The 72,089-nt window shown below is 38.3% G+C and overlaps 3 protein-coding genes across 5 annotated transcripts; 1 reads left to right on the forward strand and 2 right to left on the reverse strand.

Annotated features, from left to right (window-relative positions):
• Positions 1 to 4,624: 4,624 nt before the first annotated feature.
• LOC108436776 lies at positions 4,625 to 14,586 on the reverse strand. 2 transcript variants are annotated; one of them, XM_017713464.2, is made up of 5 exons: positions 14,345 to 14,586; positions 10,011 to 10,325; positions 8,090 to 8,137; positions 5,792 to 5,914; positions 4,625 to 5,612 (listed from the first exon to the last, which is right to left on the reverse strand). In XM_017713464.2, exons 1-5 carry the CDS (start codon positions 14,397 to 14,399, stop codon positions 5,527 to 5,529), a joined length of 627 nt encoding a protein of 208 aa, XP_017568953.2. In that variant the 5' UTR covers positions 14,400 to 14,586; the 3' UTR covers positions 4,625 to 5,526. The 2 variants fall into 2 exon arrangements, with proteins under 2 accessions (XP_017568953.2, XP_017568954.2); XM_017713465.2 differs by lacking the exon at positions 8,090 to 8,137.
• Positions 14,587 to 22,866: 8,280 nt separating this feature from the next.
• On the forward strand, positions 22,867 to 36,589 carry si:ch211-214p13.7. The gene is made up of 4 exons (XM_037539155.1): positions 22,867 to 23,004; positions 23,246 to 23,268; positions 24,424 to 24,428; positions 36,107 to 36,589. The coding sequence occupies exons 1-4, from the start codon at positions 22,976 to 22,978 to the stop codon at positions 36,284 to 36,286; spliced, it is 237 nt and encodes a 78-aa protein (XP_037395052.1). The 5' UTR covers positions 22,867 to 22,975; the 3' UTR covers positions 36,287 to 36,589.
• Positions 36,590 to 48,251: 11,662 nt separating this feature from the next.
• Positions 48,252 to 59,074, reverse strand: LOC108436781 (cell surface glycoprotein CD200 receptor 1-A-like). Of its 2 annotated transcripts, XM_017713473.2 has the most exons (7): positions 58,641 to 59,072; positions 56,413 to 56,487; positions 54,462 to 54,770; positions 53,282 to 53,557; positions 51,851 to 51,959; positions 49,305 to 49,371; positions 48,252 to 49,184 (listed from the first exon to the last, which is right to left on the reverse strand). In XM_017713473.2, exons 1-7 carry the CDS (start codon positions 58,708 to 58,710, stop codon positions 49,092 to 49,094), a joined length of 999 nt encoding a protein of 332 aa, XP_017568962.2. In that variant the 5' UTR covers positions 58,711 to 59,072; the 3' UTR covers positions 48,252 to 49,091. The 2 variants fall into 2 exon arrangements, with proteins under 2 accessions (XP_017568962.2, XP_017568963.2); XM_017713474.2 differs by lacking the exon at positions 56,413 to 56,487 and having other exon boundaries at positions 58,641 to 59,074.
• Positions 59,075 to 72,089: the final 13,015 nt, after the last annotated feature.

Below are 72,089 nucleotides of genomic sequence, written 5' to 3' on the forward strand. Positions count from 1 at the left end.
TTGCCATTTTATTTGTCCTGAGGCTGTGTGTTGCTTTTAGTCACATACATAAACACTGAAAAAATTCCTATCAATTTTTACGTCATGCATTAAAGTAACATTTATTAAATGTATCACTTAGAGCATTTAAAAAAACTTGTTAAAAGATCTAAAGAAAATTATTGAAATTATACAATGTCCCTCAGTTTCACTATACTAGTGTTAGCATTTTTTAAAAAGGCCTATTTTAGCATGTTTTAAATTCCATATAAAGTTCTTTCTAGGGTATAATTCAGAGGTACGTGTGTTTATTACAAGGAGCATATGCTCCACTCATGCTTTTTTGCACTGAATTTAGCTGTTAGATGCATCATTCATGTTATTCATTTCAACACATGTATGAGGTATGGTCTTGTGACGTAGAGCGAGGAGGCGGACGCACATGCTGAGATAAGCAAGATTTATTAAGGGCAAATCCAAAATCAGGGTCATAACAGACCGATAGATTGGGGGGCAGACATGACAGACACCAGAATTCAACAGAACAAGCAGAACATCCAGCACAGCAGATAACAAACAACAGAGACCAATACAATCAAACAAAGACCAGCGAAGACAAGAGGAAAACACAGGGCTTAAACACATATGGAAAACGAGGGACAGGTGGAAAACAGGTGGAGACAATCAGGGGCGGAGTCATGAAACAAGGGGGCTAAACCAAAACATGAACACATGGACAGGACTGGGAGGGGCCAATCGTGACAGGTCTGAGAGGCTGTGGAATCCCTCTTGGAAAAACCAAGTTCAATATCAAAATGTCACTGGTGTAACAAATTTAGATCTTAACACCAATAACATGGAACAGCTGTTGTTGTTTTTTTTTTTGAGATCTAATTTTAAAAATTTCTAAATTTAAAATGTTAAGAATGAGCTGTTGATTGGCACAACATTATCAGAAGTTCTTTTACATTTTAATTTTAAAACGTTGAGGCAGTTTCCATGAATGACCAACTGAACATGCTCTAATCAAACCCACATTCTGATCAGTGATGCGTTATGAATTGCTATGAACGTTGCCATAGGCTGGCATAACGCCATAATGAACAGAAAGGTCAAATGTACTGTGAAAATTGGATTTTTTGCCAGCTTTCACAATGATTACATTTTTGTTCCTTTTCTAGTTGTTCATTGCCAAAAGGTGTAGGTGGTTTTCAGTAGTCAAATAACCTGTTATTGATAACCTGTAGGTTTGATTCATGTGTTGTTGACATGTGTTGATGTTGGGCCATATTTATTATCATAGACTTGTTTGTTACCAGTCATTGTGACGGTGTCATAACCGTTTAACAGGATAAATAATATTAGTTCATTCCTAATGTTGAAAGCGGTATAATGTCTTGATGTAGTGTATCAGGTTTATTCACTGTTACTTGGCATTATGACTGCTTTGATATAAAATGTGGTTGAAATAATCATGTGATGTCGCTGGTTTTACATGCTGGCTTCTGTCATTTTTTAGTTCTATGAATGTTGAAATGTATAAGTCAGAGGTGTTTTTTCAATATCATTAATTATATAGTTCATAATACATCATATGGACATCATTCATCCATTATAATATTATTAACCAGTTTTAAACTGTGTTTTCTGTACAGCTTAAATGGATAAACTGCATTCTTCATGGGCTGAATTATCATGTACAGTGGCTGTAACACCAATGACAGAAAATGATATTCATGCATGATTTAATTAAATACTTTAAAATGATGAACAAGAAATAATCTGTTATTTATATGGATTACTATTGTTAAGATATTAATAGTGTAGCGTTCAGCTTAAAGTAAGACACAGGGGAGACTATGATTCCACCACAAGAAGGGCTCTTTATTAAACACCATGGCAGAAGAAATATACAAAGCACTGAACTCATGAGGGACACCACCAGTCACAGACTTCATCCTGATGATAGACCAAGCCCAAAGCCAACCAAACTCATACCCCAACACAAAGTTTCACAAAAAATACATATAAACACTTCAGATCAATAAACAACTATATTAACAACCACATTAACAATAAGTCCTCTAAGAGCGTATGAGCCTTGAGCCTCCATGCATGGCTACTGAGGTCCTGAGGGCCTCAGAACAAGTCCCAGCCAGTGGCAGGTCACTACAATAGTCATTACAAATAGTTTTGTATGCAAATTTGACAGCTAAAAAGAAGTGCACATTCTTAGTGCATTTTCTAAACCAGAAAGCCACCCTAAGCAGTGAATGACCAGGTTTAAGTAGCATGAATCTTTTTTTTTGCCCCCAATGTGGCACAGATCAGTGCTGCGTGAATGTGAAAAACTGGTCTTATCAAATCAAGTCAGAGCCACTTTGGCTACATTCATATTACAGGCCTTATTGCTTAATTCGGATTTGTTGCACAGATCCAATCGTTCCATCTTGATTGTTCACATAATAAATGCCCAAAGGCATCACTTGAATGATCCACATGCGTCATGAACAATTAATGAACAAACTAGCAGCAGAAGCCTTTATTGAAATGAGTACGAAAGGCTACGCTCATGTTATCAGGCTGAAGTGGCACAAATCCAGTTTTATGACGCAGATCTGATTTTCTCAGAGCTGCGTGGACACACAAATCTTTTCACATCAAATCTGAAACACTTATATGTGGTATACTATATGTGGTCCCAGATCATATACATATCTGATTCATGGCCATGCGGCCATTTTTTGTGTCTGTTTTTTTCTGCTGCATATGCACCATTTTAAAATGTTAATGTGGCAGCACCGCCAGTCTAAAGCAGGTGCCAGTACACTGTTCAATGAAGGCTTGTCCTGCTGATTAGTTTGCTTGTTGTTCATGATGAGGCCAAAGTGGTTCAGATTTGATTTGAAAAGGTCAGATTTGTTCACACAGGTTTGAAAACATCAGATCTTAATTTGTGCCATTTCAACTTGGTAATGTGAATGTAGTATATACGGTCCTACATGTGAAACACCTCAGATTTGCAGCCACCAGAATTAATGTGTTTTTTTCCCTGTGTTCACAGCTTGGCAGCAACAGCTAAATTTAAGTTTCTGATAGCTAGTCTACAGCAGCATCAACACATCTGGCACTTTTTCACCTATATAATTAACAACTGAGAGCTGTTTAGAGTTAAATGCCTTTGCAATGGAATTCAACCTGGAATTGGAATATTAAACTTTGGGTACAGAGGGTTGAAAAAGTGTTTCAGTATTCAGATCTTCATGGCAACTTCTGAGAAATACTTTTACCTGTTCAGAGGAAACTGACTCAGTCGTATTCTTATGCATGATCAAGGCCTTGTTCAAACCCCCCTGACCTAGAAACATACAGATGCCAACTTAAGGTAGTGGCAGATTAACTGGCAGCGTGTACTGGAAATGAATATGTCTCAATTTATTTCCGTCACTACAGAACATCCGACCCTTTTCTGGTCGATCCTATCTGTACAACACCTCAGGGAAGATTATAAACAAACACATACTAATGATAAAATTTATTTTAACAACATTAAGCAATGAATGGAACTGCATTCTGTATTTAAATACATACTCATAGAGCAAACTGATACACTACATTTCCAAAAGTATTCACTCACCCATCCAAATAATTGAATTCAGGTGTTCCAATCACTTCCATGGCCACAGGTGTATAAAACCAAGCACCTAGGCCTGCAGACTGCTTCTACAGACATTAGTGAAAAAATAGGTCACTCTCAGGAGCTCAGTGAATTCCAGTGTGGTACTGTGATCGGAGCGGGGTCAGCGGATGCTGAGGCGCATAGTGCGCAGAGGTCACCAACTTTCTGCAGAGCCAATCGCTACAGACCCCAAAACTTCATATGGCCTTCAGATCAGCTCAAGAACAGCGTAGAGAGCTTCATGGAATGCATTTCCATGGCCAAACAGCTCCATTCAAGCCTTACATCACCAAGCATAATGCAAAGCGTGGAATGCAGTGGTGTAAAGCGCCGCCACTGGACTCTAGAGCAGGGGAGACGTGTTCTCTGGAGCGACGAGTCACACTTCTCCATCTGAAATCTGATGGATGACTCTGGGTTTGGCGGTTGCCAGGAGAACGGTACTTGTCTGACTGCATTGTGCCAAGTGTGAAGGTTGGTGGAGGGGAGATTATGGTGTGGGGTTGTTTTTCCTTATTTCCAGTGAAAGGAACTCTTAATGCCTCAGCACCAAGAGATTTTGGACAATTTCATGCTCCCAAATTTGTGGGAACGGTTTGGGGACTGCCCCTTCCTTTTCCAACATGACTGCGCACCAGTGCACAAAGCAGGTCCATAAAGACATGGATGAGCGAGTTTGGTGTGGATGAACTTGACTGGCCTGCAGAGTCCTGATCTCAACCCGATAGAACACCTTTGGGATGAATTAGAGTGGAGACTACGAGCCAGGCCTTCTCGTCCAACATCAGCGTCTGACCTCATGCACTTCTGGAAGAACGGTCAAAAATTCCCATAAACACACTCCTAACCCTTGTGGAAAGCCTTCCCAGAAGAGATGAAGCAATTATAGCTGCAAAGGGTGGGAAGACATCATATTAAACCCTATAGAATAAGAATGGGATGTCACTCAATTTCATATGCATGCGAAGGCAGACGAGCAAATACTTTTGGAAATATGGTGTATGTGTATATGCAAAAAGGAACAAAGTAACAGAAAGAAAAGGTAACACTTGGTTTTGATATCACTCAACAGAACATTTATGCTTAATCAACTTGTTAAAATGTAAACAAAGTCAATGTGGTCTGATGTGAAAAGCTCTATTCTAGAGAAACATACAAATTCAGAATTTTTCACAGTGGTGGTGATAAGAACCCGACATCCAAAGTTTTTAATGCTTCTAAAAGATCCCTCACAAAAAAATTGTTACATAAATTATTTATGAATGCAGTGTTCTATGATCATATTGGCCTAAAATATGTTTTTAAAATACATGCAGAGTATTGTAAGGCAAAATTTTCCCGTCAGAAAATGTATTTCTTATTGTTATTAGTAGTAGTATTATTACACTTAACATGTGTAGGTTCACTGGTGGTTTTGAATAGTGAATAAATTGGTTATATTTGTGTTGTACATATCACAACCCCTGCCTCCTATAACCAGCACTGTAAAGAAAATATTTTTTTCTACAATGAACCAAAAAAATACTACAAAAATAAAAGAAAATCAATGTAAATTCTCTTTAAGGTTATGTTTAAGTTTAGGGTTAGTAAGTGAACAACAAGGTTATAAGTTAACAACAAGGTGCGCATGTACAAAACATCTACTGCAACAAACAGCTTCGCATAGCACTATCGGAAGCACTGAAGCAGTAAAGCCCACCATACGTGTCTTTAAAACAGTTTCCTGAAAACTGCACAACAAAGAGCAGATGCTGAAAACAGTGCAGTAGAAAAACCACACACTGGTGTTTTGGGTTCTGACTGTGGTGCTGCATAGTGTAGTAGATGCAGATGAGATGTAGTAGTTATATGAGGCAGGGACAGCTGGCCTATTTCACGTCCTTCATTTCTGGCCTCTTTGACCTCTTTCGTTGTTGTTGCATAATATACTGCATGTTACCATAAATAGATTCACCTGGAAAAAGAAATAATTGTCAAAATCGGGTGGACACTTTTACACATATATATGTAAGCAAGCTATTGCATCTGTTCTATGTGTGTACATTGTGAACTGTAGTAGTGTGAGATATATATTGCATGGTCATCAAAACAGTGAATAAAAGCCCAATATGCAAGAACTGTTATCAGACTAACCTGAAGTTCTGCGTTCCTTTCTGCACTTGAAAATGATTAGTATTACACCACCAAGCAGAACCAAACCTAAGACCCCACAACTCACTGGTATAGCAATCTTCAGTATACTAGCAGGTTGATTACCTTGTGGAAACAGAAAGGGAAAGATGTGTCAAATAACCTGTAGGAGGTGTTTAAAATAAGCATTAGAGACACATTTCATTTCCAATCAAGATGCTCAATCAAGAAAAATTACAAATCCACTCATTGGCCACTTTATTAGAATCTCCTTCTGGATCTGGATGGAACTGGATGTTAGTTTGACGTCAAAAAGACACTGGGCTCTACCATCAGACAAATTGATTGATTTTTAGTTGAAAACGAAAATCGAGTTGATGTACAGACATTGGATTTCAGTTGGAAAAAATAAATATGTCAATCAATCTCCAACATCAGATATGAGGAGTGGTGGTGTCCCGGGAGGCCTGGTGCCTTGCTGAAGAGCACTTCAATCATGCACATGAGGAGTCGGGGATTGAGCTGCTAACCCTACAATGGGTGGACAACCCGCTGTGCCACCTGTATTTGTTGTGAATAAGCCATGAAAGAACAACCACAAAAACATTCACAACAACAAACTTAATCAGACACTTAAAACGCCATCACCCTGCTGGACATGCCCAATTTGTAGAAGCTAGAAAAAGTGAAGCGGCTAAAACTAAAAGAAGTGAAAGCACATTTTTATTATTAAAAACATTCTGGAGATATTTCAGACTTCCATTTCCAGTGTTTTTGTGTTGAGAAAAATATTCATGTCTGTTTACATTCTGAATGTTTTCATGGCTGTTCCTCCATAGCTTTTTTAAGACTGACTCCATGACCAGTGGGTTTGGTTGAGGCAGCCATGACTTAGGTTGTAGAGTAGGTTGCCTGTTAATCATAGGGTTGGCAGTTCAATTCCTGACCCCTTCTAAAGTGCCATTGAGCTAGACACCCAAATGCTCCCCAGGCACCACAGCCATGGTTGCCAACTGTCCCTGTCAACCCTTTTGAGTTTTGATGCCAACCTGATTTTCATTTTCAGCTAAAATTGTATGTGTGTCAAACTTTAGAGTCCAACGTTCTTATGATGTCAAATTGGCATCCAGTGCCTGCTGGGCAGTATTCAGAAACTGAAATCACTATTTTGGCATTTGTTACTCATGGGAAGATGGAGAAGACATACAGAGTGGAACCCTCTGAGACTTCTTAGCATTTAGTAAAGGCCTAATGATTTCTGGGGACTAAAAAGGCATGTTATTCATTTTAAGTTCATGTTTATTAAATAGAATATGCTTGTAACTGTGAATTATTGTGGTGCTGCTCTTGTTTTATTGTTATGTTTTGAATGGAAACTAGTGGGTAAAATTATTTTCCTCCATGGTATCTGGGGTAGTGTAGTGGTTAACACCTCTGCCTTCTACACTGTAGACTGGGGTTCAATCCCCCGCCAGGGCAAGCACCCTACACTATACCAATAAGAGTCCTTGGGCAAGACTCCTAACACTGTCTTGGCCTACCTGTGTAAAATGACCAAGTTGTAAGTTTGCTACCATGATTGGCAAACATTACTAAAGATGTAACAGAGACAGCACAGATAGCGTGGACTGCTCTAGATGATGGTCTGTAGATCTTTAAACTGTGGAAGATCTTGTGTAGGAGATAAATCCTATTCAGCATCCAGCCATTGATCCGGTTAGCTATTAGTGTTAGTGTTGGCTTATTCTCAGTCCAACATGAAACATTTTTTAATTTAAATGGACTATTTTTGAATAATAAAATGTTTTTAAATGCATTCAGCGGTATGCTGCTAAATTTATGCTCCTGAATTTTTAGCCTCGTATCACTGGTGCTATTATCTAAAACAATTGGCCTACCTTCTTACTTTTAACCAAACTTCCATTCATTAATATACATCCCTTCTTTATCCTCTTTATCAATGGTCGGCTTTCCTTGGTTGAATATTTTTAATGACAGATCACTCTCAAGTTAGCAATGTAACTAACATGAGTTAAAATCATATGTGAGTACCACCGCTGTGCTGGGAATAATCCACCACCCAAATAATATATGGTCAATCGCCATAGAAAGAAACTGACCAGTGATGTATGGAAAGGAAGAGGGCTGATAATTTGTGCATCAACAGATGAGCTACAATGTATATTATCACACCTTACACAGTTGTCCGAAAGTAAAGGGATCTCATACAGTGGTCAATTTGTGGAAATACAATGTATTTCTTATAACTGTATTTGCCGTATTGACTTAAAAAAGAGTTACCTAATGGTGCAAGTGTGGAGTTATAAATAGGACTCTTTCCTGATGTGTCTGTAGGGAAAAAAAACAGCTAAATGGACACAATGCATAACCTTTGTATACATTTCATGTTTGATAGATATACACTATAAGTGTTTCTGTGAGAATGTGCGCCTATGCAGTCAAAGCACCATTTGTGAGGTCAGGCGCTGATGTTGGACGAGAAGCCTGGCTGCAATTGTTGCTTCTAGAGTCAGATTGGAATTCTGTAGTGAATAATGCAACTGAGGACAGGTGATTTTAATGCGCTGTATGCTTCAGCACTCCACAGCCCTGCTCTATGGTTTTATGTGGTTCACCACTTTGTGGCTGAGCTGTTATTCCTCCTCGATGCCTCTACTTTACAATAGTAGCACCTAAATTTGCCCAGGGCAGATCTAGCAGGGCAGAAGTTTCACAAACTTAAAGTGACATGTCAAAGGTCTCTGAGCTCTTCAGTACAATCCATTCTCATTTCAATGTTTGTCTGTGGAGACTGCATGGCTAATTATTTGATTTTATACATCTGTTAACAGTGAGTGTCACCATAATTAGGAGCGTTGTCCACATACTTTTGACCATATAATGCATATTTGTTCAATTTGAATTTATATGTATTTTAATGTGTTTCATTAATATGTTTTTTATAGGAGTTTTCTCCTATAACAAAAGGAATTGGAGACTAATCAGTACAGAATCTCTCAACATTCTCCAGGGTCCTAGGGCTCCTCTTTTGGACTCTTCAACTCACCCCACTGGTTTTAATGGGCTTTAGGTAATGGCCATGCCAAAAGCTTCAATCTGTGCCAATTTAAATATGCTTGTGTGGATTTGGATATCTGTTTTGAATCAGTGTCATACTGGAAGACCTAACCATGACCCAGCTTTAGCTTTTTGGTAGAGTCAGCTAGTTTGTCAGCAAAAATCTCTTTGGAAAACAGGCCCAAAACATCAGACCCTCCACCACACTTAAAACATACTTGTCAAACTCTACTTGAGTGCTTTTTTGCCATAAAGCTTTATTTTCATCTTATTTGCTCGGACCATCAGTCAAAGTTCCAGAAGTGTCTAGGGGGCCATTATGTTTGCCATTAAATGAAAGGAAATGTCTTCTTCCAACATGTCTATCCAATAGTTTGTTGGCATGCGGGTGATGTAGTTTCAAAGATTTGGTGCCTCAAAAATGCAAATCATTAACTGTGATCTAACCTCTTCTATCATTCTGTCCTGTAAAAAATAGCTTAAAACCTTTCTCAGCTATCTGATTAAAGCAAGGTCTCGGTCAAGAGTGTATTAATTAATGTAATTAATGCAAATTGGTGATTCTGCCTCATAACGATGCAGCCCAGCACCACCAGCAGAGTCATGCCACCTGGGGCAGGGTTAAGTGCCTCACTCCATAGGGCAGCCAGGAACCTTCCAGTTGCTGACTAACCTTTCCTACCAACCTGTTACAGTACTGATTAAATATTGATCATTATTTCAATAAGAGCAATAAAATAAAATAGTATTTAATGCATTAATGACATTTCCCACAAGCATGAAAGGGATGCACACTTACAGTAGGACTCTTTAAGAGATCTGAAAGTTCACCTAATGATGTGAAACTGTCAGCTTTCGGATGGATCTTTTACCTAATAGTGCCATGACAACATGTTTAGACAATTGACTATGAGAGGGGAGGATAAAGGGATCTGTGTACTTACTTAGATAATTGATTTGTACTGCCGATACTTTCCTGGAACAGAGAAGAGCTCTGCTATGACAGGAACTGCAAACCTAACTGGAATTGATTTGAGGAAGTGATGCAGACATGGTCCATCCGTGCCATGGACAGAGAACCCGTGTTTCAGCATACCCTCTTAAAACCTCAGAGCAGATCAAGCAGTAGGACAGTAAAACTTACCCGAGGACAGGTTCAAGGACACCATGTACGTTTCAGTTCTACCACTTTCAAAAATTATCTTGCAAGTGTAGTTCCCCACATCTTCTTGCTGGACATCTCTGATGTAGATTGATCCATTCTTCATGATTTCAAGTCTACTCCTCTGAGCAAATTTCTCAATGCTGTTATTTTCTGGGTTAATAATAGCCAGCAATGTGCTTCTGTTCTTTCTGTGTCTCCATTCGATTGAGGTGATGTTGGATCCACGTGGCACATCTGGCAGATCAAAGTTAAAGGTCTCTCCCTCCAGCAAGGAAATATGGGTAACTGCCATACCTTTAAGGAGAGAGTCAAGGGTAGATTAAAGTGTTTCAAAGAGTTTTTAATGTAGTTATACACAAAGCCAGTTAATTAGATATTCTTTCATTGTTGGTCCAACTTGCTGGTGTACAGCTCATCTGTTTGCCATCGTCTAGCCGTTAATCAATGGTCAGTTTTCTACCACAGAGCCCCTATTGTTTTGGGTGTTGCACCACTCTTAATCTAGCAGTGACACTGGCATATGTAAAAACCTGGGGACCAGTGCTCAGCCCCTGACCATATATCCAAATCAAATTCCAATATACCAGTACTAGGAATTCAAAATTGTTAATAGGCCCTTGTAATGAAATGACACATACAATCATAATTCATTTTTTAATTAAATCATTTTCTAATCTCTCCAAGAGGCTGTTTTTGTTACTGTGCCTTTAAGACTAAAATATGTAAATGATCTCTCCTCTTATTTGCTGCTATTTATAAGTGCCTCATCCAAAAAAGCAGTCCTCATAGCTTGAAAAAAACACTTCTTATAACTTGAAATAGGATGGATGGAGCTAAACTGCCTTAGGCTGAGCTAGTATTTATCGTCCAATGATAAACATGTATTTACATTTTTTGATGACTTTTCTGCATCATTTGAGCTCAGCAGCTGTCCTTTACACTGTGTGAAACTTTACTGATGATTGGACCATTAGACACGTCCACCACCCAGAAAATATCTGACCAGCAATGTTCCTGAGCAATGATGAATGGAATAGGAGGGCTGACATATAGTCTGTGATTGAACACCTATAAAGTGAACCTATAAGGTAGGTAGGGCTTATGAAAGGGGTAAAAAATGACCACTAGTGCACTATGTGTGTCAGTGTTTGTAAACACCTGCTTCTCAAATCAAGGGAATTATTAGGGAGTTTGCCCCCTCTTTGCTGTAGTGACAGTCTCCGCTCTTCTGGGAAGACTTTATACTAGGTGTGGGAACATTGCTGTGAGGATTTGATTGCATTCAGCAACTGTTAGTGAAGTGAGGTACTGATGTTGGGTGATCAGTTCTGGATCAGCACTCCAACCCATCTGAATGTATTGTATAGAGCACCATCACTCCAGAGAGTGCAGTTTCACTGCTTCTCAGCCCAGTGCTGGGGGGGCTTTATTCCCCTCTAACCAACTTTTTATATTAGGCATGGTAACCTTAGGCTTGTGGATACTTCATGCTTCAGAGTGCCCCATTCTATTGGAGATTATACTAGCTGTGTGTGCACAGCTGGACACCTGTGTCAGTGATGGGTGCATCTTCCAGTTGCAGCACATCTAATTCACCAGTACACAGCTTAGTGGACATTGTATTATTAGTCTCACCAGAGAAAGCACTGCGTCAATTGTACGTATTTTGTTCATCATAAAACATGTTTGCAGGAGTCACTGTTCTCTAATCTTTCTCCCCCATATTCAAATAGTGATAGACTTAGCTGAACCACATCCTGTTAAAACATCTTTAACCACTTCTATTATAATACAGACTTTTTTCTCACGTCCACTACTGGTCAGTTAATTGTTGCATGCTACGATTTTTGGCTAATTTCTGTCTTTATTATGTAGCGCTTTGTCATATGTTGCTTTATCTAGTACTGTATTGTCACACGTCATGTACTGTCAAGCTCAGTGGTATATTTTTGTCCATAATTAAAATGTCTGCAGTTAATTACCTCAGTCAAGCTGAAACTATAAATCTAAGCTTTAACACCTTGACATCTCAGGTTCATTACATACTAAGGCTTATTATTCAGTAATCACAGAGACTTCAATGCAACCCCCTGAGCTATTCTTAGATTCTAGAAGTGTTGCAAGCTATTGGGCCTGTCAGTGGGCCGTGGGATTTGAGGGGATAATTGAAGTAAAAATTATAGAAAACAAAACAAAAAACCCTTATTATTTTTTATTTGTTTGTCTTTGCAGTATTATTGGCACTCTTCTTAAATGCTAATCTATGATGTTCGGCTTCCCTGAGGTATAAATATGAGGTGACACAGAGGTCAAATTCCCTTCATCATTCATCAATATGGTGAAGACACAAGAGAACACACTAATGATATGTGACAAAATTGGGTTGACATTCCTAATCAGGAAATATCTATAAAGGGTAGCTAAACACTTCTGTTGGGGTAATACTTAGAGTTTTTCAAAGAACTGGAGCTTTAGTGAACCTGCCTGGAAGAGGGCACCAGTATGTTTTACCCACACACACTGTGGGAAGGATCATTATAGAATATATAATATTATATATAAAATTTTAACATATTTGGAGATTTGCAGGATATAGTAGTATTTTGGGGTCACCAAGTCTTCAAAAAACCATTAAGATGCTACGTCCATGCCAGCATTTTTTTCAAAATGTGTTGCCAAAGATAGACTTTATTGATCTACAAGCATCAGCAACTGAAATTTGCTGGATGCGACTGGAACCAGTTTTTTTGGTCAAATGAGACAAAGTAGAGTTTTTGGCAACAAACACTCAAGGTGGGTTAGATATAAAAAGAAGGAAACTTCAGAAAAGATCCTCATCCATCACTGTTAAGTATGGTGGAGGATCTGTGATGTTTTGGTGCTGTATTTCCTCCAAAATCCCTGAGAACCTTGTGAGAATATGGACTCCATAAAGTATCAGATGAGTTTGAAAGGAAAATCTATCGGCCTCTGCCAAAAAGCTAAAACTGGGCTTGAAGCTGGATCTTCCAGCAGGACAATGATCCAAAATGCATGTCTAAATCTGCATAAAATGGTTCAGTGACCACACGGTCAAGCTTTTGACACAGCCATTAAAAACTATTTTCTAATATGGGTTTTTGTTTTCTTAGATTACATTTACGTTAATTAAAGCTTACATTTTTCATGTTTCCATGTTAGATTGAACTGATTAAGCACTTATTTTTATAAGACTTTTCCCCATCCCTTCTCCAAGGGTGCCAATATTTATGGAGCTCACTGGGCCTCATTTATCAATATTTTCCTAAGTTTTCTTCTTAAATTTGTTCTTGAGAAAGTTCTTAAGAAAAGTCTAAGCCAGAGTCATGATGTGTTCTGAACATAACTCTTCAGACCAATGTGCTCTTGAGAGTGTGACGAGTCTGTTCTTAAGATCTCACCATTCATAAATAAACACTGGTGAAAGTCAGAATCTTCATGAAAACTGTAAAAGTGGGTTTTAAGAAGAAATTTCTTGAAGAATAGTTGGTGATTGTGTTAATGTACCAGTGACAGCAGTAGAATAAATAGCTAATCAGCCAATCACAGGGCCACAACTCAATGCATTTAGGCATGTAGAGGTGGTCAAGACAACCTGCTGAAGTGCAGACCGAGCATCAGAACGGGGAAGAAAGGGGATTTAAGTGGCTTTGAACGTGGCGTAGTTGTTGGTGCCAGACGGGCTGGTCTGAGTATTTCAGAAACTGCTGATCTACTGGGATTTTCACGCACAACCATCTCTAGGGTTACAGAGAATGGTCTGAAAAAGAGAAAATATCCAGTGAGCGGTCAGTTGTGTGGACGAAAATGCCTTGTTGATGTGAGAGGTCAGAGGAGAATGGGCAAACTGGTTCGGGATGATAGAAAGGCAACAGTAACTCAAATAACCAGCTAAACTCTCTGAGGAACGTTTCCAACACCTTGTTGAAAGTATGACAGGAATAATTAAGGCAGTTCTGAAGGCAAAAGGGGGTCCAATCTTTTACTAGCAAGGTGTACCTAATAAAGTGGCCGATGAGTGTCTTTTCAGTCAAATGACCTCCTTCTGTTTTCTGTATAAATTGAGCTCAGCAGCTGTCCTTTACACCGTGTGACAATTTGATGATGATTTGACCAACAGATCAAATAGATAAATAGATCAAATCAATTGATAAAATCTATTCACAATAACTAACATTGAAAGTAAAGAAGGTTTTTGCCCTCTACTGTGAAGTTACAAGTTTGAAGATACTTCTTTTTACGTTTTACTTACTACAGCGGCGACACACATATGTATAAAATAATAGTGTGCTTACCTCTGATTGCGAGTAAAAGGGTGAGGATGGTGGTCATGTGTTCTTGAATCTTCATCTCTGAGTGGACGCACCATTCAAACTCACACACTGCTCTTCAGTGTGTCTTCACAGACATTGACACAGTTTCTAGGCTGTCTGTTTTCTAGATTGTATGTCCTCTTCTTTCACGTTTGCCCTAGTACCTAAAACCTCTAAACGATCAACGTGGAGGCGTCAAAAAAAGGAAAACGTGTGCTTCTGCTTCTGTGGCATTGCATTGGTTCTTCATGTGTCTTAAAACTGTTGGTGTGATAAAGAAAATGTTGAAGAAACATTGCTCTTATTCTGCCTCCAACTGGACAAACAGAGGCATTACACTGGAGAAGAGGATCAATACAATACTGTGCTGAAGACACCTAGACATATTATTTAACTTTTTGTCTTGGCAGGATGTTTCTCCTTGTAAAAATACTATATGTCATTATAATTAATACAAATAAACATAAACACAGTATAAAGACAGTAGTTTGCATCTTGGGAACTAGTTTGAAGAACAAAGTCAGGACTTTGACTAGGCCACTCCAAAACCTTGTTGGCCGGTGTGTGTATCTACAGACACTGTATGCATTACAACATACTTTCTGCTGGAAACAACTTTATTGTAGCACAACTGTAATCAGAGAGAGAGAGAGAGAAACAGGTGGGAACCTTATTGGAGAGGGAGAGTCAGGTGCTACCACTTCAGAGATGTATGTTGATGTGGAGGTGAACGAGAAAGAATACTGATAAAATAGCATCATAGCTGTCTTACTTAGATGTTTTGGGTTATGTGTTTATTAGCATATATTACACTCACGTTCATTTTGCTAAAGCACTTTATAATTCAAAATGAATTGTTAATTTTTTTTTTATTAAAGTTTCTTTAATTTAAAAAATGTAATTATTTCTTCTCTTTTATATCTGTTGTTTTAAATCTGTTTTAATTTTTCTATTCCTCTAAGTCTTTTTGAATTGTAATTGGAAGTATCTTTGCATTTCCTCATTTGCAAAGCAATTTAAATGACTAAAGTGTAGAGGTGCTGTAAAGTTGCCTTGCCTAAGGACTCTTATTGTGAAGGGCAGTGGGGGATGTGTGTGTGAGCAGAGAGCAGAGAGAATCAGATATGAGCTGCTTTGCTCATGTAGGGTGTCACTGTAGCAAACATCAACTAGAGGGCTGTGTTTCTTTTTGTGTGTGTGAACATATACATATAGATCACTGCCCGGTGAATATTATTTACCGTTCTTTAATTGTATAAATCTCACTGTTGTTTGGTTGCAGTCCTCACTTCCTCCACTACAACAGTGCTTTTACCTCCAGTCCTATATACTCACTAGCCACTTTATTTGCTAGTAAAAGGTTGGATCCCCTTTTGCCTTCAGAACTGCCTTAATTCTTCGTGTCATACTTTCAACAAGGAGTTGGAAACGTTCCTCAGAGATTTTGGTTGGTTATTTGAGTTCCTGTTGCCTTTCTATCATCTAGAACCAGTTTGCCCATTCTCCTCTGACCTCTCACATCAACAAGGCATTTTTATCCACACAACTGACCGCTCACTGGATATTTCCTCTTTTTCTGACCATTCTCTGTAAACCCTAGAGATGGTTGTGTGTGAAAATCCCAGCAGATCAGCAGTTTCTGAAATACTCAGAACAGCCCGTCTGGAACCAACAACCACGTCACGTTCAAAGTCCCTTAAATCCCCTTTCTTCCCCGTTCTGATGCTCGGTCTGCACTTCAGCAAGTTGTCTTGACCACCTCTACATGCCTAAATTCATTGAGTTGTGGCCATGTGATTGGCTGATTAGCTATTTGTGTTAAGAAGCAATTGAACAGGTGTGCCTAATAAAGTGGCCGGTGAGTATATTTGTCCCTGCACACAGGTAAGTTGATTCACACTACATAATATTCATATTAAAACTGCACGTATTTTGATTTACTATCAATATATTAAGTATAGTTATGTATATACCGCTTTGTGTATATTGTCTTCATATCTTAAGTATATCATAAAGGGCGGCCTCTGGCTTTTGCACCATACTGCACACACACACACACACACACACACACACACACACAAATACACAATTGCTGTACACGTTAAAAATAAATATTGTTGGGGTCACTTTATGTCTCATGTCAAAATAATCAGAGCAATTTCTTTTAACCTCATGCCTCTCAGAGGAAAAGACGAGCTTCCTGTTTGAGCAATAACCGCTGAGAGCTAATGTTAATACTAACACATATCAGTGGCGATGTTCTCTACAGAAACACATGCAGATCGCCGGATGCGGATGCCTCTGAATTTTTTTGTCTATTTTTAGTTTGTTTTGTGTTTATTCATCCACATGTCTATATGTGTGTGTGCACAGTGTGGGCTTAATTTATAAAACCCAGTGTTGAACGTGCAATGGCACGCATAACATAACCACACAATAAAGTCTTTTTCAAAAAGCCATTGTGGGGATGATCAGTGCACTGCTTCCTCATTACTGTTACAGTATTTTTACATGGGTCGCAGGTAAAAGGCATGTTTTAAGATCTGCCTTAGACTGATCACACACCTCTTAACCACCATGGTGCACCTGCACTTAAATTCTTTATATGCTGCTCTGGGAAACTTTTTGCCTCCAGTCTTTCCACACCTTTGACAACTGACTATGTTTGGCCTATTTTCTCAACTAACACGCTGCTTTATTTACACTCTTGAACCATGTGTTAAACAACACATTCTGCCTCTAACTAGACACATCTGTGTTTAGTTGACCATTGTGTTAATTTTCTGTACCCATTTATAGACGACACATGCTGGGTTGTTTTTAACACACACACACACACACATTTCGCACAGGGTCGCAGAGGCTTTTAACACAAGAATGTCTTAAATCAGTAACCAATGCAACACAAAAAGTGTTGACATGGATTCCACAAGTTAGTGTGCTGTTTTTTAACACTGACCACTTCTGAGAGTCTATATCCTCATATAAAGTGATGTGTATGTTTAGCTGTACATGCTGCTTATGGATCATTCTACTGGATTGGTTTAAAGTCAGAGTTGACAAAACATTTGGGACTTTTAACTGACTTGGACTTTAGACTAAAATCTTTTTGCTTTGAGTGATCCTTTCCCTTAATTATGTTTATTTTATTTAAATAAATGATTATTACCACAAATATGGTGTCACAACCAAAAACAGTCCTAACACCAAACACCAAAACTTTACATAATGTCTCAGTAGTGATCATTTTAGCTCATTTTGAGATGAATTAAAAAACCCTAGCCAGTTCATGACTAGCAAACACCGGTTTGAACGGTTACACACGCATGAAATCATTCTTCCCAGAGAAGATTCACCATCACAGGCGTGGTTTTTGGCAGGGTGGTAACGGCACATGCAAATAAGGGAAAAGGGTGGTAGTGTCACATCTGATGCAAATGGTAAAACAGGCTTGAAAACACTGTATATAAATAAGCAAGTGCGCTCTTGTCATTTTAAATCTGGCGACATGTTTTATGAATCAGGTGTGCATAGAGGAACCACCTCCAGTCAATAAATTCAGCTACATTTGTGCAACCATTGCTGGCACAGGTGTTCAACTGAGCAGTTAGTTTAATCTTCATAGTAAGGTATTGCCAATAGAATAGGACACTCATAATCAGCCACACAAATGCCTCAATGTCTAAAGGCAAGCGTCAACAAGATGGTTATAAAGCCTACCGACATTGGGCTGTGGAACAGTCGATCTGTGTTCTCTGGGTTATGGAGCTCCATCTGATACCTATGTGATGATGATGATGATAATAATAATAATAATAATCTTCTTCTTTCGGCTGCTCCCTTTAGGGGTCGCCACAGCAGATCATCTGCCTCCATCTTGCCCTATCCATTGCCTCCTCTACTTTCACACCAACCATCTCCATGTCCACCTTCACTACATCCATAAACCTTCTCTGAGGTCTACCTCTTCTCCTTCTACCTGGCAGCTCCATCTCCAACAGTCTTTGCCCAATATATCCACTATTCCTCCTCAACACATGTCCAAACCATCTCAACCTAGCCTCTCTGGCTTTATCTCCAAACTGCTCCACCTTCACTGTCCCTCTAATCTGCTCATTTCTAATCTTGCCTTGTCACTCCCAACGAAAATCTCAGCATCTTCATCTCCGCCACCTCCAGCTCAGCCTCCTGTCCTTTAGACAGAGCCACAGTCTCCAAACCATACATCATAGCAGGACGCACTACTGTCTTGTAAACCTTCCCTTTCACTCTTGCTGCTATCCTTCTGTCACACATCAGCCATGACACCCGTCTCCACCCACTCCATCCTGCCTGCACCCTCTTCTTCACCTCTTTTCTACACTGTCCATTGCTCTGGATGGTTGACCCAAGATATTTGAAGTCATCCACCTTTACGACCTCTACTCCTTGCATCTTCACCATTCCAACTGCCTCCCTCTCATTCACACACATGTATTCCGTCTTATCTGTACAGACCTTCATTCCTCTCCTCTACAGTGCAAACCTCCACCCCTCCAGATTCTCTTCCACCTGCTCTCTACTCTAACCACAGATTACAAAGTCATCTGCAAACATCACGGTCCATGGAGCCTCCTACCTGACCTCATCTGTCAACCTTACAATCACCATTGCAAACAAGAAGGGGCTCAAAGCTGATCCCTGATGTAACCCCACCTTCACCTTGAAACCATTTGTCACTCCAACTGCACACCTCACCACTGTCTCACTATCCTCATACATGTCCTGCACCACCCTAACATACTTTTCAACTACACCTGACTTCATACAGTACCACAGTTCCTCTCTTGGTACCCTGTCATATGCATCCTCTAGATCCAGAAAGACACAATGTAGCTCCTTCTGACCTTCTCTGTACTTCTCTACCAACACTCTCAACGCAAAAATTGCATCTGTGGTACTCTTTCTGGGCATGAAACCAAACTGCTGCTCACTGATCTGGACCTCTCGCCTTAGCCTTGCTTCAATAACTCTTTCCCATACCTTCATGGTGTGGCTCATCAACCTTATACCTCTCTAGTTACTGCAGCTCTGCACATCACCCTTGTTCTTAAAAATGGGGACCAATACACTGCTTCTCCACTCATCAGGCATCCTCTCCCTCTCCAGGATTTTGTTTATGAAAGTTTATACTATGCTTCCTAATGATGAGATGAAGTGATCTAGAACTGATTATCCAACATCAGTACTTGACCTCACTAATGCTCTTCTTTCTCACAGCAGTGTTCCAACATCTAGTCTAAAGCCTCCATAGAAGAGTAGAGGCTGTTACTGCAGCAAAGGTGAGCACAAACTCCCAATTAATACCCTTGAATTCCACTGGTGCAAATTCAGATGGGGAAATTACGCAGGAAACTTTTGTGGGGTAGCAGAATGATAGTCAAATAAAACTACATAGCTCTTCATTAAGTCGCTCACAACAGTCATACTGTGTTGTTATTACAAGCTAAATCATCAGTATGTCTGCATCAGTATTCAGCAGTGCTTAGTGAAGCAGGTGGCCTAACAGCAACTTCACTATTTTTTATCTGCATCAACACTACATGATAATTATCTGTGTTTCCTGCTCACAACATTGTTTTATGTGTTTTAATGTTGACATATAACATTAGATATAATGACATTATGGCAACTTTACCAACTTTCATGTGCGAAATCTGAAACTTTTATGTGGTTATTTCTGTCTTTCCTTCTCCCTGTAAAGTCATGTAAGCAGTGTCATCTTAGCCCATCTCCACCTTGTGGAGACATGTCAATCAAACTCTTGCTTTCAGTTTTAAGCAACATGAAATGCTTTTTAAGAAAAGGAACTCTAACTTCCTGGTTTGGAAGAGAGCCTAGTTTGGTGAACCTGATCAAGGAAGGAAGTGTTTTTTGCTTTACAACGAACAGCTAAAAATGCTCTGTGTTTCACTTTCCATCAGAGAGAAAACAAAACAATAAGGAAATTTGGGAAACATGAAAGCATGTTAGGTGCACAGAGAAAACATTCCATTATTATTATGGAGGCACATGGGTTTGTGCAGGGACTTTCCCTTTCATGCACAACATCCATAAGAAATATAATAGCCCTTTTGTGTGGAACGACGTCGTATAACATCCAGATATTCCTTCCTCCTGCCTCATGTTTGCTTGTATATGGAAATATGGAATTAAACTTGACTATACACAGATGCACTTAATAAATGTGATAACAGTAATGTTCAAACTCGGTTAAACTGTCTATTAGGAACTTGTGGCTGGATATGAGAGAAGATTAAGACTCAAGGAACTGACTGAGGCCTCAATAGTGGGTTTTAAAGAGTTTAATTTAAAATAGCTCATTCTATATGGGAAAATCCCATGTGTATGCTAATAAGTTTAGGCTTATGATTGGTCAGCCTGTGACTAGTTAGCCTATAGGGACCGTTTTTCCCCAGAAATACATCTGCAAATTTAATGAACAATCCTAAAAATTATGCTTTGCATTTACATAATTCAAATAGCACCTCAATTCAGTTGCACCTGAATCGATTATTTTCCATCAATTTACATTAATAACATATGTCTTATTTTAGCATTGTGTATCTTTCTTTCTAGGTATCAACTATGACCTTTGTTTCTGGCAGTACAGTTGTATGCAAAATTTAACACCCCTGGTAAAAATAAGTTAACACATCCTCTACAGTGACTAAACTGAAATGTTTATACACATATTTAAGTGCAACATCTCTATTTGCATATTGGAAAAAAATACAACACAATATATAAGATGCTATAACTTTTGCATAGGCCTTAGTTTAGGTTTTAGTACTTTAATTGTGCATTGTGTTAACTTATTTTAACTGGTCACAAAATTAACACAAGAAATCATCTGACCAGGGTAGCCTAACCTTTGCACACAACTGTATCTAAGCTCAAGTGTATTTTTGGTCTCTGGCCTATTTCTACAAGCTGGTAGACATTCTCTGTCAACAACAAAACACTTGCGAGTCTCTCATACAGGCATTGTTTATATGCCATAAATTTAAATGTAAATACTACCTCAGTTCCTTGAGTAAGAACTGGGTTGATGTAACACATTTTATTGAGGTGCAACCAATTGACACATTTGAATAATTTAAAATCATCTTTGATCTTAGTGAAAATAAATACAGCTATAACAACATCCACTCTTCTGTGAAGCTTTCTACGAGATTTTGGAGTGTGTCTGTGGGAATTTCTGCGCGTTCATCCAGAAGAGCATTTGTGAGGTCAGACACTGTTGTTGGCCAAGAGGACCTGGATGGGGTTGAGGTCAGGGCTCTGCGCAGGCCAGTCAGGTTATTCCACACCAAACTCACCCAGGCATGCCTTTATGGACCTTGCTCTGTGTACTTGGTCTCAGTCATGCTGGAACAGAAAAGGGTCTTCCCCAAGCTGTTCACACATGGAAGCTACAGTCCAAAATGTCTTGTTATGCTGAAACATTAAGAGTTTCCTTCACTGGAACTAATGGACCTAGACCAACCCCTACAAAGCAACCCCATAGCATTATCCCTCCTCCACTAAACTTTATAGTTGGCACAATGCAGTCAGGCAGGTAATGTTGTACTGGCATTTGCTAAACCCAGACTATCTGCCAGATAGAGAAGTGTGATTCGTCACTCCATGGATTTCATTTCCACTGCTCCACAGTCCAGGGGCAGCTTGCTTTACACCACTCTATCCAAAACTTGGAATTGTACATTTTGCTCCTAGGTTTATGTGAAGCTGCTCAGCTATGGAAAACCATCTATGAAGTTCCTAACATGCAGTTCTTTTGCTGATGCTGCTTCCAGCGGCTATTTGGAACTCTTGATGAGTGATTCAGTAGAGGATAAGCACTGTGCGCTTCAGCACTCAGTGGCCCCACTCTGTGAGTTTGAATGGTCTCCCAATAATAGCACTTTAAGCTGACAGGGGAATATCTAACAGGACAGAAACTGACTTGTTGCAGAGGTGGCATCCTATGTTAGCACCATGTTTAAAATAACTGAGTTCTTCAGTACGACCCATTCTACTGCCAGTGTTTGTCTGTTGAGACTGTGCTTTTATCCACCTGTTTGCAGTGGGTGTGGCTGAAACACCTGAACTTAATAATTAGGAGGGGTATATATTTATATCTACACACTCATTGAAAAAATGTACTTTGTTCAAACATTGTACAAAAACCTTTTCTACCATAAAACTGCAACCTGTCAAAATGATTTTAAAAATTAGAGTAATAAAATCAAGTATTTTTTACTATTTACTAGATGCAGTTGTAGCCATTCATAACATACATGTGTCTCAGTAAAACAGTCATCGCATGCTTTTTGAGTGACATGCGTTTAAGAACGCATGCAAACCACAGAGCACAGGAAACAGAATGAAACACTGTTGATTGCCCTCTCTCTCTCTCTCTCTCTCTCTCTCTCTCTCTCTCTCTCTCTCTCTCTCTCTCTCTCTCTCTCTCTGATATCTGGTTGTGAAAGGAGGTGAGCTGACTCTTCCGCTGGCGCGTCTTCCACCGCAGCCTGGCTCTATACTTCTCCCTCATCAGACCTCAAATTCATACTCAAAAGGACTCGGATTATGGGAAATCTCATCTGCTCCAGAGGAAAGTAGGTGACTCCTTACTTAATCACTTAAAAAATTGAGGCAAGCTCTTCATTAATACTGTCAAACAGTTAGTAGGCCAGTCAGTAGTATGAGTGACTGTTTTTTGTTGAAATTAGCATGTTACTTTGTTATAGAGTCTATATTGTGACGTTTCTGAGCACTTGTCACTTCTGTCTTTTTTAATACTGAAGCTGTGTTGCATTGCAGTAACCCTGCCTTTCTAAATATATCTCATTTCTTCAGAAAAGAACAATCTAATGAAGGCGGTAAGACTTTCTATTTCTTTATTTCCTTCATTCTACTTCTTTGTAGTATAGAAAGTAGAAGTCTGTTGTTTTTTTCTTGGTGTCCCCTGAGAGGGCTAAGGCCTCCATGCTACTCACTCAGGGCAGCCTTTTCAGACGTGTGAATGACCTCAGCTTTAACTGAGGCCTGAATTTAAGTGAAACTCTATGCGTTTTTCTGTACACCATTATAAGCAAACTGGACATAGATTCACACTGTGCTTTCTGACTCTGCATTAATTTTCAAGTTTCCCTGCAGTAGATTATCTCTTACCAAAACATCTGTAGTCACTGGGTTGTGCAAGTTCCAGCTCTTAGTGGTGCATGAAGCAGTGTAATATTTTGAGATTCCCGCAGCACATCACACCAAAAAAAGTGAAGAACACAGATCAAATGACAGACTGTACACTTAGTTTATGGAAATCGCTGCTGTCAAAAGAAACCCGTCATTTTTTACCGCCAGAAATGACACAAATGTACTAGGAAAACAAATAGATTAACTTACATTATAAATTACTAACATTTTAATTCTCCTACCATTTTGGAGACATGAGGTTTGGTTCCGTCAGTGATGAAACATAAAGACATACAGACTCATTGTTTTGAATGGCGTTGCCTGATTTTACTGTTGCTTATAAAATATAAACATACACTCTCAGAAAAAAAGGTATGAAACGGTCACTGGGGTGGTACTGTCAAGGGTACATCTTAGTACCTTTAGTCAGGGTACATAACTATAGCACAATCCACTGAAATGATTTTCTAAGTTGTATCGACTCCACACCCCGTCTCCTCTCCTGGCCTTTTATTTTATTCTGCCGTTTTAAAACATTTGGTTACGAAAAGGTACAAACACGTATGTTTCACCTGGGAAAAGCATATTTGAGGTACACAACTGGACCTTAAAACCACTTTTTGTACCTTTGAATGTGCATTTACATTGTTTATAAATGTACATTTAATTAAGTTTGTACCTTAATGAACTAAAAATGTACCTGCACAGAACCTTGATTTCTAATTGTGTACATGAATGTTTCTGTAACAATAACCATTGCACTGATAGAAGATCTGCCGTAAGTAATGTTCTCTCTTTCTTTCTCTCCCTCTGTGTGCTGTGGATGTTGCTACCCGAAACAGAACAGGTGAGTCCAGCCAGAACATTATATTATATTATATTGAACATCATCACTGCAGCTGTAACACCTCTGACATTACTTTCAAATGGTCCACTACCACAGTTGTTTCAAAGTCAAACTTTATGTAGGAAATTATGAATATTGCATTCATGCTGTTGTCAATTTTTAAGTCACGTAATGTTTCATGATTAACTGCCACAATCTTTTTTGCAACACATGAAAATGTCAATATTTATCAGAAATATTACAAAAATCACCAACTGTGGGCCAGTTAGTCTTTCGTCCTTTGTGATATCAAGGCAAGAAGAAGTTCAAAAAGTGCTTCCTGTTTTTTTTTGGGGTTTTTTTTCTGTAACACCACTGACAAAAACTTTAATTTATTTATATTTTGGTCTATTTGTTTTAATTCTGAATTTAACAGCTATATACATAAAGCACTTGTTTTGGCAATGGACATACTTCTAATGCCCTTTAATTTAGTCCTACTTCATAGAAACATGCAATATTTGGTAGAACAGTTGAAAACATGAATATTTCCTTATTCGTGTTTATTTTTTATTCAGTGGCTGCATCTAAAATATTAATGAATCAGTATTATAGGTAACTGAAATGAAACACCTGCATGATGGAAATTTATTGACATATTTCATGAAGCTCAGTAAAAGAACTGTGTTTAATTAACACCTACAGATCATGCTGCCTGATAATATTAAGTGTGTAGGAGGTTAATAAATTTAGCTCAATTAACTCGGGTCGGTTTAAAGGAAAGTATGAGTGGGGAAATTGTGAGTGGAGAACGGAAAGACTGCCGTAAATAACTTTGCCTGTGGAGTGCTGAGCTGGCTGTGCTGAACTGCTCTCATGTTAGCAGCTGCTTTGCATCTCTGGACAGCACTGGGGCTGTTTTTTTTTCTGTTGCCTCGGTTATACTGGTTACTACGAGACATCTAGAGAGCCGGAGTCCATTCAAATAAGCTCCACACGCCACACAATCTCTCCACTGTTTCTGCTATTTCAGTAGCAGCGACCTTTGTTGCCTTATATAGATTCCATAACAGTCATCAAAAGTGAGGAGGAAGTTTTGGGATCATAAAGTATCGGAATATTTTTATAATTCAGATCCAGATTCAGTTCAATGATATGATGGTAACTTCCACGACCTTAATGTATCCAAAACTAAGGAATTAATCATTGATTTCAGGCAGAAACGGAACAGACCAAAAAATGCTTGTGATACTTTTAATGTAAATGTTATCAATTCATTGAAAGTCTTCGATCTTTCTCATTCATTTTCTGGTTCAATAGACTGTCTAAGCCTAAATGTCAGTGTGAAAGTTTGCTCGAGTCCAGCAAAGAGACTTGTGCAAGTGGCCCAGATAGCAAAAGAAGTTATCAGACAATCTGAGCAGTGAATTCACTGCAATGCCCTCATTCAATGCCGGCATTAAAATGTGCACATTGGAGAATGGCTACCTTTAGTCCTTTCACCTTCCCTTTACTATATGCCAACAATAGCCATTTTAAATGATTGTTACAGCTGCTCGTTGTCCCCTTGTATTGTCCTTGTACTTGTATTTATGCTAATGTATTGTCTGTGTCATATAAACGGGGCTGAAAGGGTTACTCTAAAAGTGAATTCAGTTACAGATTACGGATTACCTGTTTAAAAATGTGATTGTAACCTATTCCAAAGGCTTACAATAATAAAGTGATATAATCTGATTACTTTCTGTAACTTTTGGATTACACATCCTTATAGATGTGTAATTAAAGTAGAAAGAATAAGTTTAAAAAGACATTTTAGCAATAATTCAACTTAATAGATGTCAAAAACAAACATCCTGCACTGCTTTATGAAGCAGAATGAGAAATTATAGATGATTTTCACATTGTGCTTCAACAGAAACAGCCCGATCCCACATTTACCTAAACAGCCAAATCTAAGAGGAGCAATTTATGAAAATATTTAAGATGTGAAGATTACAAATTTGTATAACAATATTGAGTTTACACATGTATACTCAAACCTTGACATTCAGAAATCAAACTATTAAAAAATGTAAGAGATTTTAACCAGAAAAAAAAAAATCAGTACACTAAAACTAAAAGACAAGAGGACAAGCAATGGATGCAGAATGATCCAGTACTTTGGATCAAATACAATGAAGGTAAAAACTGTACTGCCCACCTGGGACTTTTCCTTTTTTACCTTGTTTGTTAAAAATCGGCTGTTTATCATTTCAAAGTCAAAAGATAAATCTGATAGAAATGTTATATTGAGACCCATCATCAACAGTAATCATAAACAGATGTCAATCTAAAAACTCTGCCAGGCCATCATGTGTGTTCTATCTGCTTAAAGGCTGTACTGGCTCCTAAGTTTTCCTTTTGGTGCGTCATGCTCAGACTTTGATGATGCACCCTAATTGCTCCCTAATCAGCTCCCAGCAGTTTCAGCAGCCCATAGATTTCAAATAGCTCTAGGAGTTTATAACGACATTAATTTCACATTAAACTATAAGGGAGCTGAACATCTCAGTTAAAAATAACAATCATGGACACATTAATATTTTAATAATCAATCTAAAACTACTGAAGAACGAATTCACTTGTGTGAAAATGAAACGAACTTTGCCACTCATGGGGCTTCGCTCTGTGTTCACGCTTCAGACTGCTAGTTAAAACCTGTCAGGTTAAGGTTATCAAAAGAACTTTTTACAGAACACCAAACGAGAATATAGATTACTGCCAGATCCGTTTACTGCAGTAGAATGTGGTGATGTGTAAATCCAAAGTAAATGCCTGATTCAGATATCTTCAGGAAAACCAGCAGATCTCAGTTTTGCCAATAAAAATAAAATACTTAATGCAAATTCTACAGGTTCGCTGAAGTGTTGCTTGTTGAGGGGGGTTTTTCTGGCAGCAGCACCACCCCCTTACCCCTGAATTAAAAACTCTTAATCTATATGACTCATGTTTATCATATTTATCACAGTGAAAACATTTACAAACCACAAATTTTGGAGAAAGATGACTATTTGCATTGGAATATAATCTTTTTTTTTTCCCTGTAAATGTTAGAGTACAGAGTACAGTAATGTTTTTGTATCCTATTTATTTGATGCCTTTAATGTATTCCGTTACTACCCAACCCTGTATTTAGCTACCTTGTCTGTGAGTTTTAAAGTTGTTTGCTATTGGCTGGGTAAGCTGCAAATGAATCACCCATCTTGGGATCAATAAAGAATCGGAATTGTCCATCGCAGCAATAGAATAACTGTTTTACCGTCATCATTCTACCAATGACATGTGAACGCATTAGAACTTGGGGTCTCATTTGTCAACAATGTATACATCCATGTATACATTAGTGCATTTGGCGGATGCTCTTACCCACAGCAGCTAATCACATCACAAAGGTGAATGTAGCGTTAGGAGTCTTGCCCAAGGATTCTTATTGATATTGATACAGTGTGGTGTGTTGCCCAGGCAAGGGATCAAACGACAGAATTCCTTGAGGGGACTGGGGATATAACATCCACTAAACACACATTTCCATGGATGGAATGGGATTTATCCAACTTTTCTTGTGCATGAAAATGTGTCTGTATTTAGAACCAGTTCCAGCCCTGCATATACACTAACGCTTGGCAAATTGATCTGTTTGTGGTAAGCTGATTGTGTGACACACCAACTCCCAGTTACTGTCAGCCATTTCAACATAACTGACAGAACGATTGTTGACTGTGGTGCTCACACACAGCTGTATGCAAAAGTTTGTGAGCCCAGTCACGTTTTTTTTTTTTTAATAATTTATATAATCAAACATTGTTTTTATATTTTGTTGATAAGTTAAATGAAGTTAATACATACTCACTTATCTTTACTTCAACCAAAGTCTTTTGACCAGGTGTGTTCAAATGTTTGCGTACGTCTATAGAGAAGATAAATGAAAGGTATAAAAAGCACTTTTAAAGATTGATTGTGATCATGTAGACAGTGGTCTGCCACATGTGATTTTCAAAGCACAATTTATTCATCTCAGAAATTCAGTGTACATAAGTAAAATGTTATTATACTTAAAAGAAATGTGATTTGAAATGCAAAAACTACATTAACATGTCAACATTCAAATTTCATAGTAGAATTTGTGCTCTAGCATGTACAAATTCAGTAAGCAAGTACCTTTTTTCACTAGAAATTCAGCCAGTAAAAATAAAAATTACACATTCACATGTTGAAATGATTACTAATCTAAAGTATTATTAAATATTGCATGTTTCAGTTGTTTTTGAAAAAGTTACATCATTACATGCTAAAATGTCATTCTTGTTGTACGTTATGATGAAAATTTTTACTTTTAAATAAAAATTTATATGTAACAGTTCAATTTAACTTTTCACATGAAACCTGCAGTACGCATAGGTACTAAGGACTTTTATTGGAAAGTTATTAAAAATAACCATTTGGGGGAGTTTCTTTATAAAACTACCTGGCCATGCATGAGCAAAGCCGTGTAGAATGTGTAGGATTTATCATTGTACAGCGTAGCATACACACATGAAAAATGCTAATTTTTCTAGTGTGTACTTGGAGTTCTTGCACAAAGGTTAGATTAGGTTAGGTTAGGTTAGGTTAGGTTAGGTTAGGTTAGGTTAGATTAGGTTAGGTTAGGTTAGGTTAGATTAGGTTAGGTTAGGTTAGATTAGGTTAGGTTAGGTTAGGTTAGGTTAGGTTAGCTGTTCATGCAGAAGTTGATGTTCATGCAGCTCATTACAAGCCATGATAGAAATTCAAGAGGGACATGCTTGTATTGGTTTGTTCATGTGTATGTGGAACTGCTTAAAATGTTTTAGTTGTGATTTTTCTCTGTCCTAATTCTAGTTTCATTCTGTTGCCAATGTAAGCTGCTTAACTGTAAGCCATACCTTTTCCGTTGCACTGTGGTTATTCAGGGTTGACTCTGAGAGCAGTGAGCCTCCCACCACAAGCAGTTAGTGTGAGGTTGCTTCTGTTCACAGGCAGGTTTTTGGTTTGGCACATTCTCCCTGCTATTTATGATCTTTATTTTACAGCAAAGCACGTTTTCTTACTCACCTCCTATGTAGCTTTTCTCAGAGTTTTACATAATGTACAGCATCCGTTTAAAGAAATTTAATTTTATTATTATTAGTAGGAGTAGTAGGAGTAGTAGTAGTAGTGTTAATGTTAATATTAATAATAATAGTAATCATCACCATAGTAATAATAATAGCCTTTTTAGATTTTGTAAATGTCACCAAACGATCATGAAGTATCACAGACATTATTATGACATTATTATATTAAGAAGCAGTTACGCTGAGCAGCTCTTACGTTTGTCATCAAAGACTAGAACATCAGTAATGTAGAAAAATGACTGTGTGATATCCTCTGGCAACTAGGAAATCTGATAAGATATCATCAGAAACCTGCAGGAAATGTTGTAACATTTGAGAACAGCTTTGAAGTTGAATGAATCTTTGAAGGTTTAAAATAGCAACCCTCCATATGGTGTAAACTTCCTGGGGAATTTCATCGATTATTAACACTTTTCTGAATAATTCAGCCATTGAGATATAACCAACGTCATTCAGAGTGGTTTGATGTGAAATGGTTCATTGTAGATTCATCTTACTGACTCTTATTTCCTTACAGTGGTGTATCTATACATAATTTAACATCTACATGTAAATAAAGGCCCTTTATTTACTTTCCTAAACATCCAGTGAATCTATACCAGTCTTCTGAGTTTTAGTATTTAATGTTGACAATGGTAAAATCTAAAAACGTTTTCTTTGGTGACTGTTTTGCCTTAGAGCCCCTTGCATGTACTTTCACAATGAACGAATTAAAAAAAATAATAATGTTTTAGGTCTATATCTAGTCTACAAACAACGCCTCAGGCATCAGGCAGTGTATCCATAGCCATTTCATGTACTAACCTCCTGTGATGTCATTAAAGGGCATTGAACACTTCAGGTGTCTGGTTTCTAGATAACTCAAGTACACATTTCTGACTTGACATTTCTGTAGATTAAAGCAAACCTCTTTTTACAGCAAACCACTCTAAATGACCTGGTTTACACTTTGACTCAATTGTTCAAAAAAGTTGGAAAATTGGTAGAATTTTCTTCCAACTTCCATGTATAAAACTGAAGAAATAAAAATGCCAAAAAGGGAGGGTGATGTCATAGAAGAACCACTTTGGTTTCCTTTTATATCCATTTATAAATGAAATGTTTGTGAGTGTTTGGCATTATATGTGAGAACCCTCACATATAATGCCAGTACTAGAATAGCAGAATGGCAAAATGAGCACAAGCAAATTTCACTGACATTTTTTTAGTTATCAATTTCATTTTTGGCATATCTGTATGATCATACTTGTGCCTGGTAAGAGTGTGTGTAAATCTCAGCATAATAATTTAATGACCTCAAATAAATGCTTATGGTTCACTAGCCTAAACTGGCTATAATAATATTATCCATAAGACCAATAATAAGCATAAAATTAGAAAATAACAATAACACTAATGGCGCTTGATTTCACTCACTGAAGCTGATTCATCATCTGATTCATCATTTTCTCTGGGGTCTCACATCAAGCTCAATATTTCTATATATGTTTCTTTATCTTTGCTGTAGTACAGCACAGAAAATATGGTTCAAGCATTTCCTGAATCTGGAGTCACATTTTCCATTCCATTGTATCACAAGATCGTATGTGACTCACACTAGCTATGTTTACATGCAAAGATTTCTGCCAATCTGATTAAATACAAACGGATTACAGATTCAGACTGAGGTGTTTATTCTCACTCTATTCAACAATCTGTTGAAAGTCTTCGTTTACAGCTCACTACAAGTAATCTGATGCAAAATGACGCACATGTGTGGATTAGCGCTTAGAGTAAACGTTACCATGACAGCGAATATCACGTGAGGTCCAGTTGGTGTGAGATGAGTTTCCAGTTGGCGTGCTTGTGTTTTTAATTGCTTTAAACTGATGTCAGGCTCAGAAAAACATCCTTCACATGTCCTTATAAAGGAAGCGGTGAGAGGAAGACGTGGTGTTCTGAGACACATAATGATGCGATGCATATGCGCAGAATGTACTTGAATCCGATTGGAGTTAATCGGATTCAGGCGTTTACATGGCTATTATTCTTCTATTTAGTGGATTATTTAGAGGTTTACCCACATCGTTCAATCGGATAGAAACCGTGTTTCGAATGGCCTCAATCAGACTAGACTATTCCGATTGAGGTGTTTACATGGACGTATTCTGTTCCGATTGAGCTATTAGTCGGATTATTAATGGATTATCAGGCTGCATGTAAACATGGCTACTATGAGGCTGCCGCTCAATGTGTGTAATTGCTGCATTTATATGTCCATCCACTTTTTGTGTGAAACTGACCAATGGACACGAGAAGCCATTAAGGACTTACCTGTCATGTCAGTAACCTTCATTCTTCATTCAGTCGACATTGGAGACACATGTGACATGGAGTGGAAAAAGTTTACATGAGCTAAAGTTGCTGCAGTCGTTTTGCATGTTTTGATATGAAACATATAGGTATCATGTTACACGCAAGTCTCTTTAAAGGCAAATTTCAGAAAATATAGACCCCAGAGGGTTAATCATGGTCAAGCCCGCATTCTTTTTGATGCGACTTTGACATTCCGTAGCTTTCAAAACTACTGAAATACAGAAGTCAGAATTGCTATTCTGGGTCTGTGGTGAAGCAGTTTGGTTTGATGAAGGTGAAATGAGACATATACAATATGTTTCTAAAATAAAAGAACTTCTTTGTCCAGCCCAGGCTGTTACGCATGAAAGCCAGAACAAATAACCCTGATGTAAATGATGATCTAAAAGGTAGCACTGATCTCATGCCCCTTGCATGCAGAAGCCACCACAGACAACCTGCTGCAAACTATAGATAAGATCAAGTGGGGGGTGTTGCTATGCTATTTTTGAAAACATGAAATGAAGATAAAACCTGTGACCTGAAAGAAAAGCAAGCAGTCTGGGTGCAATGACCTCACTAACTCAGAAACTAACACACAGCAGTATTTTATGTAAAAGGAAAAGGAAATTGATATTTGATCAGCCTATCAGCCTATCAGCATTCATTGGTTAAGCTAAAGAAAACTGATCAACAGGAAGGGTAAAGCAGGTGACAGGAAAACATTAGTCTTCCAGTTTATGCCCAATCTACCGAGGAAGCATCTGAAAAAAAATCTAAATTACTCAATTTCCACTTCATTTACAGTAGGTCAGCCAAGACAAGTCTAAATTTTGCTACTTTAGTTTAGCTGGAGCTATGAGGCTAATGTTGCTAACAAACACTAGAACTTAAAAGGTACCCAAAAACAAACAACATATTGTGTCTAAAAATACATCACCAAAACTCTCTACCCACTCAAACCCCATGCAGGTCAAGACCACACAGACGTGTCGATATTCCTCCATATTTTCGATGGTCAAAGCAAAGTCAGAGCACTCCTACTCGCTGAGGTGTTTTTTGAACACAGACCATGATGTCTAAAGTAACCACAATCACATGTCTACGCCCAATTATTGTAGACCTGGATGTGGTTTGAGTGTGTTGAGAGAAGTGTTGGCGATATCATTTTATAGAAATGATTTGGGCTATCTGGGTGATTTGGTTAGCAGTGTTATCTTCACCGCTGCAGTTCTAAACTAAAGAAGCACCTACTGACCTACTACATTTGATTTTTGGATGGTTTGTTGTCTTGCTTATGTTTTTAAGCAGTATGATGGACTAAAAAACATCAGAAATAACAATAAAGCTCTGCACTGACTGTTAACACTGACTCTTATTAAATTATTTCATTTTTTAATCCAATTCTGAGTCTGGTTCCTCTCAGTTCTTCCTCATGTTTGTAATGAGTTCTTTTTAGTCCTTTTGAGTCTTGGTTCCTGTTAGTGGCTCTTCCTCATGCTCTTTGGGACTTTTTCCTTCTTTATTCCCAGTGGCTCTCAAGGGCTCTTGTTCATGCTCTTTAAATGTTTTCCCTTTGTATTCCCAGATCCTCTAAGTGGTTCTTCCTCATGTTCTTAGGGAGTTTTTCCTTTTTATTCCCAGATCCTGTAAGTGCTTCTTCCTCATTCTCTTAGGGAGTTTTTCCTTTTTATTCTCAGGTCCCCTTAGCGGTTCTTCCTCATTCTCTTAGGGGGTTTTTCCTGTTATTCACAGTTCCTTTTAGTGGTTCTTCCTCTTGCTCTTGGGAGTTTTTCCTTTTCCCATTTCCTCTCAATGTTTTTTTTTCTTTCCCTTTGTTTTTTTTTTTCTTTTTATTCCCAGTTCCTAGTGGTTGTTCTTCTTGCTGTTTGGGAGTTTTTCCTTTTTATTCCCAGTTCCTTTCAGTGGCTCTTACTGATGCCCTTTGGGAGTTTCTGTTTTAGAGTGCTGGTTGGCCAATTCACAAATTGATGAAAAGTTAACTGCATGCTAGGTATCAAATTGAATGAACAGGAGGAGAAGATGGCTTGCAAGCAAATACCTAAGTAGTTCTGTGGTTAAGAGCCCTTGTCCTGGAGGCCTGACTTTCCATCCACATTTTAACAAAACTGATCTCATTGGCAAAGACCTGTTAAAGCATGAAAACATAGAGCAAGCAATCAAGCAAAGCTTATTTATATAGCGCTTTTTACAACAGGTGTTATCACAAAGCAGCTTTACAGATCAATCAGTATTACAGAAAGAAAGAAAAGAAAAATCCAGGTTCAGGCCCCCATGAGCAAGCCAGTGGCAACAGTGGCAAGGAAAAACTCCCTAAAAGAGGAAGAAACCTTGAGAGGAACCAAGACTCAGAAAGGGAACCCATTGACCTCTGGTTGACACCGGATAGCAAACATTGTTACTATGAAGTATTATAGAACAAAGTGAGGGAAAAAAAGAAAGCAGTGGCTAATTTGACTAGCTTATGATTATGCAGCAACAGCAGTGGTCAATCCAATGGCTAGATCTGACAGGGAAGATTAATTACCAAAGGCTTGACTATACAAGTAAATTTTTAGCCTAGACTTAAAAACTGAGACTGTGTCTGTTCCCGAACATTAACAGGAAGATTATTCCAGAGCTGGGGGGCTTTGTATGAGAAAGCTCTTCCCCCTGATGTAACTTTATTAATTCTAGGTACCAGTAGTGATCCAGCACCTTGTGATCTAAGTAGGCATGATGGTTCATAGTGGGAGAGAAGGTCACTCAGGTACTGAGGGGCGAGTCCGTTTAGAGCTTTATAGGTCAATAATAGAATTTTATAATCAATGCGAAATTTAACTGGCAACCAGTGCAGGGCTGATAAAACTGGGCTAATCTGGTCAAAGTTTCTGGTTCTTGTGAGGACTCTGGCTGCAGCGTTCTGGACTAGCTGAAGCTTGTTGAGGCTTTTGCTGAGACATCCAGACAGCAGAGCATTACAATAATCTAGCCTTGAAGTGATAAATGCATGAACTAGCTTTTCTGCATCCTGTAGAGATAATGCATTTCTTAAATTAGCGATATTGCAGAGATGCAGGAAGGCTGTTCTAGTGATATTAGTTATCTGTGTGTCGAAGGACAGATCAGCGTCTATCATGACACCAAGATTTTTAACAGATGAGCTTGATGCAGCTGAGAAATTGTTAAGTTTAAGAGATAAGTTAGAGGGTTTGTTTCTAGCTGCTTTTGGACCATGAAGCAGGACCTCTGATTTATCCGAGTTAAGTGAGAGAAGGTTACTCGACATCCAGTCTTTTATTTCTTTTATGCAGTCCTCAATCTTGCCAAGTTTGATTTTATCATCCGGTTCGCTTGATATGTATAACTGAGTGTCACCGGCATAACAGTGGATATTTATACTGTGTTTACTGATAATGGTGCCCAATGATAACACATAAATTGTAAATAATATAGGCCCTAAAACAGAGCCTTGTGGAACACTATACTTTACTTTTGCAAGGACAGACGATTCACCCTTTACATTAGTGAACTGATAGCGATCAGTGAGATAGGACCAAAAGCGATTCCTCTTATCACTCCCTGCAAGGTTTTCCAGTCTATCTAGTAAGATAGCATTGTCTATTGTGTCAAATGCTGCACTAAGATTATGAAGAACTAGCAGAGACACATTTCCTTTGTCAGAGAATAATAAAAGATCATTTACAATTTTTACTAGTGCTGTTTCTGTACTGTGATGTGGCCTATAACCAGACTGAAGTTTTTGAAATAGATGATTCCTATGCAAATAAGAGGTTAATTGTTTTGCTTCCACTTTTTCCAAGATCTTAGACATAGAGGGGAGATTCGAGATAGGTCTATAATTTGTTAAATCGCAGGGATCGAGGTTAGCTGTCTTAATCAGTGGTCTAATTACTGCAAGTTTAAAAGTTTTTGGGGTATGTCGAAGACTAAGAGAGGAGATTATTATTGACAGAGTAGGCTTGGTAGATAGAGGTACATAAGACAATTTAAAAAATCTTTTATGTTAAAAACTCTTTTATGTTATCATCAGGAGTTGTAACCTTCTGTTATCACTAAGCTTTAGAGGCAGGCAGGTCTCTAGGATTCGTGGCAGTGTAACACAAGCCTACCTGCCTGTAGTCATATCAAGTCCCTTTTGTTCTTAAATGTTTTTTTTCTTTTGTACAGGCGTCACCTAAAGAGGATGTTCTCTATGCCACCATTGACCATGGGGAAAAGCAGGCACCAAGGATGTTAAGAGATTCTGTCAGTGACTGTGACTATGCCATAGTACAAATGCCCAGTAACACACCTTGCAAATCTGAGAGCAACGATGACGGGGCTGATGACTATGTGCTCATGAGCTGAGGTTAAAGACTCTGAAGCTTTAACTTATGTGAATATTAGTTTTTTTTTAAGGACTGCTACTTAAATGTAAACATGCACAAAAACACATTTGTTTTTATACCTTGTCATGATGTGGGGTCAGGCACGTGTCCTCTATGTATTATACACTGTATATTTAATTACCTATATATAATAAGAATGTCCTAATCCTAACCTTAACCTCAGTATAAGAAAAAAATTGCAAAGAACTTGTTTGCTCATTTAATTAATAATAAATAAAGCATGTAACTGTACATAAACTAATTACACAAACAAATACACCTGCCATTGAGTCTATTGTGGATCTAATGTACCTTCAGATCAGGTAAACTTAATATCACCACTTCACACTGCTGTCAGAGAGGTAACTGAATGAATGTTTGTATTTTTGTATTTTTATTTAAGAAGTCATCTTAACCCCTTAAAGAATATGTTCACCAATTAATGTGCCCAAAATGTAATAATTGAGATGTTTTCATTTAACAAATGCAAGTAATAGTAAAAATAATCAACACACATATTTACTAAACCACTTATGCTTTAGGGTTACCTACATTTAGATTCATCCATTCATAAACGCTTACTCCACATCTCAGTGGAAGATTTGAATGGAGATTTGAGTAGAGCATGATTTGTTTATTTATTTATTTTCCTCTTGGAAATAAAGTCATTTTTTTCAATATTGAATCAGGGGGAAAAAATTCTACTTAACCACTCAAAAATGAGTAACATTTTATCTGGAGTGGTCCTTTATAGATGATTAATAAACCTTTGACAGATTATCAGTAACACATCAACAACATATCAGTAGTGAAGCATCTGAATACACTGAAGTAAATAAATATCTCGTAGATGTTCTGTTGATGACTGGCGGCCTGTCCAGGGTGTGTCCTGCCTCCCACCCAATGACCGCTGGGATAAGCTCCAGCACACCCCCCGCTACCCTGGGGGAGCAGTGGCTTAGAAATGTTCTGTTGAGGCATTACTTACATTACGTAGATGTATTGTTCATATGTTACTTCCATTACACGAAAACCTAACTTTACTGACTTTACCCAACACCTCATCCTAATCCTGGCCCTAATACTAACCCTAACCTTAACCTCAACCTAGAACCTAATCCTCGGCCTCACCCTGGCCTTAATCCTAACCCTGACCTTTACCTCAACCCAGAATCTAATCCTAACCATCACCCTGGCCTTCATCCTAACCCTAACCTTAACCCTCATCCAACACCTAATGCTTACCCTCACCCTAGCCCTGATTCCAATCCTAACTTTAACCTCAATACTGAACCTAATCCTCACCCTCATACAGTCTGAAATGAATCAATCTCAGGGATAACATCTCATATTTCACCAGGTCTCTTTACTGAAAGTGTCTTATATGAGTAACAGGGTTGAGTTTCACAGCACAGAATGTGGTTTTCTACAGAATGTGTTTAACAGGCATTCATGTGTTTCACAAGGGAACATGAATGGCATTATAATCATTTTGTAAGGGGGAGCGAGGAGGCGGACGCATACGCGGAGATAAGCGAGATTTATTACGGGCAAATCCAGGGTCGTAGTCAGAACAGTCCAGGGTCAATGAGCCGACACGGACAGATCGAGGGTAAGACATGACGAAAACAACCAGAACCAACACAAACAAAGACCAGGTACAACGATACAATGATACAAAGATACAAAAGGTACAAAGACTGGCAAACGGAAGGGGCAAACACAGGGCTTAAATACACGGAACAATGAGGGACAGGTGATAACAATCAGGGGCGGAGTTACAAAACCAAAACATGAGCACATGGACAGGACTGGGAGGAGCCAACCGTGACACATTTACTTACAATTTATTATTTGATTTCATCAATTATTTATTTCCAGTCTATAATTTGGGTTACAGCATATTGGTTTTAAAGTGACCACTTCATTTGATGTCAGAGTATCCCTGAAAATAAAGAAAAAACAATGAGAAAACTTTCTTTTTGTCTTCTGATGATCTTCAGGTAATAAACAACTTTCTGCTGAATATGTGGCATGTGGAATATTCTAGATATTTCATAAGACTGAGTGTGTTTGGGTAACAGGGCTGAGTGAAAACTGACAGAGACAACTCATAGCCTCCAATGATGACTCATGAAACAGGATGTTGTAAGCATGAGATGTTAATTGTATTGACATCACAAAAACTCATCACATTCACAAAAATAATATGATTATGAAATAGTTCATGATTACATTTCACGGTGTGGTTATAGTGGGTTGTATAAGTGCTGTAGTTAGGTTATTTATCTGAAACATACACAAGTTGTAAATTCACTTTATCTTTGTTTCAAGTGTCTTTTACTTTTACTTTACACACATATTTGTTGATGTAGTGCACAAATCATGAAATCTCTACATCTCTACATCTTTTAATCATTTTTACAGTTTTGGAAACTCCTGTTTTTTCACCTATCTTGACTTTCCTATAAGTCCTGTTTGGACAATATTCCACTGGATATTTCAAGAACTGAACCCATCTTGTTTGCAACCAAAACTGAAAAATGAAATAAAAGTATTATGACAATAGTTTAAATACAACAAGCATGTTTATAATGTTAACCCCTTAGATTTTTCAGGGGCATTCATGGGCTGGAGGTAAGGGAACCAGCCTTGTGACCGGAAGGTTACCGGATCGATCCCCAGAGCCGACACCACATGACTGAGGTGTCCTTGAGCAAGACACCTAACCCCCGACTGCTCCCCGGGCGCTGTGGATTTGGCTGCCACTGCTCCGGGCAAGTGTTCTCACTGCCCCCTAGTGTGTGTGTGTGTGCTCACTAGTGAGTATGTGGTGTTTCACTTTACTGGTGGGTTAAATGGTGAAATTTCCCCGTTGTGGGACTAATAAGGGTCTCTTAATCTAATTAATAATCTTTTCACTCTCTATATAACTATATAACATATTAGCCTGATTGGTAACACTTTGTTGAAGGGTGGCTTTGGAAAGGCAACATAACAACTGCACACTGTAAGAAATCCAACTCGTTAGGCAAATTTTAAAAACACAGTTGGCTTTTTGCCCAAGTTCAGCTAGTGGTAGCAGGCTAAGTTACTGGAAGACTGGCTCAGTTTTAGCTAGCTTATGCTAACCCACAACAACTAAAGGCTCAAATCTGAGCACATGTCGAGTGACTGATGTAATAGTGACAGAAAAGAAGAAACTAATGACAAAAAATTTCAGTTATTATAACTAAAAATTTAAGTGAACTTAATTTAAAAGTTAAGTGATTAAGGTATTTTATTTTATTTACAGTGCATTTATCTTTCATTACAAATGACATAAATCTACATAAAGGCAGATTTCAAAAAGCATCATAAAGGCTGCTAAATTTTATGCAGTCTTCGGAAAGTGCTTGGGTTAGTAATAGGGGTGGGAATCTTTTGGCACGTCACGATTCGATTCGGTTACGATTCAGAGGCCGCGATGCAATTATAAAACGATTATCGATGCATCTTGATTTCTTTTTTTCTATACAGGATTTTTTTTTTCTCACTGTGTGATGACTTGGTGCTTTTAAAGCAAAGTACTTGTAGTGATCTATAATGAATTTAGTTCCAATATCTTTTATTAATAAATCAAATGGAAGTGATGTGGTAAGTGAATTATAAGGCTCTCATTCGCTGCGCATGTTTGGAGCTCATGAGACGCTGCTGCCGCTCATCTGTGATAAAATGCTGTTACAGTGAAATGAGATCCTGTGATAATGGATGTCCACGCAACACGTTACAGCCACCCTGCCCATTTTCTTTAGTGATTTTATAATTTAGCCAAGTCAAACATTTGGAAACTTATTCGCTTCTCATATGAATATTCCTGTTCCACCTTAAATGGTGCTGAATTTCCAGGTGGAATGGAAAAATTGGAACAAGAAGCTGGAGAATAAGAAACGAATTCAGCCTCATAAAACAGTCAAACGATGAGAGACTTTGAGAGACGAGATGAGATGAGAGACGCTGCACATATCCACTTCCAACTTCTGCCCTTTGCATTCCATCAACAATACGTTATAAATAAAAATTTAGAAAATCAAATTTTGACATCTGTGAATCGATTTAGAATCGTTTTTTCCCACACTCCTAATTAGTAATGTCGCCAGGATCTGGCAACCTTAGAAAGTGATGCAGCACTTAACATTAAAATGCGCATTGTCAGTCGTATGAAGTATTTTAAAAACTGCATGTTAAATAGACACCATTATGAACAGGAGAACTGAAAATGAATACAAAGGTGTAAGGATATCAGTCTTAGTGTCATCTCACCCCAGAAGGTGTTATGACACTGACACCCTCCACAGGAAGGGCCAAAGTCGTCTCTATTTTCGGAGGCGCCTGAGGTCCTTCAACATCTGCTGCAATATGCTCAGGATCTTCTATGAGTCCGTGGTGGCGAGTGCTATGCTCTGTGCTGTTGCTTGCTGGGGAAGCAGGCTGAGGGTGGCAGATGCCAACAGACTCAATAAACTGATCCGCAAGGCCAGTGAGGTTGTGGGTGTGCAGCTGGACTAGATGACGGCAGTGTCAGAGAAGAGGACGCTGTCTAAGCTGCAGGCCATTATGGACAATGTCTCCTGGAGCTCATTCAGTGCAAGACTCATTCTACCGAAATGGCCACAGAGCGCCACAGGAGGTCATTCTTAACAAACTCTATAACTCCTCCCTCAGTGTGTGATTCACAAAGTTTGGTTCATCTGTGCAAAACTCAATACCAAACTGTTCATATGTGTAATAATAATAATTATGTGTACAATAACTCAGAGGTACAAGAATTTGATCTGCTATATACTAGATGTTTAATATTTATTTATCACAGTCACCACCATTTTACTGTATTCATAAGAACTTAATGTTGTGTACATACTGCAAATTGAGCACTCTGCCTGGTACGCTGTCGGATCCTGGTGCTTTTCGTGGGTTGACTCTGTGTAGAGTTCTCCACACATCAGCAGTGGACAGACACAGTACCTGTTCATTTGGAGGAGGTGTGGTTTTCTTCACCGTCATGCCGTTCTGTGTCTCAAACCGAGCATAGATGTTGTTAAGCATGTCTGGAAGGGAGGCATCACTGTCACAAGAAGGTGGAGGTGACTTGTAGTTGGTGATGGCCTATATGCACTGCCACATGAGCTGTGTGTCAGCAGTGTTTTGAAAATGATCATAGATTTTCTTTGAGTAGGCACGCTTAGCCTCTTTGATGGCCCAGGAGAGCTTGGCTCTTGACACCCTGAGGCTTGCTTTGTCCCTTGACTTCAAAGGCTCGTCACATGTTCTCAGCAGCATGCGCACCTTTGCAGTCATCCATGGTTTCTGGTTGGGGTGAGTTGTGACAGGTTTGGAGACAGTAACATCATCAATGCACTTGCTGATGTAACCAGGCACTGATTCTGTGTACTCCTCCAGGTTGATGGGGTCACCGGTAGTTGCTGCTACCCGCAGTGTGCTCAAAACAGTCCTGAAGAGCAGAGATAGCTCCTGGCGGCCAGGTTCTCACTCGCTTCTGGTCTGGTTTAGCACATCTAATGAGCGGTCTGTATGCTGGAATGAGCATCACAGAGATGTGGTCTGAGTAGCCGTAGTGGGGGCGGGGCTCAGCCCTGTGATGTCAGAGATGTTTGTGTAAACAAGGTCCAGCACGTTAGCCCCACAGGTTGCAAAGTCCACATGCTGATGAAATTTGGGGAGTACTGACTTCAGATTGGCATGGTTAAAATCACCCGGCAACAATAAACAGTCCATCTGGGTTTGTGTTCTGGAGGTCTCTGATAGCGCTGTACAGCTCGTTCAGTGCGCTGTTAGCATTAGCACTGGGAGCTCTATACACCACTATTATATACAGCGTACTCAGCTCTCTAGGCAAATAAACTTGCCTGGCTCTGACAATCGCAAACTCCACTAGCGGTGAGCAGTGACTGGAGACTAGCACCACGTTTTTACAGCATTCAGTGTTGATGTAAACACACAGGCCTCCACCTCGAGTCTTACCGCACAGCTCAGAGTCTCTGTCCATGCAGAAGCACAACAGGCCGTCGAGCTGAACGGCTAAGTCTGGAGTGGAGCTCATCATCCACAAATCCAGAGGTAGTTCACTATTCTCCAAGGAACAAACATTAGAGAGGAGTGATGGAACAGCTGGTTGCATGGGGTTCGCCATTAGCCTAGTGCGCACGCCAGCTCACTTGCCTCGCTTCTGGTTCCTCGCGCATCGCTTTCGGCCAGCAGGCTCACGCAGTGCCGGGGATCATAGCAGGCCTAGCTTGCACAGCTCTTTGAGCAGTTCGTTTGGAAGCAGAGGTTGTGGCTGATTTCTCAGGTGTAGCAGGCTGTGGCGATGGTAGATGATGGTGCTGGTTGAAACAGTCATGATATTTAGTTTTGGTCGGGTTACACGACAGACAGTAAACAAAAATAGCAAAAAAAGCACCATTTTGCTATTCCCAAAGTGGCCGTTGCAGCTACTCACACGCCGCTGGAAGCTGGAGATCTTTATAAATCCAGGTCAGTGTCAGTCATGAAATAATTTTTAATACATTTTTGAAAACTGCAGTTTCTCGAAAGTCATGTTATTTCACTGGTTTGACTTTCCTCTTCCTTATGCAAGTAGATTATCCAATATCTAATCTCAAGAAATAACTTCTTTAGCCATTTTAGATGCACGTAAGAAATTTGCAGGCAGCTCAAGTGAGATTAGGTAGCTGCTTGTGTGAATGTTATTGTCAGTGTTTCTCTGAGGGGGAACCAAATGTCAGCAATTCCTTTAGGAACAGTTTTGGTGGGAGGACACAGCTGTAATTTGGGAGGATGGACAAATTGAAGTGACAGTAGGTGCATAAAAGTAAATGCCATCGGAGGAACCCCTACTCAGAAAGTTGGGATGGTGTTCTCAACTCCAGGTTCAGCATATGACATCAAAACAGCAAGGCTACTAACCCCATCAACCCCAAGTAAACCATCACCAGTAATAAAGAACAAGGTATTTACTTTAAAATGAAATTTTCTTTAAATCAGTCAAGATACAGACAAAGTAGTTCATAACGACCATAAAGTTCACTGAGTTTCAAGAAGGTAAATACATTATAAATGTTAGTCATTTCACCAAGCTAACTTGTTGCTAACAGTACTCTGTGTTTCTCACACTTTGTAGCTTGAATACACATAATTCAAAAGTTATGCAATTCCAAGCTTCAACTTCCTGCCCTCAGGCCAAATCAAACACAGCATAACTGATAGAGGCTTTTGGTTTTGTAATCAGTTAAATGTATAATACTTTGCAAAGGTTTTGGGCATCTAAGCACATTATTTAAAGTCAATCATCTATTTATCTACATATTAAATGTTTCAGATCATCAAACTAATTTTAATATTTAATAACCCAAGTAAATGCAAATGCTGTTATTTTAAAAATTATTTCATTTAATATGGGAAAATACTGTTCAGCCCTACCTCGTACCCTTACCTACTAAATGAGCCAGTTAACCAAATTTAATTGACTGCTCAGGTCAGTTTCACTAGCCACACCCAGGCATGATTACTGCCAGACCTGCTAAATCTAAACAGAACTTAAATATAATGTCTGGCAATGTGAAGCAGACCAGAAGGTCTCAAAAAGCAGCATATAATGCCACGTAATAAAAAGATTCAAAATCCCGTGAATCACATTGGGAGAAAACTTAGAATAGTAGTCAATCTTCTCAGGAGGAGCCGGCTGACCAAAATTTCATCAAGAGTACATTGATGGCTCAACCAGGAGGTCACAAAAGAACCCAGACAAACATCTGAAAGAGCTTCAGGCCTCACTTGTCTCAGTTAAGATCAATGTACAGAATTCCATAATAAGAAACATTGGACAAACATTGGCGGCACGGTGGCGTGGTGGGTAGCGCTGTCGCCTCACAGCGAGGAGGGCCTGGGTACGATTCCCTGGCTGGGTGACCGGCGTCCTCTCTGTGTGGAGTTTGCATGTTCTCCCCGTGTCTACGTGTGTTTCCCCTGGGTTCTCCGGTTTCCTCCCACAGTCCAAAGACATGCAGTCAGGCCAATTGGACATGCTAAATTGCCCCTGGGTGTGAGTGTGTGAGTGACTGTCTGTGTCTGTCTGTCTGCCCTGCGATGGACTGGCGAGCTGTCCAGGGTGTATCCTGCCTTCTGCCCGAAGACTGCTGGGATAGGCTCCAGCACCCCCCGCGACCCTGACGGAGAAGCGGCTTAGAAAATGGATGGATGGAAACATTGGACAAATAAGGCATCCATGGGAGAGTTACAGGACAAACTACTGCTGATCAAAAAGAACACAAAGGCTTGTCTTCCATTTGCCAAAAAACATCTAGATGACCCCCAAGGCTTTGGGGAAAACATTCTGTGAGTCAAAGGTGGAACTTTTTGGAAGACATGGATCCTGTTATATCTGGCATAAAGCTAACACTGCATTCCACCATAAGAGGATCAGTCAAACATGGTGGTAGTGTGACAGTCTGGGGCTGCATTTACTTCTGCAGGACCTGGTTGACTTGTCATAATTGATGGAACCGTGAATTCTGCTCTCCGTCAGAAAATCCTGTAGGAGACTGTCCACCTGTCAGTTCATGACTTGAAGCTCAAGCCCAGTCTACCTCTGAATGGCTCAAAGGTAACAAAATTAAGGTTTTGAGACTTGACTTGTCCTGACTTAAATCCCATTGAGATGCTGTGGCAAGAGCTTAAATGGGCTGTTCATGCTTGAACACCCTCCAATTTAGCTGAATTAAAACAGTTCTGCAAAGAAGAGTAGGCCAAAATTCCTACACAGTGATGTAATTGATGATGATCTGAAACATTTAAATGTGATGAATAAGCAAAAATAGAAGAAATCTGGTTATTTTTTCACAGCACTGTAAAGTATGTCATAACGTCTGTGTTCTTTATTACTAATACTATCTATGCTCTCATTAACAGTAACAATATCATAAACCTCCTGTAGATGGAGCCACCTGCTCATGGCTTATCTGAGGTATCATAATGAAACACAAATCACCTCTACTGCTCAACACAACATCACAGGGTCTAAAAGTAGATCAAAAGAGGGCATCTTTCAGCAATAAAATCTGGGGAAACCCAGGCTTGCAGAATAATCATATCAAAAGGTGTGGTATGGTTCCACTGGCTGCTCAAGCGAAGGTGTGTCAGAGCGACATCTGACACTAATCTGATCTTCTGTTTCCTATGACAGTGAGTGAGAAACGCCCGCTCGCCCCTGAGTTTCCACTCTTACCCCTTCCATCTTAATTCACTTAAAAGAAAGGGGAAGATGAGCAAATGAGGTGTCAACGCTACGAGGCTTCAAACTCTCCTGGTTTTAGTGTCTCACCACCCAGCCAGACTAATTGAGACCTAGTGTAACAGAAATGAGCCAGGAGAAAATTTCCACTGCTATTTCATTACTTCAGCCATGCAAAACTGCTGGGGTCCTTAACACCTAGAATTATTTGATGCTAATCTTTGGATTACTGATTGGGCCAGTGGGATGACTAAAACCCTGCCACTGGGTATGGGGAGACTTTGACCACACACACCAGTGCAGCTCAAAGACAGGGTCAGTTTGCTGCAGATAAAAAATTAGATTAACAAATATGAATATGTGATTGTCAAATAAAGGCCCTTCAGCTCACAACATGCCACACACAGCGTAGGGTTTGTTAAATGAGAGAAATTAGTTTATACATCTCTAATTATTCTCTACAGAGAGCACATCTCTGCACAATTACTGTTTATTTGTTGAATTTAACATATTTGGGGGAAATAAACTTTGTGGCTGGTGCAAAAGTTATGGCACGTTTTATAATTTATTGATTTTTTTTTCCCAATATGTTAAAATAAGCCAAAAAAATTTAATTGAAATTGGCCTTGTGAGACCATTATTTACCCCTGGTCAGTAAATATCTGGTTTTAAATAGAAATGCTATTTAAAAAAAAACTCAGAAATTTGCTTACCCGTTAAAGAACTGATCATTGGGTTTTAGTACTTAAATTAATAGTTTAGTACTCGAGTTTGGCCTCTATGTCAAGACCATTTAAATGAACAGTCTGAGGTAACTGGAACCTGAACTGGCTCAGGATCTAATTAGTGCCTCTTCCATGATGCCTCGCTGGGTATATTTTGTTTGTTGATGTTGACTGGTTCCAAAATTTAGACATCCTCTGTAGACAGATCAGAATGATATTGTTTTAATTTGAGAATACTATATAATAATTTGAGAATGTGTGTTGTTTGGTTTATATTTAGTTGGCTTTTGGTGGTGATTCTGAGTTATTTTAGAGAAAACAGAATGACCTTAACCATCATTTACTTCCAAAAGTATAGTGCAAAGTAGGACTCAGACTATTATGTAATAATAATGAGTAATGAATTTAGGCTAGATGTTGTTTAGTGCTACATTTTACCAAATAAAATAAAAAATATTAGAAAGAAATAACTTAGAAATAAATGTCAGTAATAGTGAGTGTACAATGAACCACAAATTAACTTCATTTTTTTTTCCTTTTTTCTTTTAATTTTTATGTACTTAAAAAATCTATCTAGTCTCAGGCTTGACTCAGTCTCAACTATCACAAAATCTCAGTCTTTTCTCGGGCTTACTTTAAATAGTCTTGACCACAACACCAGCAAGAAATGAATGAAACTGATGAACTAATGAAATTAGCACCTGTCAGATGTGTAATATACTAAACGAGTCAAATCACAATAAAAATAAATGGTTAAAAACAGGAAAAAGCAAATGTAAACAAAGTCCTGGAAGCTTCTGACTTTAGACTTTCTGCAAATTACAGAATAAGGAGGTGATGATTCGTGTTATAAGGCTTATTTCTTCTATTTATTTATTTATTTATTGTTTGTTTGTTGCTTTATGCAGTCTTTTATTAACTTATGCAGGTTCGTTCAGGGGTGCACAGTGTAGATGTAGGTTACTGGCTGTAAATTTACATCAAGCTTCTTTTTTTTCTTTTTTTAGCATGTTTGTTACAATGACTATAGAAAAAAGCCCTCATACTGAGCAAACAGTACTCAGCAGATTATACAGTGAAGCACCACGTGATATTCAGAGGGGTACAGTCAGAGGAAGGATGTCAAATGAAACTCACAGAGGAAAAAAGAAAAAAAAAACATGCAAACGGAAAAATGTTTTATCACATAAAAATCACTTGTTTATGACATTTAAATTCCACTTGACTCAAAGAAGATGAATCAATTTCACATGGAATTAATCAAAACGGCGGTAAATTAACCAAGGCATGCTTACATCCAAATTTTCTGATAATGTACAGTGTTTTGTTCTGGCTTATGGAAGAAAAGAAGAGATTAATCTAAACAATACAGTAGTAAGGTAATAATAAGGTACAGACAGTACTGTGCAAACATCAGTGACCACCCTTCATTACAGTAAAAAGACATTATTCAAGTTAATCATTCATTTTATAGGCGATTTTCTGAGGAGATTAGATATAAGATAATCCACACAAAGAAGATAAAAGCCAAAGGAAATTAAGTGAAAACACAATTTCCAAAAACTGGACTTGACAAAATGTTGAAAAAGATACAAAGACAATGGGACTCATAAGAAATGTACAAGACTACCAAAACTGTCCCCATCAGATAAACAGCACTTAATGCTTTAATCTCTGAGAGAGAGGAGAACATGAAGCTCTACTGGTGTTCTCAGAACAATGGACTAACAAACCCAGAGTCCAGACCTCAACATCACTGAATGTGTTTGGATTACTTGGATCATGAGAAGAAGAAAATGCAACCAACTTCTCAGACTGAACTTAGAAAAAATATCCCTGCAGACTACTTTGAAAAACTGAAAGTCTCCAGAAAAAAGAATGGAAGCTGCAGTAAATGGTACAGAATGGACACATTAAATACTGATACGATGTAATATTACGTTTTTATTATTGAAGCTTCTGTGACATTTTCTGTTTCTGTCTGCTGATGCCCAGAATAACTTCAACTTAATGACCATTTGGACTGGAAATGAAAATATACATGAAAGATGCTCTCTGACAGCAGTTCTGGAGTACATTAGAATATATTGTTCCAAATATATGCAGAATATATATTGTGCCAAGGTCCACTGTGGGATTCTTGAATATACTATGTACAGCAAAGAGCTCCAAAACTGAAATGGAAGTGAGGGTTTGTGAGACTGGCACATGTCTCATGGACAAAAGAGTAAGTAAATCCCTTATTGTCAAGTCTCTGTGATCATTTGATTCGCTGAAACATTCCTCACTCCACTCCAACTCTTATCAGTACATGAGAAAAAGTCAGCTGGAAATCAAGGCCACATTAAAAGAGTTTTGAAGGCCCCTCAGCAAGTTTCTGTGTCCTGTTAAGCTTGGTGGATTAGTTTGGACGTAGCTGAAGCAACAGAGGCACTGCTCACCTCTGCCAAGTTCTTGCAGAGTCTTGATATCATGAAGACAGGGCGAATCCCTCACTTTCCACTCTTTCTCTTGCTTTGACTCACTCTGGTTTGTGTTTCTCTCATCAGCGCCTGTTTGTTGAAGGCTGGTTTTTTGAAGGGGTTTCATTAGCCTTTGTTTCCTGCTGTATTAGCACACACTTTTGTCCACAGAGTAGGTGTGCAGTGATGAGTGTTGCATTTGTCATGTGCAAACCTCACTCCACTCTGCACTGTGTTCATATCTGCCATAATCTGCAATCTCATCAAACTGTCTGGGTTTGCATGTCCATGCATGTGTGTACTTCTGGTTCAGGCGTTGCAGAGATCAGCAGAGGAGTTGTAGATGGAGTTAATTCTTTGCACGTAACTGGCGTAGGGCTCCACTTCTTCAGTGTCACGAGGCTGCACCAAAAGATTTACCGACATTGTTACACCACATCCAAATCTTAAAGATTTGGATCAAAGAGAGCTTTGAAAATGAGTCTTTAAAGAAGAAATAACACTCTTGCAAAACTGCTTTACCTGTGGAGTTTTTTCCTCTTTTGGTGGTTGGGAGATTTGGGATGAGCAGCAAATCTTTTTAAACACACTGCAAATCAAAACAGCATCATAAATTAGAGACACCAGTGCTGTTTGTCTAAAGAAACAAGGATCAGATCAGGGAGAACAGGGCACAAACTAATGCAGGGTAAAATGTATTATGGATATTTCATGCAGTTAAATAGCTTCAAGCAGAATATAATGTTTTTTGTAAAACCATAGATTTACCCTGAAGATTATTTTTCAACACAAATATGTTTTTGATTATTGAGTCTTAGAATTCACACCTATATATTATGTTTATCTCCCTCTTAGTGTCTTTTAATATAAGCATCATTTGAAGCATGCAAACAACTCTCAATGAGAGCTAGCATGGCAAGGGTAGTTTTAATACAGTTACAGCCAAGTCTCCCAAAGTACCAAAAAAAAGTCCATATCTCCCATATATATATATTCAACAATTGTCTATGAAGCTCATAAATAACTCTCAGTAAGGGCTACAATGTCAAGGGTAGTTTTAATAAAGTTACAACTAAACACCCCAAAGTAAAAAATGTCCAAAAATGAATCCATATTCTCCTAATATATTCACCAATTGTTTGAAAGTTATGTCTATGCACAGATTTATCAATACTGTGCTAAAGATATCATGTTAATATTTAAATTTTATTGTTCTAATATTTTCCTCTTTAAAAAGCCACATTGATATACTGTCTGTTCACAAATCATACTTATTATGATGAACATGCTGAATTCTCATATATTCAGGTTAATTGATTCACACATTTAAATGCACAATTTCTTGTTAGTTTGTTGAGTTTAACATACTTGGGGAGAAAATTCATAACATGTGACCTTTTTATCGTTAATACATAAAACTGGAATTGTGCAGTAAAATTTACAGAAACAACTCTATATGTAAGTGTGTCATCTGTGGAGGATGTGTTCTAATTTTCTTTTCAAAAATCATCAAAACATTTAATTTGATGGGGGATATTCAAAGTTTTGCATAAGACTGTATGAAGCATTTAAATAACTCGCAGTGAGAGCTAGCATGGTGGTGTTAGTTTTAATAGAGTTACAACTAAACCTCCCAAAGTAAAAATGAGTCCATATCCCCATATATATATATATATATATATATATATATATATATATATATATATATATATATATATTCAACAATTGCTTGGAAGTTTTTATGCACAGATTATCAAAAAAGTTTGAACAATTCATGTAAATACTCTTTCATTTTTATTGTTCTAATATTTCTTCTTTTAAGAACTTTGCCACATTTGTCACACTGTCATTTCGCATATCAAATTTATTATGATGAATATGCTGAATTCTCATGTACTCAGGCTGAATTATTTGTATGTTGCACCGATTCAACAGTCTGACTGTCACAACTAGCCCCTTCAGTATGTATATGAGGTTAGCTGATACATTTTTTAATATGGCATATGGCATAAGAATAAAGTAGTTCAATGTTCAAATCTGTTTATTTGCTGAATTTAACATATCAGGGCAAAAATTAACTTGCAAATTTTATGGTTAATACATAAAAAAAAGAAATTGTGCAGTAAAATTCCCAAAACAGTGCCATTTTTAAGTGTGTTGTGGATACGTAATTATTTTCACTTCAAAAATCAATAAAATCAATGAAACATCTGATGAAGACATTCAAACATTTGCATATGACTGTATGAAGCTGTGCAATGGCTGGTTCTTGCATTTAAAACAGAGAAAACATCATTTTACATGACATTAATGCATTTCATCATGACTGAGCTTATTGTGTCAATAGTTATTACAATATATAAAACATATTTATGTGGTCTATAAATTAAGCCTACAATCACAATGGAAATGTATAAAAAATGACTAATGCACCAGTGTCCGTAGTTTTTTGACACAAAAGTTGTTACTACCTACAGAAAGAAAAACAAGTTGCGTATGATTGCGTACGAGTCCATCGTAGATGCTTTGTAGATAATTACTCGCTGCCTTTAACTAACATTAAGCTACATACTTCTATTTACCACTATTTTGTAAAATGTTGGAATCATTGCCTTGAATAATATACAACAAATTGTTGCGGATGCATGTATACAAGAATGATACCTTATATGAAGGTAATCTTTCAGAGGTTTCAAAAATTTGTAGGATTTAGAAAATTTAAGCATCTTTTCACATTTTTTATTTACCTTGACAAATTAAGTTTGTAACATTTTAATGTCAACTGCATTGTATGTCATTACTGAATATTTATTGTTAATATGATAAGTGACTCCAAGTTTTTGAACAGTCTATTAATTGCAACTGAACTTTAAATAGAATGTAATAGATTCTATGAAACATAAATCTAAGCCCCAATTTTGACTTTGACCCAAAATCTAAATCTGTCATTAACCAGCTGAAAATCAGCTTTGAAAATCAAGTTGGTTAATGATTATCTAATATAATCTGTAGAGGACCGCAAAATAATGTGACCATCTTCTAATATCAGCCTTCAGAAAGCATCCTACCTTAACTGTCCGACTTTTTCCCGCATGATGTAGAGACCAGTCAGGAGAGTCACGATGGAGCAGGTGGCACAAACGCCCAGGAGAATGAAATGCCATTTAACAGAATTACCTGGCAAGACAGACATGAGGTGAAATATTAATACTGAAAAGTCCATTGCATATGTAAATCTTAGCCACAGATTCTAGTAGGGACGGTCCCAGATCAGATGTGAATGGAGAGCATTCATCAAAAGCCACTAGTGTTCACTACAGACTTTAGCAGCGTATTAAACTAAACTTTAAACTATTTTATCGGGAGGTAACAAACTTTACTTTATTATACAGGTCTCTTAATCATTAAGGGTGATTTGTAATTAATTTTATAAATGATGCTGTGTGAAAAGCTACAAGCAACATTCACATAGACTGTGATAGTTAAAACAATAGTTAATCAGTTTGAGTGTACAGACTAAACAAAATCTGGGATGAAAGCTGTTACATAACGATACTAACTAAAACATGCTAATGAGAAAACAGTAGCCTTATGTTAATGGCCAGCTTTCAGCTGATCATAAATACTGGCCACGCAATCTAAAGAGGCACATAGTCAAATAGGGTGAATATCAATAAACTACAAGGAATTATATGATTAGGGATGCACAGTGACATCAGAATCATATCAGTATCAGCAGATGTTTCTTTAAAAAAAATAGCCATCAGACATATTAAATATGACTGATAGTTCAAATTAATATTTACATAATATGTGCATTTTATTTGTAATGCTATAGAACCCTTTAGAAAGACCCTGTAACCCTCAAAGAGCCTTGTACCCCAATAGAAAAAAATGGTATATGCTAATAGAGGTGGATATATTTAAATTTTCCACATTTTATAAATGCTTATGTGTCGGCACTGGCAGATACAGTTGCATGCAAAAGTATGGGCACCCCTGGTCAAATGATGTTAATTTTAAGTTAGCACATCCTCCACAGTGAGCACACTTCTAGACATTTTAATGCACAATTACTGTTTATTTGTTGAATTGAACATATTGGGCGAAAATCTATGGATGGATGGATGGATGGATGGATGGATGGATGTTTTTATTTTTTCCCACGTCAAACTCAACAAATAAGAATTATTCACTAAAATTAGCAAAAAAAAAATAGTACATTTTAAATGTTCTATGCAAAGGATGTGTTTACTTATTGTTACTTAGCCAACCAAAAACATGTCATTTGACCAGGAGTGTTCAAACTTTCACATTAGACTGTTTTGTACATGATGATGCATTGGCATCACCTCATAATTCCCAAATTAGTGCACCCCTAGAAATCAGCACATAAAAAATGTCAGTTCCTACAGCCCCAGTCAGACTGTCTAGCTGGTGTATATTTTTCAGGATGCTGCCAGTGCATTTCAGGTAAACAAGATAATCTAAGTGCCTACCTTTGAATTTAAATTTGTTTAATCGAGCCTCTGACCACTTGGAGTGGCTGTCAGTTGCTACACAGGTCAAGTTTTTGTGAGAGGAATGTTGAGGCAGCTGTAATCGGCTCGTCACTGTGAAAACTCCTCTAGCATCTCTGGATGAGTGTGTCTCAGGTAAAGAGGAGTTCCATGGAGTTTCCCAGTGGATGGAAGCTGCTGGAAAACTCTGAACTTCACAGACAGCAAAAGTGTGGCCACCTTTAGTTTCCAGCCAGTCAGTCATCTTTGGTCCAGCTAATAGCAGAAAAAGAGACAATTCATGAGACAAATATGAATTTTATCTACTATATGTATGTGTGTGTGTGTGTGTGTGTGTGTGTGTGTGTGTGTGTGTGTGTGTGTGTGTGTGTGTGTGTGTGTGTTTGTGTGTATCATGCTCTGACTGCACTGAACAAAATTTTCATGCAAAAACATGATATAGTTGGATGGAAAAGTTTCAGAACCCCAGTCAGATGACATTATTGCAATAAATAGAAAGTAAACTGAGACTGTGCACTAAAGTTATAAATAGATAAATTAATAAATAGATAAATGCAACATTTAAGTTTGTTACCTGTAAAGAATGATTTAATTTATTTCCACTTAAATAATTAATAAAACATGTCATTTAAACATGCCACTATATCTTCATGTGTAATCCAGGGAACACATAATCTATCAAATGCTCCATTATTTCGTTAATGTTAATGCTTTATGGTAAATATCAGATTTCCATTTTCTCACCTACTTGGTTACAAAAAGAAGGGTCATGGTTTCAGTCTTTTTCTGTATTTTTCTGTCTACTTAGTTTTAATTCAGTCAAAAGAAAGCAAGCAAAAACATGAAGGGGAAAATGTTTTAATAATTTTCACACTCATCCTTGGTTCTCTGGAACTAAAGCAACAAGGAAGCAAAGCTAGTTTCAATAAAACGTGAGTGCTATTCTTTCCTATAATATGAAAAGGGGGTTATTCACATTCAGATGTATTGTGAAGCTAATGTAGGCTTCAATGTAAATCCATTTTACATGATCAGAACATCTGACGTGAAGCCTCATGCACCCCGATGTTTGGCTATACACATAGTAAGACTGCAAAGACCCTATCATCAGAAAAGCCCATGACAGTGGGTTCTTCATGTAAAATGACATTGTACTTACCCCATGCAGACACATGAATTGTTTCCACGTAGCCCCCCGCACGGTAGGACACATCACAGGTGTAATTTCCTTCATCTTTAATGGAAAAATGAGGGATGATCAGGCTGTAGTCTCCACCTGCACTAATGATAATCTTCCCATCTTCACAGGTGTCGAAATCTGTGTCATTTACAGCCACAGCAATACTGCAGTTCTTCTCTTTTAAGCTGATTTTCCAGATGACATAAATCATCTCACTCCATATTATCTTTCTGCTGGTGCAGAGTAAAGTGACCCTGCTGTCCACTTCAAAGCTCTCATTCCTGGAACCTGTAAAATGTGTTCAACATAATTTAATGAGATGATTTACACTAAAATTCAATATAAAAATGAAATCAAGTTCTGCATCATGTTTCCTAGATTTTGATCACAGTACTATGCAAAATCTTTGACATTCTTGAAAATTGCTCATAAAACGATTCATCTCAGCCAGTCTAATATATATATATATATATATATATATATATATATATATATATATATATATATATATATAATTATAAATATATATAAATATATATAAAATTAGAATAATTAGAAATGGGCAGATTTTGTGATTCTGGGTCTCTGGGCAGAAGACAGGAATGGGACCCCCTGAATGCTCATTTTTAAAATTTGTTTAAACCCTCAAATGGCCAGGCTCCACCAGCAGCCCTGAAGTTTTATTTCGCACTTCTTCTATAACCTAAAAACAGCTCACCTAGTTTACACTGAAGTCCCTGTATTTACTGAATAATAAGCCTTAGAAATAATAATAAGCCTAGGTTTTTAAGGGGTTAAGCTCTGGGATATTGAGTGTTGCAAGCGTCTACACTGGAAAAAATGATATCGTGCTGAGCGAAACCGTCTTAAATCCAGTTGATGTGTCTAATATTTCTCATTTTAAGAGGCTTCTAAGAATAAGATCATTTCTTACTATCAGTTTTTACTTTAGTAATTATTAGGGGAAATGATCTTATTGTCTATACTGGCAAATGCTTTTGCTTGAATAAGAAATAATCCTTGAAACCATTATCTGCCAGTACAGTTTGATAATTATGTGCAGAGTACTGTATAACTAAAATAATAAGCAGTGAGATTACTTTTTCTAGGAAGTAATGAGTAAAATAAACCCATTACATTTTGAGAGAGTCAATTATTAATTAGTAATGGCCTTTTTAGCGTAATTATCCCAAAACTGAAGCTAGATATACTACATTAACACTAGCATTGTGTGCACTCTCCTGAGCCTGTGCAGCTCTCGCCTCCACATGCGAAAAAACAAAGTTAGCTCTTCCAGTGTAATACAAACATTTTGCTTTTCTGAATTTCCCCTCAGTGCTCAAAACAGTCACGTTGAAGAACCTCGTCTTCATTATGTAGATTATCATTTACTTGTTCATATAAGTCTGTCTCTATGCATTTGTATCATCACATAACAACATGGAGTAAGTAGTCAAGTAGTCTGTTATTACTGTGGGGTGAGGCTGCTTTAAAATGACTGAAAATCTGAAAATAATCACAAATGGCAAATACTGTGTGCATTGGAAATAGTTAAACGAACACAGTGACACACATCACAATGGAGTTTTATGACTATTTTTTCAATTGATCCCTACAACTTGCACAGTACGGCATATTATTATCATTTCAGACACTAATTCTGTCTTGTATAACACTCTTTATCTTCTACATGACTCATCACATGCACACACTTGGAGATTTATCTTTCCTTTCTATACTAGACTGGTCTTATCCCTTGGCACAAATGTGCAAAAGGAAATGTGTCACTTCCCCTGAACCAGAAAATAGCACATTAGGATCTGACATAAAATATGCGACATAGACTTTAGTACACACATAACAGAAGTTTCAGAACTGCTAACAGCTCGATTTTCTTAGATATGTTAATACTGTTAGTTCTGTTTATTACCTTCAAGCTTTTCTTGTGTAGGATCAGTGCTGTGTGGGGTTTTGTTAGAATCCAGAGGAGTTCTGTCACCATGTCCTGAGAGTTAACAGTCCATAGAGGGTTAGTAACAGGTTAATATACATGCAGTACTATTTGTTTCATATCTAGTAGGTTACTCTGTGTAAATGTTAGTCAGAGGAAACAGAAATCATTAGATTGTGTCATTGGGTATCAGGGTTGCTTTGTTAGTCAGCCAACTCAAGACGAGAGAAACTATTCATTCTGTAGAGCAACTGAAAGCTGAGATGCTAAAACAGAAAAAAAACACTTGCAACTGACAGAATATGAAAGCATAAAAATAAAGCTTCCATCAGCCTGACAGTTACAATAATCAAAATGTCATCTCATTCCATGTTCCACTGCTCTTGGGTTTGAGGTCACAGACTACTTCTTCGTGCTCATGTTTTCAGTTTCACGTTCAAGGTGGTCTCAAAAAAAAAAAAAAAAAAAAAGCAAACATAAGAAACCTCAGTAAGTTCCCCCTGAGAATCCCCCCGTGGAGGAAGACAGCTGTGTCACAGTAGCTGTTACTCAGAAAGACACACGTGCACCAACACCTCTTTGTATACAGACGTGAGGAAACTGTGCCACAGCCGTCACTGTGCCATCCTCCATTGCACTACCCTCTGAGTTTCATGGCAAATTTTCCTTCCACTGTGGGTGAAACTGCCAACAGGTGTCCCTCTTATGAACCACAACTACAAATCATTTCTCTTAAATCCAGGCACACAAAATGATTCACTTGACACTGTCAGTTTATTGTGGGACTGGGCAATATGATGTAAGTTATCATTGTTGTGATACATTACCTCACAATATTCCTGTATATTGTGGATTTCACCAGTCCTTGAAAAGCACCTCCCAACTGCTTGTTAATCAAAAAATTCTAAATTAGTCCTGTTTAATTGGATTTAGTGCAGCGCAGTATGTGAAATGTTAAATAAAATAATTGCATTCATAGTTTTTGACAGTATTTTATAAAAGTGGCACTACTTTGTCTTTGCATGTTCATGTAAAAATAAATATTGTGCCATCACATGTCATAAATTCTTTAAACATCTTGATAAAATTTTCTGCTATGTCACCCAGATTTAGTCTATTGTTACTGATATATTTATACTAGGAGTAACAAAATTAAAGATTGGTTAGTGCAAATTTAGCCAAGTGCACTATAAAAGTAAAATCTGAGTTAAAGGATGAGAAATACATGTATGAAGGCAACACAGTGAAGAACTGCTGGCGGAATGAGATCATTTTGTTTCATAAAGTATAGCCATATATGTGGAGTTCTATTCCAAACTGCTCTACATTCATTTGAAATGAGAAGAAATTTGAAAAGAGCTGATGTGTAATAACACATTGTCAAAAAAGCACATTTTTATTTTGTTAATAGAAGTGGTATTACTTATTACTTCAGCAAATAAAAGCATTAAAATTTCATGAAAGTGTGTATGCAGCTATTCTGTACAACTGTATTTTATTCTAAGTAATTTTGGACCATTTCTATTAGTCCATTCATTATGGAATGCTCAGACAATGTAAATGGTTGCTAATGTTTTAAAATAGTGTAAAACATGTATATAAAAAATGAAGTCAGGAGATTTTAATATGACATTGATAATATATAGTACTGTGCAAAAGACTTAGGCACCTCTGAAGTCTTGGCAGTAAGCGTGTTTCTGCCAATAAACACTGTATAACATTAGAATAAATACAAATAAACATCAATACAGTAAAATATAACAAAAACGGTTTGTTAAAAAAAGTTATTGATTTGTTGGTTAGAAGAAAGCCGTTGGAGGATCTTGAGTTTGGTTCCTGATTTCTTGCTGTAGTTCAGCCATTGCATGAAACGTCCATCAGCAATATGAGTTTTAATTAAGGATTTTTTAGATAAACTATTGGATGACATTGGATGGTAACTGTAAATACCAGACTTCCTTAAGGAGAGTTCCAGAAATGGTTACACTAAACCACAATGTATTTTTTATTCATATTTATTCCAACGTTAGTGTATTTTTAAATAATCAAATGCCTAAGCTTTACATATCATTTTTTCGCAGATGTCTAAGGTTTTTGCACAGTACAACATCTTACTCAAACGTCCTCAGCGTTCATTGTTTTAAATTGTGTGCCTTGTGCATGAGAACCGAGGTAATCTGAGTGCAGAGAAAACAAGGTGAACAAACCTGATGTGAGATTTCTTGTGAGACAGACAAACAGAACAAACACGGATCTCAGCATCCACTTATTCTCCATGGCGTTGATGTCTCTCGCTTTTCTTCACCTTTTAGTCCTTTTTTTGGTCTGTACTGAACTTCTCAATGTCAGTGCCTCATGTATGGCCCGTTTTCCTCCTCTGAACCCGACACGTTTCTAAAGCGCTCGCTGTGATGGTGCTGTCAGAGAAGCCAATGTCACGTAGTTCCTACTCTCCGGTTCTTGTCTCCTGTTCTAGAGCCTCAGACAATCTCAGCAAGGCTTAAACACAGAAGCCAAAGCTCTTTTAAACTTCACGGCGTGGCTGCGTCTCTCGGTTTCTGTCCTTCTGAGTCTGGCTTGTTTGTTCTTTGGGTTTTTGTCACCTTCAGTACTGTGACGTGTCGTGTGATACACCCCTCCATTTCTTTATTGCATTTCTCATACAGCTCCTGTCAATGACAATGTCAACTTCCTGCACACTAAACCACGACTGTCACATGAAGACATTTTCCTAAGTGCAATGCTCCAACTCTCTCTCTCTCACTCTCTCTCTCTCTCTCTCTCTCTCTCTCTCTCTCTCTTATGTTTTTGAAATGTTACAATGTTATATTTACCATAAAATTAATTATATATATATATATATATATATATATATATATATATATATATATATATATATATATACACACATTTGCATCCCTGATTCCAAAAAAGTAGTAGATGCAGTGCTAATTGTGAATAAAACCAGAATGCAATGTGTATTTAATTGAACGTTGTATTATTTAATTGACAATAGTACAGAGACAACGTATCATACTTGTTGAGGTATTTTTTATATTTTTTTAAATATAGGGTTTTTGAAATTGATGCCAGCAACATGTTTCAAAAAAGTTCAGACAGGGGCATGTTTACCACTGTGTTTCATTACCTCTTCTTTTAACGACACTCTGTAAATGTTTGGGAACTGAGGAGACACTGCTGTGGTTTTGAAAGTGAAATGTTTTCTCATTGTTGCATGACATAGGATCTCAACTATGGATCTCAACTAACCTCAATAGGATCTCATAGGTGTTCAACAGTTCAGGGTCTCCTTCGTCCTATTCTTTGTTTTATAATGTGCCAAATATTTTCAGTTGGTGACAGGTCTGGACTGCAGTCAGGCCAGTTTAGCATCCAGACTTGTTTATCATGGAGACATGCTGTTGTAATATGTGTAGAATTTGGTTTGACTTTGTCTTGCTGAACTTTATCAAAATTTATAGCAGCTACAATTTAGCTTCTACAAAGAAGTGGCAAATTTTTTGCTACTTTCTGAAAAGCAGTGCGCTACTTTCAAAGCGCAATTGTCAGAATGGTTGTGAATCTCCACCTGACAAACCAAACAGGCCCAACTGATAGTGTGAACAAAACACTGCATTTAATCATGTGCCAGAAAGAAACATACAGTTGAAAAGCTGCAAACGTACAAAGGATCACCAAAAAGTGTGACCAACCATCAAACTTACACAACCAAAGGTATGATATCCAACAAACATTTACACTAAGCATTCCAGGTTTTTCCTAACAAAAATCTACAAACATAACTATACAAACAAAACAAATTTGTGCAAAGAATTGTTTTCACAATAAATGGTCTTAAACGCTGGCATTAGTGTAGAACTGCTAAGTCAACCTGTAACACTGAAGACTGATGCGCGGACTGCTGGTCTCACAGCTATACTGATATCGAAAAGGCAAAGAGAGATTTAAGATGAACATAATTTGGAGATGGACTTATTTGCCGGTTTACTCATACATTTAATCTGCTACAACTCGCAAAGCTGAGGTTGCTTCTCATTCTCCTGCTTCTCATTCGAATTGTCCCATTCCATCTTAAATGGCACAGCGGTATAATCTGGCGCCTAAGGCATCATTTAAGGTGGAACGGAGCAATTCGCACAAGAAGCAGGAGAATGAGAAGCGACTTTAGCCTCATAAAAGACATTTTATAGGAAACTTGCGGAAAAGTCTCCAGAGATGCGAGAAAAGCGGCTACAGCTGAGCTAAAGGTTAAAGCAGAGCAAAGTGAGTCTGAGTTTGTGTTTATATTTTTAGCCTATACTATCAGCACATACTGAGATACACTTACACCCAAGATAAAATGTTGTGGTTCCCAAGGTGGTTTTATTTTTGTTGAAAGGAAAAAATTGGTCTTCTTAACATTTCGGTTATCGACCCCTGAGCTAAGCCTATTCTAGTATGAGGTGATTAGCACGTTACACTTTGCTAAAACTGTCCGCAGCTCAGTCAAAATTGCACAGTTGCCACCAGCCTAGTTAACGACTGCGTTCTGTGGTTTTGGGCGGATTGCCTGAAGCCTGTAGTGAAATTGTAGTGAAGGTTTTTGCTATAGCTACACAAAAATTTGTAGGCGCTACAGCTACTAGCTACAAAAAAATTGTAGTTAACTACAAAAGGTAATGCGCTGCTTAGCTACTCCCTCATGCCTGATGAGAAGTTATCCCTTATTAATCCCACAATGCACACACACTAGGGGGCAGTGAGCATGCTTGAGCAGTGGGCACTATTTGCCTGTGAAACAATGCAAGAATAACGCTGCCCGATAAGTAGTTATGTTACCATTGCATGCAAAAGCTTGCACCCCCCCCTCCTATAACTAATTTTGTTGTTTTTTAAAGTAAAAAGAAAACACAACTTCTACAGCAAACTATTTTTTAAAAATGAAATGTTCTGTTATTTCTCTGTTACTTTACCATTCAAGCACTTAAAAGATAAAATAATGCGGCACCAGTGAAGAAGAAGACATGGGAAACACTGTGTTGTAAAGGTGAATGCTCTTTTATTGAACAGGTGCCAAGGAGGAACCACTGCTCAGGGCGGCTGAAATGGCTTAGATAGCAGACAGATCACTTCTAGCTGTACACTGTCTCCTGATGGTAGGCGCTTATGCTGCACGAACTACCCCACAGCCAGAGCAGAATAACACAAATAACACACTTGCAAATACTTTTTGTAGCCAGCTACTAATATTTCTACCCACTTTTTACTCACGAACCCTGGCAGAACACATCCTAGTTTTGTGATATTTGTGGGTAGAACAGTCCAAGAATGTTTACTGATGTTCAAGTCAGGATTCTCTGAGGACCATTCCAAAAGCTTCAGCTTTCATTTTTTTTGAAGCATGCTTAACAGTTTCATCAAACGCTGCTCCTTTTTTCTGCAAACATCTTTGGTGATTGTTTACAAGCAAAAAAATAACCAAGATAAATTGTTGTAAATCGATTTCCTGGGTGCCTAAGGCTTTTGTATAGTACTGAATATCAGTTCTATACACAGACTTTATGTCCAGAAGTATCAAGACACTCCTAGTTAGTGAATTTAGCTACTTAAAGTGACTTAGGCATCAGTTGCTTAAGTACAGCTCGCACAATCCTTGCCAACAGAATGGGACCCTCTGGAGCAGCCACACAGGAGTCTGGAGACACCATGCTCATTGTCAAGCATCAGCTAGAGGAGTAAAAAGCCCACCATCATTGGGGTATGGAGCAGTGGAACTGCATACTGTGGAGTGATGGAGCTCCATCCAATAACTTTGGGATGAGTTGCAGTGGAAAAGGGCAAAAGCTGATTGGAAGTGTTTCTGAGGTTTGAATTGATACCAAATAATGCTTCTAAACTAAAATGTGTCAAAGTATTTATTTCAGTTGGATAAAACCAGTTCAATCATTAGTTATCACATGTAGTAATTTGAGTGAAGGTTGAAAGACGGTAGCATCACAGTGGACTGGGGCAGTCGTGGGCTGGAGGTTAGGGATCTGGCCCTGTGACCGGAAGGTTGCCGGTTCGATCCCCAGGGCCGACAGTCCATGACTGAGGTGTCCTTGAGCAAGACACCTAATCCCCAACTGCTCCCTGGGCGCCGTGGATAGGGCTGCCCACCGCTCCGGGCAAGTGTGCTCACTGCCCCCTAGTGTGTGTGTGTTCACTAGTGTGTATGTGGTGTTTCACTTCACGGATGGGTTAAATGCGGAGGTGGAATTTCCCCAGTTGTGGGATCAAAAAAGTATCACTTACTTACTTACTTACTTACAAAATATCTGTAATTTCCTCTGAACTGGTTACTCTATGAATTGCACTTCTGAAAGTTTGTCAAGTGAAACTAAGCATTTATTATAGCAGCACCATAAAAACATTTCTGGCTCCTTTTAAGGAGTATTCCTGTATTACTCAGTGGTATCTTCAACAACCAAAAGCACACAGTCCCTTAAATTAAGATGATATTTTGCTCTTGAAATCAAATAAGCAATGACAAAATTCAAAATAATCAAGCCCAATGGCAAAGAAAATGTTATTAAAGAATATGAAACCATAGCTAGCTATCTTCAATATAGTGATTGTAGTGTCTCCAAAGTGGTAACTTCATATGAAAACAAAAAAGCCAAAGTTTTTCTATTTTTTGGCGTTTTCTCCCCAATTGCGTAGTCCGACCTATTAGCTAGGTCTCCCCAGGTACACAGTACTACCAGCACTATGAGGGTGAAGGCCAACACATGCTTCCTCCAAATCATGCAAACACCACCGCATCTCTTTTTAACTGCTGCTAAAGCAACGTCTTTGGACATTTGGACACGCTTAGAGGAGATCGCCAACTGCCAAATCTGTTACGTCAGCTTAAAACATCATTTTAATGTCAGTGTAACAGGACTTTTCTCCAATTCGTTTTGGACCATTTCTACTGGCCCTTTGTTATGGAAATGATCCACATTGCTAAGGGACAGTTGTCATTTTTAAATAAAGAAAAGAAATATGACAAAACAGACACAAATTTTGTTAGCTAACCAACTTGCTAACAGCTAATATTTCTAGCATTAGCTCAAGGACAGCAGGGAGAGAGCTGCGAGTGTGCAGGAGGTGGAGCGCAAAGCCCGAGCTCTCCAACGGACATGAGAGTGATGGCGGGAGGAGGAAGATGAGGCCACGAGAGGCACCAGAGCATAACTTGCTGTTATGCAGCAAGGCCACTTCACTAATACCTCCCGAGAAGTGGAGAGGCGAGCTCTCGTTCCCTTTCGGCTCGGGCGCGCCTTTGAAAAAGAGCTGAGAGGGACGAGCAGCAGCAAGAGACTGAAGAGCTGAAAAGCTTGAGTGAGAGACTAAAAAGTCTAGCTAGCTTAAGCCACTGGAAAGTGGCCAGCTTAACATGGCCTTGGTTTTGTGTGTTGTCTATTTAGTGTATTCATTTCAGTGAGTTAAAGAAACATGGCTGCTGCAACCCTAAATCCTGCCTCCAGCGGCCTTCTTGAGCCTGGGGTAGCACATGCGGTGCTACAAGGCCACATACATTGTGCTAGCAGCTTGTATTATGATAGAATTTCTGCAAGCAGTAACAAGTGGAATATGAAACCGTACCTTTTGTTTTTTTTGTTTTTTTTTTGCACTGAGGTATCACTCAGATTTTGTGTAGGCAGAAGATTTAAAAAAGCTCATGCTTTTGCAACATGCATACATGGAGTGAAGTGGAGGGGGGAGGTTCAAACAGTACTGGGACAAAGGGTGATTTTTCTGTTCTCTTTTTCGCTTGTAGTTGTGATATTTTCATTTGCAGTTAGATCTTATCTTTATTTTTTTTATGATTTAAGAAGAACATATTTAATATCCTCCTCCTGATTTCAAGAAATAAATGAGATGAAACTTCCTTTGTATAGTACTGTGTTTATGCATACTCAGCTCATTCAGGCTATTGCCGCCTTACTAAGAGAGAGAGAGAGTAAGAGAGAGATTATCAGAGTAGGTTTATAGTTTAAATAACACCCTTTAGCTCAGTGTAAATGAGGTTTGCAAGTGAAAAGAAGCTTAAGTTTAAAGACCATTGTTCCACCACAGAAGAACCTTTCACATGATGTTATGCCTTAACACCAATTTGATGTTTTTCCTAGAACTTTACACTGACATTTACATCTACATTGAACAGTACAGTTTGAAACTTTAGCAACTGTTCATATACAAAATCAAATTCTTATATTCACAAAATGTGAGAGAAGAGCATTTTTAACAATTGTAAGAACATTTTGAGAGTGTGAGTGTGCAGTACTAGGAACGGGTGACATAGAGAACCACTTAACCACTACATAGCTCAGTTTCATGGAGCGTTCTACTGTACATGAAACCTGGGGTTAGTTGCACCATTTGTACTTAAGTTCTAACATAGGCAAGTTGGAAATACAGCAGGTATTAGAGGGTCCTTGACATCCTAATCAACCTCTAGAGATGTAGCATTGGTCTGCCACAGGGTAGTGCTATAGCAAGGACCCAGTTGGTTCTTCATAGCCTAGCAACTGTAATTATGGCCAGGATACCTCTGAAAAACTTTATGTGCTTGCAACATATTTGTTGTAAAAACTTGGCCAGTTTCCCAAGAGAAAGACGGAAAAAATTATTACTCTTGTCTTGAAATGAGTCAAGAAATAAGAGGAGATGTGTAAGATCTCAGTTAACGTGTGGAAAAGCGTATTACCATATTAGAAAAGAGCATTTCCGGAAGAAGAACATTTGTGTTGCCATTGCAGCTAGCATCACCTCGCTGCCATTAATGGTAGCTTCAGGTTTTACTAAATCAAAAGAGGTTGCAACACACAAACTAGTTTCAATTTGAGCTTAATAGTAACTAAATATTTACACCTCCCTCTAGGCAGATATGAGTGTTGGAGAACACAATGGGAACCACACAGAAAGCACAAAAAAGCAGAAACCATTAGTTTTTTGGTAACTAAGTTAAAATCACAATGCTACATGCTGTGATTTTTCTCACAGCTCTGGTTATTATCCTGGTTTTAACTCCAAACATGAAGAAAACATCCATGGCTCCAGCTCAGTGTGTAAACTAATGCTGCTGTTGTATTAGTTAGTCAGAAACCATTGTTTAAAAAACTGCACATTTGGTTGTAACAAGGAAATATTAAAGACATAAAGAGCCGGGTTCGATTCCCTGGCCAGGCGACCAGGGCCATTTCTATGTGGAGTTTGCATGTTCTACCAGAGGCTGTTGTTTCTTGCCTTCTGCCCAGTTAGCTCTGAGGTAGGCAGGAAGTTAAGTAGCTTAGATAGTAAGTATGTTGAGTACCAACTACAGATCAATGCATTACAGTAAACAAACCTTAAAATAAATACTACATAGTACATTCAATGTGCAGAATGAGACAGGCAGACAGTAAGTTGTGTAATGTTACTGCTGCAAAAAACTTTGTGTTGCTGTTTTTGTCCCTTTTTACTTTTTTGCTTAAAAGGGTACACTTTGCTCTGTGTTAATATCCCATAACGAATGCACTAACAGAAGTTAAGAATGTTTCATCCTTCTTTTGAAAGGTTACAATTTTCAAGATTTTTGGAGCGATGGAAAGAAATGAGTGCAAATATTCTTGTTCAGAGTACATCATATGAATTCACACACGTTGCTTTCTGTTTTTATGTTAAAATCGTTTCTATTCTCCTTTCTAAATGCTGTACAACAGGACTCTGAAACTCTCAGATCCTGGGGCTTAGTTAAAGTCCCTGGCAATATTCCTGCCACTCTTTTAAATGACACATCGCACATTAGATATGTTTGCTTTGCTTATGTTTAACTGTGAGCAGGGAACCCTATTGTTGCCTGGTAGGCACCCCCTGATAAAGTATTATGCCATACACTTGTAAGTAAAAGTCTGTCTAAACCTTCAAGTGTGCAATTAGAAAGATTAAAAAAGTAATTTGGGAGAAAATGCATTACTTTATTATTGCACATCAGAAGAATGTGTCAAAGAGGTGTAAATTATCAGGTCAAATAGCACTGTCTACATCAAATTATACACTACAACTCAGGAACGCTGTACGGGAAGTGACAATGAGCAGAGAAAAGTCAGCCTTTTAAATTTACATTAGGTCTTCAGAATATAAAAGTATCAACATTTAGGTGAAACAGGGTCTAAAACCATGGTCTATGAGCTTTATAGCACAATAAGTAAATAAATAAAAGATCAGTGTAACTCAGATGTGTAAAGAAGAGACTATGAAAGTAGCTTTAATTCACACACAGGAAGTAACACTTCAAATGTGCATGATGTAGATGAATAAAGCACCATAGCTTTGCTGGGAATCCAAACTTTGCACACTTCAAAGTCTTATCAGTGCAAAAATCAGGTGAGAAGCCGGGGGACCTGAGCAAGTTTCCTTTATAAGATGTTTTGAAAATGGAATATGTTTGATATGCAATATGTCTCTGTTCTTTGTCCAGCAGTGTCTGCTGATGGAAAGATAGAGTGGCTGCACAACAAAAGTGACTATTAAAACACTGTTGTTGTGGTCTACTGAAATGAGCATTACCAGTAAATAGGTCAAGACAGCAGCTACAGTAGTCATTGGAATTTCACAGTCATTGGAATTTCCTGTCTTTTTTCCTCTGACATGACTGTGGCATGCGCCCGTCCACCGGGCCCCAGTGGCAGCCACGAGAGCCGGCAGGAAGGCAAGGCACGAGCACTGAGCGGGTACGATGCCCGACGAGAACGGCCACAGTGACCCTTAAAGGGAAACTTCACATGATATCCATGCTGGAATCGAAATTGTAAAACATAATAATTTGTCAGTTGTAGATGAAATTAGTGGTCGTTTGACTTGGTGACTTGGGGTGGAAAAGGCTGCCTTTCCTTTTGGCATCTGTTATGGAAACATACAGCAGGTTGTGTCAGGGAATGTCTCACATCTGCATTGTGACACCTTCACAAATTTCAAAGTTACATCACAGAGAAAACCTGGAAATCATCCATGCTGTGTCCAGTTGTTTAATCCAAAACTTTTTTAGGTTCAGGAATAAAACAAAAACAGCACTACACAACAGATGATCAGGATACCATGCATTATACACTCCTCAGTAAAAACGTTGGCCCAACTTTATATTAAGTGTCTCTAATAACCATGTAGCTACACGTGAATAGCATATGCAACAACAACCTAACTGCTGATTATTTAGTCAGTGTTACAGATGTATTAAAGAAATACAGCCTATGTAATTACACATGTGTATCAACTTCAGTTTTGCTTAATGTAATTACACAAATGTATCTTCTACACAGGTACTTTCCTGTAGAGTCTGCAGTGCAGTGTTAAAGTTACACTTTAAAATAAGTGGACAGTACTTGTGTAGTTGTTATGTAGGTACTGTGTAATAAAGGAGTAGAGATTGCTTTGAGGGAAATGCAACACGGGTCATAAACGTTATATTTAAAGATAAGGAGACATCTGCTGTACTGTTACATTACAGAACGGTTTAAAGCTGAAACTGGCTACAGTGTTGCAGCACTAGCAACATAAATGCTAGGTAAATGTTAGGAAAGCTGTCAGACACAGTGTAAGTAGTGGCGTAATGTACGTTATTAGATACTTTTTACTGCTGTTCCTGTCTGATTACAAATGTAATTACATAAGTGAGGCATAACTGAAGTTGATACACATGTGTAATCCCAATGTGTACTTCTGTAATCCATCTGTAACAATGACCAATTCATTAGTAGTTACATTGTTGTTACATATGTTGTTGACATGTACCTAAACAGTTATTAGATACACTTTCTACCATTTATGATAATAACTGTAATAATTTATGTAATAATACTGTAATAATTTGGACAGAATTACTGCCATTCTCACTGAAGATTTTAATCAGAGTTTTGTTAGTGGTTAGGGTAGTGGTTAGAGATGACTGTGATTAGCTGATTGTCGATTACAATTATCTCTAAACACAGTTTCCTCTGTCAACAGAGAATTTGCTGAAGTTTGGAATGGTTCTTTGAGGAAGAATCTCTTTTGTTTCCCCGGTGAACCTTTCAAGACCCTATTGACTTTTTGCTAAATTATTACTGAAGATTACTGAAGGGTGAAGTAGCATTTTAGTCAGCCAAGCACAATCATCTCTGAAAGCTACTTCCTTTGTCAAGTGAAGGACTCCTCACAGCAAACCTGAAGCGAGACCGATGGTGGCAGTAAATGGACCACTGAAGTCGTTTTGATCAGCATCAGCATCATGCCCTTATTAGTCCCTTCAGTGCACAGGAGTGGTAGCTTGCTATTAGCTCAGATGTAAAATTTTTGATCAAGGAGCATTTAGCTACTATGCGTAGGATAAAACTTGTCTGGTTCTGAACCTTTTAGCCTACAACTGTGCGCAATAGCAGCAACTTTGGAAAAGCTAAATATTAATCAATATTACTGCAAGCCTACACATGCCAGTCTTTTATTGCTTCATTGGAGTTTTGTTAAAAGACCTAGAATGCAAGATGAAAAGTCCTCTCACTGCCACTTTAATGTCAAGTGACTAAACAATGTCCCTTGTTTGATTAATAAAAATATGGTTTCCATAATCCTGTCTTGTTCACTTTAAATTGGCCAACATTCATGATTTGTCAGTTCTCAAACATAAACATCTGCACGGAACATCTAGCGCTGTTGGATGCCAGTGTTATAGATGCCACCAGGTAGCCCAAGCTTGACAGACAATTTTGCAAACAGTCAGCTAAAACCTTTTGTTATTATGGTTCCAATATTTTTAAATGTGGGTGGGTTCAGATTAGTACCGATCAGCTAGTGAACACTACCATTACCAGTGAGTTAATGTTGTGTCCAGGAAAGAAACACAGATCATCTCAACTGAGAAAAATAAAATAGTTACTGTGTCCGACACTTAGTTTTCTCTCCACTTCTGTCAAAGCAGACAGTTGAAGCTTGTGTGGATGCATGAGAGTGCAAGACAGTATAATCTGATAAGTCCGGTGCATATTTTGCAGATATATGCTTTGTGTTACAGATCAGACAGGATGCGGTTTGAAATGCCCCACCGAACAGTTTGTGACTATTAGTGCTCAGCAGACACAGTGTGTATGTGGTGAAATGTCACTGATTACACTTGCACATTTAGTGCAAACAAAATAGAGTTGACAGTTGGTATTTTTATGCTGACATTTGGAAATGCACAATAGACCCTCAAAACCACAAGCCCTAGTGCAGTATGAGTCATCACTGCAGGCTTGGATGACAAAAAAAGGCTTATAGATAAACAAGGCTGATAAGAATTCATCAAAATCATCTGGGAATTATAGGTAAAGGTTCAACTGTGACTCATTATCTATTTATAGACCTTGAGAACACAGTAGTTAAGGTGTTTTTTGGAATATAATGGTGCCTTTTTCCATTTTTTAAAGAATTTTAGGATTGTTATAACATGAAAACATCTCAAAACTGTTGTGAGTGTTTGAAAAAAAGGTATAACCAACATTGCTAACTTTCATTGTTCGTGTTGGGGTTTCAGAAGTGCAGCACTGGTGCTGCCTTTACTCAATACATACAAATACAGCACAAACGTGGTGTTTGCCTAAAGCTGGTTAAGATGTTATTAGGTCTGCTGTCTTTCAAATGGAATGCACATTTCCCTAAAACAGAATCTGATGCTGCTCTTACTCACAAGAGTACTACACGTAATAAGCTGTTATTATTAGGTCTAATGAGTTATTGTTAACCTCGGTGCTCTCCTATAGGAAACACATGAACATGAGCTGGCATTCACTGTTTGGGGAAGTGAAGTTGCTTTTTTGCCATGTTCTGTTCTGTATGGCTAGACAAGAAAACAGCATAAGGAATATTTTTACTGCATAACCCACAGATGTCAATGTGAAGTATACTCAATACTGCTTGCCCAATATCACTATGCTTATGGCTCATCATTCGATAAAACAGTTACTTTTATAGAGCTTCGGGGTTTTATCTGTTGTGATCAAAATATATATTGGAATATTGCCCTGCAAGATGAGATGTGGTGAAAACTGGTGCATTGAAAATGTATAAACCACAGACAACATGTGTCAAGCAGGAGCATTTATGACTTAAGATAAAGATCAAAGTGGTCTCATTGACCTCATTGTGGTCTGCTTTGGTGGTCTCACAAGCTCATGCTGCATAACTGTTACAAATTCAACCAGAAACCAGAGGGAAAGTGATCTGTCTGGTTTGAAAATGAGAGAATATAATATGCCATTTAAAAGCCAAATTCAAATGAAGTTGGGATGTTGTGTAAAACATAAATAAAAACAGAATATGATGATTTGCAAATCCTTTTCAACCTATATTCAATTGATTACACTACAAAGACAAGATATTTAATGTTCAAACGGATAAACTTTATTGTTTTTTGCAAATATTCACTCGTTTTGAATTTGATGCCTGCAACATGTTTCAAAGAAGTTGGGACAGGGGCGTGTTTACCACTGTGTTACATCACCTTTCCTTTTAACAACACTCAATAAGCATTTGGGAACTGAGGACACTAATTGTTGAAGCTTTGTAGGTGGAATTCTTTCCCATTCTTGCTTGATGTACAACTTCAGTTGCTCAACAGTCCAGGGTCTCCGTTGTCGTATTTTGGGCTTCATAATGTGCCACACATTTTCAATGGGAGACAGGTCTGGACTGCACGCAGGCCAGTCTAGTACCCGCACTCTTTTACTATGAAGCCACGCTGTTGTAACACGTGCAGAATGTGGCTTGGCATTGTCTTGCTGAAATAAGCAGGACGTCCCTGAAAAAGTCGTTGCTTGGATGGCAGCATATGTTGCTCCAAAACCTGTATGTACCTTTCAGCATTAATGGTGCCTTCACAGATGTGCAGGTTACCCATGCCATGGGCACTAACACACCCCCAGACCATCAGAGATGCTGGCTTTTGAACTTTGCGCTGATAACAATCCAGACAGTCCTTTTCCTCTTTGGCCCGGAGGACACGATGTCCATGATTTCCAAAAACAATTTGAAGTGTGGACTCGTCAGACCACAGGACACTTTTCTACTTTGTGTCAGTCCATCTCAGATGAGCTTGGGCCCAGAGAAGCTGGTGGCGTTTCTGGGTGTTGTTGATATCTGGCTTTTGCTTTGCATGGCAGAGTTTTAACTTGCACTTGTAGATGGAGCGATGAACTGTGTTCACTGATAGTGGTTTTCTGAAGTGTTCCTGAGCCCATGTGGTTAATATCCATTACAGAATGATGTCGGTTTTTAATGCAGTGCCACCTGAGGGATCGAAGGTCACGGGCATTCAATTTTGGTTTTCTGCCTTGCTGCTTACTTGCAGAGATTTCTCCAGATTCTCTGAATCTTTTGATCATATTATGGACTGTAGATGATGAAATCCCTAATTCCTTGCAATTGCACGTTGAGAAACATTTTTCTAAACTGTTGGACTATTTGCTCATGCAGTTGTTCACATCCTTGCTTGTGAACGACTGAGCCTTTCAGGGATGCTGCCTTTATACCCAATCATGACACATGTTTCCAATGAACCTGTTCACCTGTGGAATGTTCCAAACAGGTGTTTTTTGAGCATTCCTCAACTTTCCCAGTCTTCTGTTGCCCCAGGCCCAACC

Source organism: Pygocentrus nattereri, chromosome 6 (assembly GCF_015220715.1).
Source record: "Pygocentrus nattereri isolate fPygNat1 chromosome 6, fPygNat1.pri, whole genome shotgun sequence".
In the NCBI taxonomy this organism is placed as follows: Eukaryota; Metazoa; Chordata; class Actinopteri; order Characiformes; family Serrasalmidae; genus Pygocentrus; species Pygocentrus nattereri.

What these genes read in the sequence shown, in the direction of transcription:
- LOC108436776 (XM_017713464.2), bottom strand. Translation starts at nt 14,399, where the DNA reads ATGAAGATTCAAGAACACATGACCACCATCCTCACCCTTTTACTCGCA. An exon ending in GTCCTTGAACCTGTCCTCGG is followed by an intron (nt 8,138 to 10,010) that starts GTAAGTTTTACT and finishes TTTTCCCTACAG; the next exon opens with ACACATCAGGAAAGAGTCCT. An exon ending in CTCCACACTTGCACCATTAG is followed by an intron (nt 5,915 to 8,089) that starts GTAACTCTTTTT and finishes TGTTTCCACAAG; the next exon opens with GTAATCAACCTGCTAGTATA.
- si:ch211-214p13.7 (XM_037539155.1), top strand. Translation starts at nt 22,976, where the DNA reads ATGGGAAATCTCATCTGCTCCAGAGGAAA. An exon ending in CTCATCTGCTCCAGAGGAAA is followed by an intron (nt 23,005 to 23,245) that starts GTAGGTGACTCC and finishes TCATTTCTTCAG; the next exon opens with AAAAGAACAATCTAATGAAG.
- LOC108436781 (XM_017713473.2), bottom strand. Translation starts at nt 58,710, where the DNA reads ATGGAGAATAAGTGGATGCTGAGATCCGTGTTTGTTCTGTTTGTCTGT. An exon ending in TACACAAGAAAAGCTTGAAG is followed by an intron (nt 54,771 to 56,412) that starts GTAATAAACAGA and finishes CACATTTTACAG; the next exon opens with GTTCCAGGAATGAGAGCTTT. An exon ending in AAGAGGAAAAAACTCCACAG is followed by an intron (nt 49,185 to 49,304) that starts GTAAAGCAGTTT and finishes CTTTTGGTGCAG; the next exon opens with CCTCGTGACACTGAAGAAGT.